This window comes from Dipteris shenzhenensis, chromosome 18, assembly GCF_047967505.1.
Source record: "Dipteris shenzhenensis isolate YYH24624 ecotype China chromosome 18, Dip_SZ_1.0, whole genome shotgun sequence".
NCBI classification, from domain to species: domain Eukaryota; kingdom Viridiplantae; phylum Streptophyta; class Polypodiopsida; order Gleicheniales; family Dipteridaceae; genus Dipteris; species Dipteris shenzhenensis.
In genome coordinates, this window is record NC_141613.1 from 8,847,874 (window position 1) to 8,919,962 (window position 72,089).

Here is a 72,089-nt window from a genome sequence, read left to right on the forward strand (position 1 = left end):
CCTTCCTCTCTCCCTCTTCCTTCTACTCTAGTCCTTCCTTCTACTCTCACTCTCATCGTGGTCCCCTCCCTTCCTCCCTCTCCCCCTCCCTCGCATTGTGCTCTGTTCCCCTTCTCCCTCTTCCTTTCCTTTCTCCTCCCTTCTCTCCCTTCTCTCCCTCTCTCTTCCCTTCTCTCCTTCCTCCCTCCCTTGTCCAGGAGATCGGCAATGCAGAGGCGGTGATAAAAATTAAATAAAATAAAATAAAACAAAACAAAACAAAACAAAATTTTAATTTTAATTTTAATTTTTTTTAATTCCCTCTCTTTCCCCCTCCTCATTTGAAGGTGTTTGCTTAAAAAATCTTTGTAACTATTGCAAGGTGTTTATTGGCACCATTATAAAGTTCTTTGAGATTATAGCATTTTTTCTTTTTGAAACTCTGAATGGTGTTTATTGGCACTGTTATTAACTCTTGAAGATTTTAGAGTTCCAAAACTCTGAAAGGTGTTTATTAACACCGTTATTAAGTCTTGGACACACATATATAGTTTATCCATGGATTTAAATGATTTTTATTTATTAAAGTTATTAATAGGTTAAGAAAAAGTTAAACTTTTAAGTGAAGATTCTTTAAAATAAAAAGTTATACTAGGATTTCTACAAAAACTTTGAAAGGTGTTTATTGACACCGTTATTAAGCCTTGGCGATTTGAGTTCCAAAACTCTAAACTCTTAAAGGTGTTTATTAACACCGTTATTAAGTCTTGGAGATTTTAGAAGACTCAAATGGTAAATTAATCTCATACATGGACCTTAACTATATAAATATAAATATAAAAGTCTTACGTGCATGCCCATGCCATGTGGACAATGCAGTGCACTAATCCCACCATATGTATCAATGGCCTTTGATCGATGAACCAAGGACATGTACGTTGAATGCATGCATGTGCAACATTCCAAGGACATGTACGTTCCATGCCACATGGGCAATGCAGTGCACTGGTCCCACCATATGTATCAATGGCCTTTGATCGATGAACCAAGGCCATGTACGTTCCATGCATGCATGTGTAGCATTGTGTGTGACTCCATATCTACCAGATTTTAGAGTTTTTAAACTCTCGAAAGGTGTTTGTTAATACCGTTATGATATCTTGAAGATTTTAGAGGATTCTTATGGTAAATTAATGTCATGCATGGGCCATACATACATACATACATATATACATCCATCCATACATGCATGCATGTATGCATGCATCCATACATACATACATGCATGCATACATATAATTTTTTCATACATTTAAATTGCTTTTATTAATTTGAGTAATTAAACTATTATTTTTTATTAAATTATTAATTTAGATTGTTATTAAGTACAACATTATAGAGAGATATTCCAAAATCTATTACGTGGAAATGACACTGCCAAAAAGTAAACTTTTAATTCTCGAACAACATTTTCATAAAGTAAACTTTTCATTTGGAAAGGAGTTTTAGGAATAGTCCAAATGTAGACATATGAGTCCAAATTTAATGAAATAAGTGTTTTTGTACAAAATGTAACACCAAACCCTTAATATTTATCAATAATTTTATACTATGGACAAGATTTTTGCATGCATGGAAAAGTAGCTCTCCATCCTTGAAATGGCTAGGCTCTATTACACCTAGATTTATGAAGACTCCTATCCTATTTTATACACATTCAAGCTTTGAATTCCTCAAACTTTCAATGTCTTTAAAGGATGATCTACAAAGTTGCATACTTCCCATGTGATATTGGACCTCATCATTCTTCAAGTTGGTAATTACCACACTCAAATAATTATGTTTGACCTTACAAATCAATTCATGGTACTATGTCATCAAGGCCATCGCCCTAACTCTTCGTCTACAATTTTTGAACACTACACTGTGATGCTTGTTTCCTTCAATTGAGCCTCAGATAACAAGAAGCGAATATGCCTCCACTCGTACCTAGTGTACCTTTTATCCATGTGCAACCCTCCTTTTTCTTGAGTTCCTTGACCAAGGAGATTCATTATATTTAGTTGTAGTAACCATTGTTGACTTCAATATAATGCATTTAGCTTCAACATTAGTCATTGCCTCTATGCCACCTCTGTACTCCGTGGAGTTGACACACAATTCATAGTACTGAAATAACAATGGCTCGAAAATGCTAAAGTTTGCATTAGCAAGGGGTCCACAAACCAATCAGAAGAAAGAAATTTCAGCTGTGGGCACTATGAAAGAGAGATACAATCCAATGAGGATGATAGCGCACAAGTTTGCTTCTTTATCTCCACAAAGGTCGACGATCCTAGGAAGTCAATTGTGGTCAATGATAACGTTTGTGATTTCTCATTAATAAATACCCCTACTCTCAAACAATCATAGAAGGCTATCAAGACAAATGCGAATCTATTACCATGACTTGCTCCTTGCATATTTACTAAGGAGCCAACAATAGGGACCTCTAAAATTGTGAGGTCTCCTTTGACTAAGGAGAAAGAGAAGGGAACTATGCCTACGAAGGCACAAGGGAAAAGCTAAAGGAAAATCCTAAATGTTGTACAAGAAGCACTTCTTGATGGAAGCAATGAGGAGGAGCTACAAAGTTTGAATCTCTAAGATTAATTCTAGACTATGGGACCCTAGCATAATACTTTCAAAGAGCAGTTTAGGCATTAGAAGCTCATGGATGTCAAATCGTGGGAGCTATAGGTCAATAGATAAAGGTAAAATTGGTGAGTTCACACGTCAATATTTCAGGTAAATACATTCATGTCATCTTTGCATATAAGTGAAATATATTCTTTTAATAAACTATGTATTTAGTTATTCCTTTTGCAACAAACTCAAGAATTTTGTGTTGAATTCTTAAAGTAAAGGTCTTGTGTCCCCAACAGACCAAGGAATGCAAATTGCCCAACGCGAGTTTTTATATAAAGTATACACCCGGCCGATACTCAACCATGGAGTTTCTGCCTCCACTTAACCATTCTTTATCACTATAAAGGACACAATTAAGAAGTAAAAACATATTGGAGTTAAGGACCCTTAGGGACTCCACAGTGAACTGTTGACCCATGGTTAGAAGGCCCTCACCTCAATCCTAGATGGGCTATGTGATGCTCTATACCAAGTGGTGTGGCCATCCAATGGTTGGAGATCTTGTGGCAAACCTAGATGGATAATGACATGTTAGTGTATAGGGATGTCTAGGCTTAGAGTAATGAAGTAGGCAAGGTTCAATGAAGCTTACCATATGCTAAACCACATATAAACAAAGGGATGCTTCATTCCTCCTCTGTCTAATGTTAAGCCTCGTTGCTTACTTCTATTAAGCATCACCGTTTCCCAGTGTCCCAATGTCTTGCTTGCCATTTGGTCAAATCCGACCCACTTGCTTCGTGGGACCTACAATCATTTTTTTGGAGATCCAACACCAACACAAGACAACCATAGATGGGACTCGACGTCTCAAGGCATTATTCCCGATCAACCAAGCTATCGTCAACTTAGATCTTTACACTTTTCTCCAACCCATGTGTCTTTCAACAACAGCCATGATGGAGCAATCAAGGGAAATTGTTTTTCGTGAACATCCAGCTGAGATGTGTAGATATTTAAGAAATGCGAGGATGACTCAGTCCTAAGGCTGAAGATTAATACAACATGTTCTTCCTATCCAAAACCTGAATGGATGCACCTAACCGCCTTTAAAAACTTACCATCCAATTCACACCCACAAAACATCTCCTCTTAAAGAAGCCCACTTTTTCCCTTTCCTCTTGCCCTTTAGCTCCAAATCTAAGCCTATGGTCAAGAAGCTCAATTAATCTATATAAGTGAATTTCTTATTTATGATGCCATGCGCACATCTGAGGTGGTACCAAGTATATTGAGGTCCGATCTGTTACACTGTATGGAAAACATTTTAAGGTATGTATATATATGCCAGCTTTGTAGATTAACTTTTGCCCATATGGAAAGCATTTGAAGGTATGTATATATGTACCGGCTTTGTAGATTACTTATCCCGAAAAGGGAGGGAGGAGAGGGGGGTAATTTACTAGTAACTGTAGTCCACAGAATGCAATGATTAATCACCATCAACAATCAAGAGAATTCTCCATAGTTCAACTTGAAATTGAAAGCTCAAAGTGAAACCAATTACTAGATGAACTTGTAGAAAATATTAGGGCAACGATTCACGACTTAAAAAGAGTCTACTACATGACTACGTGGACTATGAAAGTGACTATATAGCTTGAAAGAGAAGGATGCGCAAAGGGGGGTTGTGTGGCTGACGGAAGGGGCAGCAACTAGCCTTGAGAGGTGGCCAATGTAGTGCCAAATCGATTTAAAGAGGCAAAGGGATTTTTAGGTACGTTTTATAATTATAGGTATACATGTGAAGGAGGACACATCTGCTGAACCACACATCTTTTTTAAATTGTCCTTTTCTAAGTTAAATGCACCCCTACCCCCTGCCTCCCAAATGTATATACCTTTGTAAGACTAGAATAAGTCCAATCATACAAATTTATATTTTTTTGTTGTTCTAAAGATAAAAAATCTACACACAAAATAAAAGAGAAAATGAAAGAGAACAAAAAAAAGAGGTAAACAAAAACTTTTATGAAAAACAAAAGGAAGACATACTCGGCAAGCAAAGCAACACTTATGTCATCATCAGTGCCCAAGCATAAGCAGCTATACTGGGTTTCTAAAGACCCGCGGACACGCAGTTTCTAAAGACCCTACCCCCTGCCTCCCAAATGGTTCACAATGTGCTGCATATACTGCTGCTGCTCCTGAATTCAAACATTATGGGCCACCTTGAAAAACTGGCATATGTTTGTTGCACGATGGATCAAACTATTTATTGCCCTGGCGTTCCAAGCCCATAGACAGACATGACAGAATTCTAGAGTGTGTTTACTATTGTTTAGCTCGAATAATGGCCCTGCCTACTCGCTGTCGCCTGGTAGCTAATGCGTTGTGGAGGTGTTGCAATGCATCCTCAATGGCATCGGCAGCCTTACCCAGATGACAGTTTACCAGCTCTTCACGAAGATCCAACTCCCGCAACAATTGAGCTGCAGCCGCTGCCGTGCACGTCCTATCCAGGGAAGGTTGAGGCCTGCTCCAACCAAAACCAACATAAATGATGGATACTTCAACAAACCAAAGATATTCATAGGAAAGGATGAGAACATGATTTTTCATGGTACACAATAACACAAACCTATTCTAGCAGATGCTCACCTTAGACCATGCATTACAGAGAGTCTTTCAGGGGACAGTGAAACAGACCGAATATATTGCCCGTCCCATGTCTCTTTTGCACGGTTCTGCGATCAACAGCACCAACTACGTCACAAAATAATGTAAAATATTGATTTTCCATACACAGGACTAAAAAACAATATGCTCACTTGGAGGCGGCTCACCAAAGCCTTTGAATTATTCCATGTGCCATCGATTAGAACAAAGTTGAGACCAGACTGACAATTTTCCTGCAAAATGCCCACAGGTCTCAAAATTTTGACACGCTCCAGAAATGCAAATCTGGACAGTTATTCGTTAAGATCTAGTAACTTTTGTATCCTGATTTTAAGTAAACTCACTATTATCGTTCTATTGACTCATCGGAGTAAGCAAATCAAGAAAAAGCTGCTGAGCTAGTTTGTTTCTCACGCCTATAGGCCAAACGATTTAACAATTTCATCGTATTTGAAATTTCCCTAAAGTAGTTAACTTGGAAGAAATATGAGAATCTGGTACAGTGCACATCCAGGAGCTTCAGGGCCTTGTTCACATCTTGTTAAAATAGTTGTGTAATTGTTTGTTTGGACGCGTAATTGCATTGCATCTCATGGGCTGCCATGTGTCCATGTCGCCTGTCAGGAACGTCAGCATGCCACGTGTGACGTGTCATGCTGAAATGATTTTAACCACTCTTTATGTGTCATACTTTAGGTGACCAATACTACTTCGATTTGACTTCTATTTTCATCCTTATGTTTCTGGCAGTTAGCTCTACTCAAAGGGCTAGTCTAGGGTTAATGTGAGTTTGGTTGGCCTTCTCACAGGCCTATCACTTTGTCGTCTGGTCTTGCATCTCTGGGACTCTTTCATGTTAACAGGCCCACACCCAAGGCTACAGCAAACATTCTCTTTAATAGTTGAGGGGTCGGTCTCATTCAATGCATTTGATTGATCCCATATTTGGGTACTCGGGTGGGGTCTAGTCTTTACATTTCTCTTAAATAGATATATCTCCAGTTGTGGGACACTAATGCCCATAACCCCTTCAATGGAGGTCCACTAGCCAACTAGTACCTAACTGAGCAAACATCATAATTTAAAGAGCTTGAAATTTTCGGCGAGTAAAGATATGCAATAAATGAATTACCAAGCAAGTAAATATGTGTTTTGTGAAGAGACATCTAGGATCATTTGATGCCAAGGTGTGACTCACAATTCTGTGCATTCAGTGAGGGCTGGTGACTATGATGGTAGACAGTCCACCAGTGGAAATTGTCTTTGTTGCCAGCTCATCCGTATCTGGTTAAGCAAGAGGCAACCCACTGTAGCCACCTCTTCATATGAGACGGAGTACAAAGCTACACAACTACAGCTGAGTGTGTATGGCTCAATCCACCCACTACTATTCTCACTAACAGTCAAGAGTGCTATCGCAATAGCATGGAATCCTATGTTTCATGCTAACACGAAACAAATTGAGGTACATTATCATATGTCAGAGAACAATTGCATGCAGGCTAGATCAGCTTGTTCTATTGTCCTACACACAGAACTTGGTAGATCTTTTCACCAAGGCACCACCAGAGAAAAGCTTGATGCTTTCCGCAAAGCTTTAGCCTTGCTTACTTTTGGTGATTGAATACATGTTCACACTACCACGAGTCCAGGACACGAGGGAAGTGTCAGATATCAGTATATACCTAGATGAATCCAGGAACATTCCCAAACTCATGCTCTAAAAACACAACATAGTGCAGTTCTAATCTCATGATAGTCACTCACAAGGTTGAAAACCATAAACTCCATCATGCATAGCAGGGACTAGCTACTATGACATCCCCACTGACGTCATCAGCGCCCAACAGTGGGTGTAGACCATAGTATAAAAAAATATGCTCTCACACATACAAATCCACACACCCACACATACTTGAGCATCCATTTATACAAAGTCTTCGTACTGAGTTTCTGTCGGCACTCCGGAGGTGAAGGGCAGACTCAGCCATGATGAAGGCTAGCACTAAAGGAGAAGGCTAGTCAAAAGGTAGTCCAAAATCTCTTCATTCAAGCTACAACTGCTTGTGAAGTCTAAACATTTTCATTTTAGTCTCTCCCCAACGAGCATCTAAATCTAAATCTAGCTGATAGGGCAACGCACCATTTAAGATAGAAAGAATTATCACAATACCAGCAGGCCGCAACTCGGACGAAAACTTCACGAGGTGAAATTTGCATGTCCGCTAATACAGCAGAAGCATATACCTAGATGAATCCAAGAACATTCCCAAACTCATCCTCTAACTCAGGAGCATATACGGCATGTCAGATATCAGTATTTTGATGTGAACACAACTCAGGACATGTTCACCTCTATTAGGTATTTTTTCCCCCTAGGGTTATAGCTTCCTTTGTAAAGGATATATTCCTCAATTAGGTCTTTCTTTGCAATACAACTCTTGAATTCTCAATAATCTCCAAGTTTTGGTGTTTCTCTCTCACACCAGCACGTGCGTCCTTCCATTGTGTGCCTCGTTTCTCTTGTTCTTACATTCATCTTCCTGTCTCTTCCTGTCTTTCCATCTCTAACAAATGTCATGTCCTAGGCTCAAGATGAATTGTCCTCATAGGCTCCATATTCCAACGATCTAGAACTCTATTAGAATTTAAAAGTTCTGGTACACTGGGGCAAGGCAATGTTCTTAGCCTTGAAACCAACCATTCCTACATAGATACAAGACAATCAGCACTGTGATGTACAGACTAGGGTTCAGACTAGGGTTCATGATAGTAAAAGTCCAGCATGCAAATAAGCTCTATTGCTTAATCCTAATCAGAACTGAACAAAACAGTAGATGATTTGTTAAAAGAAAAACTCTCCTGCTTCAAAAAGGAAACACTGTCTAAGGCCCAATAACATTTACTTGCTTTTATAATTTTAGAGCCATTCATACCAGGGATAGCCTTTGTTGCATCAAATTCTCAGGAATTGAAATCTCATGAACATGATTATCAATGAGACTACGTTCTGGGTACAAATACCAAACAGATGCCTGCCCTGTAAAAGCCAATTATTTTTCTTAGAAGAAATTTCAGAATTAGAAACAATATGACAGAGTAAAGACAAAGCTGCCTACCTGCTTGTTTCAAAGCATCCCACATTGCGTCTTCCTGTTCTTGCATACCATATATACAAAATCGTGCAGATTCATCTCCAAATACTTGCCATAGTAGCTTTCCTGAGTTGTTTTTTCGTAAATAATCCTGTAAAGGGAGGCACCAAGATAATGTGCAGCATTTTCATTTTCTCTAATCACGCAAGTGAAAAAACCAGAGAAACTCCTGAACTGTTATTATTCACAATTATGTTGAAATAGGGTTGGTCACCTCCCCATCAGTAAGCCCACATTTGAGGAGAGAATTGACACACTGCAAAGGTTCCAAAACAGTCCACAAATCCATATGCTCTCCTAGACTACAACCACACTACCAAGTATTTAGTCTTTGAAGCTCCAGCCAGCAATATCTTGTATTCTACAGTTGCAGCCTTTACACCCTATCCCTATGCAAGGACATACCAATGAGGGGGGCTTAATCGGCCCATTGTTGGCTCCCAAGAGCAAATTTTCAATCTATATTAACAATCACGAGAGGCTAAGGCTGCAGATGGCAACTCTGGCATCCCAAATCCAAGTTCTTGAAGGGCACGGGAAGGAAGCAATAATCAACAAGGTAATGGAGACCTACAAAGCTTCTTCTCCTACCCCTCAATTAGTTTCTACAGTCAAGGACCTTGTTTACACTATAGTGCAAACAATCAAGAAGGCAGTGATTGTAGAGGTTGATACAAAGGCAAATAAACCAACATTCAGGATGAGATTAAGGAGTACAAAGCCAAATGCAGCCATGCACTGAAGATCAGAATAGGTGGCCTTCCTGGAGGCGGGTTCAAAGAGGAGGATACATACAATGAGACTTTAGCACACATCAAAGCAACCACCCCTAGCACTGAATGGCCGGAAGATGAAGATGAAGACAGGACAAGTTCCACAACTAATATTCGCCACTCTGGTACTAGCAGCCTGGTTCTCATCCTTCATTGATGAAAAGGCTGGCTGCTTCTTACCGCTTCACGAGATCACTCCTTGACCAGGGGTACACGTGTCCTCTGCAATCGATATTCTTGTGACTGGATTGTGAGATTGTTGCACGTGCGGAAGCGTGAGAAGAGAGAGAGAGAGAGAGAGAAAGATAGACACAGAAGTAGGCAATAGCAGCTGTATATCCAGGGTACCCTAGTTGGGTCCCGTTAGGGTCCGACCAAACAGGGTCATTTGACCCACCTTGGTTGATGCCCAGTTGGGCACCCCAACCCAGCCTTAACACCTGCCTATTCTAGCCTATCCAAGCCTACCTAGCCTATCCTCTCAAGGTGGGCTCACCCACATAGAAGCCCTCTCTCACTATGAGATGCCATACTCTAACACCCTATCTGCCGCTCATGGTGAGCATAATGATCTGAAGAAGCAAGACAATGAAGATGCAACCATGGACCCTCCAACAGCACGCCTACTGGATTCACCTCAGAGAGCAACCAATAGCTTGGATTCTCAAACCCTAAAGCCACCTCGAACAGCAAATGAGATGTCCTCAGCTGTTATTTCCCATGCCAGTTCCCAATGTGATAAATAATTATCTGCGGTACACACTACAGACCTGTATCCTCTGTTGAACACATCATGTACAGGAACCTCGAACAACGAACTCCGAAACACACTGTGTCCATAGCCTCTGTGACGTCAAGCAATGAACTCTAAACTCATCTGGCCCATAGCTCCACATCCTTGCTTTGTCTGCCAAACGCAAGGAGCAGGGACCACTTGTTTCGGGTATTCAGAACTTCTCCTGCCAATGGCATCTTGAACTGTTTATACAGTTTAATGTGGCATGGCTTTGACATACTTCAGGTTCATTGTGTAGATATACAAGGATAGTTCCATATGTGGAGTCTTCTCCATCTAATTTCCCTTTCTTTCAATACCAGTTATTGGCTGAGCTCAGCTGCCTATTGGCCTGTTATCTGCCAACTTTTGGTCTTTCATACATAAGGGACAGATCAACAATCATATTTAGCAGCAATGAGAAAGCACCCTAGTTTCATTTACATGAGCCAGATTCCAGAGGCCCTTGAAAGAAACTGTTAACCTTAGGATGCATGTACAACCACCCTAGTTTCATTTACATGAGCCAGATTCCAGAAGCCCTTGAAAGAAACTGCTAACCTTAGGATGCATGTACAACCAGAGTCGAACACCAGCCCACAGGGAAATGTGTACTACTCTTTGGCACATGCAATCAATCACAGGAAGCCAGCACTGCACACCAAGTTCCAAAAAAAATGTTAGATAAAACAATAATGCAGGAGCTCAAAAATCTGCAGGCATCATGTTAACAACACGACACACAGACATTGATAAGATACAAAGCCACAGAGCTGTTATGGCAATGACTCAACCTTGAATATATGACATCACAAGCAGTAGAGCCCCAAAAGAGCCTCAAGGGAAGCACTATACAGAATCATAGCAAGCACAATAATGGAAAGCATGGGCGACAGATGGAGGTCGGAACATCAAGGCGACAATAAGATATAGCAGAAAGACGATATTCCAGGAAAAATAAGCAAACAGAGCTGGTAGATTAATTTGTAGAGGAGGTGTGACCAAACAGGGATTTGCCGAGCTAAGAACCTATTTTGGATACATGTTCACAAAGGTAACCCTTGCTGCCAAGTATTCGGCAGGCAACTTGTCGAGCTGTGAAGAATGGCAGCTTCTCTTCCTTGACTGGAATATTTGCATAGAAAGATCTATGCATGTGTTCCTCCAGAGCTTTTGCTTTTCCCTGCATCACCAGACAAAGGCCACAAGTTCACAAATTATTTCAGCTGGAATGCCTCTGCGGCATATTTTCTATAAACGTATCCTATTCTTAAATTGGAATATGGTATTCAACACATTTGTTTTACAATGACCCCCATTTCAATGCCTTACATAAGATGAAACATTCAATAAAAGTTCAGGTCATTTCTCCCACACTTGTCTGTAGATTTAGTTAGCAACAATATATACTCGCTCCATTAAGCAAGTATGGAGTCTGGACTGCCTGGTAAGATATTTATATTCCAAGCTGCAGAACCCCAAATCATAGGTGGCTTGCCAGATCTTACAGGTATTAATACAAATGCCAGATATGAGCTCAAAATCCACCACTACAAAATAACATGCAGCTTTGAACTAATACAGCATCTCAAACCAGAAGTTAAAATCATGCTATCACATCCACACCTTGTTAATGTTCTAGTCTCAGTTTGGGTTAATTCTAATAAGTTTAGCATATGAGTTATGGCCCTAGCAATCCCAAGGTACAATTAGTTCTAGGCCCATTGTGTAATACTGTGTGCATGGGTAGAAGGATCATGGGGCAAATTTTTAAAAGAATCAAAAACTCATTAAATAGGCTAAAATACTTGTTCTAATTTACATATATTTATTTGAATTAAACTAAAAGCTGATTTTAGCTTTAGCTTTCATTTGATTTTCTTTAACTCTCTAGACTTTTCTGATTTTCTTTGTTGAGATTGGGGGTGTAACCCTTCTCATTCATTCTTGCATGCTTGAGGTGGAGATTGAAGCTTGTATTTGAGAGACCAGCATCTTTGCTATTGCAACCTTTACTCTCTAGCAAATTGTGATTAGATCTGCAGCCTCTGCAAATCTGTGACTGAGTCTCCATCTCCACCAGCCCTAGTATGTCACCAAGTATCAACTCGAAATCAGTGATTTCCCTACAAATATTGGGCACCTAGGTAGAAAACAGCAATAGCATTGCTCCAAAAGTGACACCCAATCAAGAAACCCTTGTTGCAGGAAGTAAAAAAAAGTCAACCAGCTTGCTTTCCAGTGACAAAACCTTGATTCTTCGCGACAGAAGTGAGCTCTCAAGCTTGGCATGGAGCTGGGAGGTGCGGGGGAGCAAGGGGCTACCTGCTCTGATACCAAATGTGAGAAGTGGAGATGGAAAGGTGAGCAAAAACGTTGAGCTAATCTAAATTGAAGTTGCAAGAATGAAGTACAAAGGAGCTGTCAACATGACTAAAACCCTAACACACTAGGTAAACGCTAGTGTGAGCTAAAATTGACTCAACCACTATATACCTAGATGAATCCAAGAACATTCCCAAACACATCCTCTAAAAACACAACATAGTGTAGTTTCAATCTCACGATCGTCACTCATAAGATTGAAAACCATAAACTTCATCACACATAGCAGGGACTAGCTACTATGACATCCCCACTGACATCATCAGTGCCCAACAGTGGGTGTAGACCATAGTAGAAAAATATGCTCTCACACATACAAATCCACACACCCACACATACTTGAGCATCCATTTATACAAAGTCTTCGTACTGAGTTTCTATCGGCACTCCGGAGGTGAAGGGCAGACTCAGCCATGACGAAGGCTAGCACTAAAGGAGAAGGCTAATCAAAAAGTAGTTCATTCAGGCTATAACTGCTTGTGAAGTCTAAACGATTTCATTTTAGTCTCTTCCAAACGAGCATCTAAATCTAGCTAATAGGGCAACGCACCATTTAAGATAGAAAGAATTATCGCAATACCAGCAGGCCGCAACTAGCTGGAAAAAAGTGACCCAACCACTAGCTGATAGGACTCAACCACTAGCTGGAAAAAGTGACCCTAACCCTCCTAACTAACTAATACATTGGCCACTACCTTAAACGACACCAGCAGCTACTCATGTTTCCAAAGTACCTTATCATTCAAGTAAAATGAAAGAGGAGGAAGTAGAGGTTGAGTTCAAGGCTTTTGTTGGGAACCAAACCAATTATAGAATCAAACCACTCAGAATTGACTGAGGGGGAGAGTACAGGTTAGATGCCTTCAAAGGCTATTTGTCAGAACAGGGGATTTTGCATCAGAAGACAGTAGCTCACACAACACAACACAATGGACTTGCAGAGAGAAAGAACAGGTCACTATGGAGAAGACACGATGAATGCTCAAGCATAAGAAGTTGTCAAAGGCATTTTGGGGAGAGGCTGTAACTACAACCACATCCATACAGAATAGATGCCCTACAAATGCACTAGTTAATGTTACACCTTTTCAGGCATTCTATGGTTATAAGCCAAAGGTCAGTCATTTCGGAGTGTTTGGTTCCATGGCATATTCCTGGGTTCCAAAACAATATAGATCTAAGCTTGATGATAAAGGTATGAAATGGATTTTTGTGGGTTATAGTACTAAAAGCAAGGGCCTTCAATGAGCATGAATGAATGATGCCTTAAAACCTTGCAATGCCACTTGATGATGATGTGCCTTTGGATGTCATTCAGTTTGAGCCTGAAGAGATGCCACGTTATGAGGGGGATCCCTCTTCCTCACATGTACCTGAGGATCCCACTTCTTCCTCAAATGCTTCAGCTGGGTTGCCACATAATGAGGAGACTGCTCTCCCAAATGTTGCGGATGAGCAACCAGCCATTGAGGATAGACAGCCCATTGTATATCAATGACGTGGGGTACGTACAGCAAGTGGTGCAGCCAATAAAACACTTCCAAAATGGGCAAGGTTGACCATTCAAGACGCACAGGATTAAGATGGCACACTGGAGAAGTCCAAGGCCCGTCTTGTTGCCAAGGGGTATGCTCAAGAAGAGGGAATTGACTATGAGCCATAGTCATAGTTTTGGACGGAAATATATTATTTTGGTGGTTTCTCTATCTGGCTGGTTCATTGTCTATTGATGAGGCTGCACATCTATTCTATGCACATAAGTTAAGAAGTTTGTGATTCCACACACCACACCACACTGTGTGAGCTCATGGGCAATTCTATCAGTCTTCCGCTGTGCATACCCTATATTGGGTAATTTTTAATACGCTCACCTCTTGAGCTTTAGTCAGCCCATTGTTGTGGAAGAATATCTCAGAGTTTTGCTATCTTTCTCTCCCCTAGTCATTCGCTTCATTCGCTTCAGAGATTCACATGCTCGACTAGCGACACTCCGATGCCGAGCCGCTCTACGAGAGCATCCCACCACCCTGTCCATGGACGAGGATTTGACACCACTACAGATTGAGGAGCGACGAGTTCTTTTGCAGCAGCGGGATGTTGCCCGCAAGGAGGGGAAATGGGCCGTGGTCCGAGATGGTAGGTTGTTGACCGGCACTCGTCGGGCTCCCACCCGTACCCCGTAGGGGGACGGGGCCTATGAGACTCAGGTTTTCGAGATCCTAGATTGCACCATTTGGACCTGTAATGGTACCTTATGGTCAGGCCCAAGGAACTTCTCGGAGTCTTATACAAGACGAGACATAGTCTTTTACACGGAGACACACCAGAGCCCAGAGCGTCCACTACCGATAGTCAGTGGCTACACATGGGAGTCAACCTTCAGGGATGAGACGAGGGATACAGGAGGAGTCCGAGGATCAGGCGGGGTCTTCCCTCGCTGGAGCCATCTCCATTGAGAGGAAGTACGCACACTCCCGATTCATGTGGATCCGGATCCGACGCACAGACACCCGTGACCTTTTCATAGCAATATGCTACTTCCCGCCAGACACATCCCACTTCGCCAGAGTGGCACGAGAGCAGGGTGAGACATCGCCATATGCACCCTTACATCAGAATATCCCAGACATTTCAGTCCGCAGGGAAGTTCTCCTTGTTGGGGACTTCAAGGCCAGCACGAGCACGCACCAGGCACCACTCTTGGACTTTCGAGACAACTCTATCATGCTACCAGACATGGACCTAGACGGAGCAAGTATGACCAGGACCTCATCGGACCGACATGGGCCTGTTACACCATATGGACACGCGCTCCTTGATCTGGGCAGGATGCATGATCTCATCATCTACAACGGGCTTGACCTATGGCCCTCCTCAGGTGGCTTTACTGCTTCCCACACGGGGGGGCACTAGTGTAGTAGATTACATCATGGGATCCCCTACCCTCACTTCATGTATCATCAACTTTACCGTAGCACCACTCCCTCTAGGAGCTGATCACACATACCTATTCTTCACTATCGCCACCCCACGCTTAGCCACACCACACACACCACATAGGAAGCACGACACCTACCACGCCATACACTTTGATCACAGCCTCTCACCGGCCTACTCTGGACGCCTAAACAGACTCCTGACCTACATCGATCACATATCACTCGTAGAGGACCGTGCTGCCCTGATTAGTCGCACACTCCACGAGGCTGCCCTCCAAATCTTTCCCCACACCACACGGTCCACTAGACCACCACCTCTTGGTTCTGTACCCTGCAACAACTGGTACAATGCAGAGTGCAAGGCTTATCGCCGACAGCTCCAACTTGAAACCAAATGTTACCTCCCGAACACACCAGACACAGTACACAAGTACCGACGTCTCGTACATCGAAAGAAGCAGGCATTTCTTCGTCGAAATGAGGAGGAGCTGCTGAACATCTTGTACAGCAACAACTCTAAGGATTTTTGGCAGAGATTCCCTGAGCATAGGTCTCCATCACCCCTCACTGACACGAGAGTCTAGCACACGTATGCACACCATCTTTATGATGTCCCACACCAGCCCACTCCAGATCTCATACACACACGTCGCCCCACCACTTGCACGTTGTTCACCAGAGGGGGAGTCAAGGACGCGACATTGAAACTGCACAATGGCCGAGCTAAGGATCACGAGGGGCTATGCACTTAGTTTATCGCATATGGGATCGACACGTTAGCCCCGATCCTAGCAAAGCTATTCAATGACGTTGTCGTCGTCCACACCCGAGGGGCTCCAGCGACACCTAGATGCACTGCAGGCTTTTTGTTTATCCCATGATTTGGAGGTCAACCTTGGCAAGACCAAGGTCACGATCTTTAACACCTCTCGAGCAAACATGCAACGGAAGCAGTGTTGGGGTAAAGGCACATTGCCACCCTTTAAAATGTTACGACCCCTATGACTGTCTTAAGACAGTCATAGGGTGAATACCTAATCCTAATAAAACCTTTGAGTTTGTGGTGTGGCTCAAGGGCATTCTTTACACACCCACACTCCTTGTGTCACTGTCTCCTAACGTTCCACCCCCTTCTTTCCCTCACAAGTGGTATCAGAGCCACCCTCTCCCTCTCACTCCAGTCTACCCCTCCCTCTCCCCTCGGGCCTCGTGCCCTCTGTCAGCAGGGCGCAGTAGGTGCGCGAGCAGGGCGCAGCAAGGCAGCAGCAAGCAGGGCGCAGCAGGCGCGCGACCAGCCGCGCGCAGCAGGTGCACGAGCACCCATAGCTGCAACAGCAGCTAGCTGCTGCTAGTTGCTACCAGCAACCGGCGGCCGCAGCTCCAAGGCGAGCGCAGCCAACGCACGCAGCGCGCAACATCGGCCACGCGCAGCAAGGCTGCACAGGCAACTGGTCGCGCCCGCGACCAGCCACGACAGGCAGCCGGCCGTGCAGCTGTTAGCTGCCGGGTCGTGTGACCAGCAGCAGCCGGCTGCACACAGGCAGCCGACCTCCATCAGCGGGCGTGCACGTACAGGTACATCCGTACCGGCTGTACCCTCAGCCAAAATTTTGACTTTTTTTTTTGGGATCCGTGCCCTCGCAAGTACAAGGTACAACAGGTACTCTATGCAGGCACAGCAGGTACTTGCAGGTACAGCAGGCACAGATTTTTTTTTTTTTGGAAAGAAGGAAAAGAGTGAAGAGCATTCTCCTCTTTTGCGTGGTACATGCAAGTACACGCAGGTACAAAGTACAACAAGGCTGTTTATACATTTCCCGAGGAAAACTGTGTGTTTGAGGTACAACAAGTACACTCGTGTCCCTCGTGCTTGAGGTGACTAGTGCCACAGGGTGTGGTGGTTGCACAGTTATTTTTCCGGGAAGGTCAGATGCCTTGATGCGCAGAGGGCTTTTATGCTTACACTGAGTGCAAATCTCAGTTTTCGGGTGACTATTACAAAGGGCTTTTGCCTAGAAGTGTATGCAGTGTATGCCTTGAGGCAGTGTGGAGCCAGGGTGCCCACATTGGTCTTGTTTCCGCAGTGTACTCAGTGACATTTCTTGCAGGTTACATTTTGTGTACGACACTTTGAAAATCTCAATTGAGCCACGCTTGGCCAGGGTGCATCGAGTTTACTCGGTCCCTAACTGTCCATCGTTGACAGTGCTCAAAAGACTTTCTTTTCGGTGTTTGTACGTTGGGATCTGTGTTGCTACTGTGCACACAGGCAGTTTATGCATTACATTGTCAGGTGAAAGTGCCAGGAGAGCGCTGAATTTTGTATGCTACCTCATTGTTGAGGGTGTTTTTCACTTGGTACAGGTGTCAAATCAAGGGGCTTTTGCCCAGATTTTGCTTGTGAGCACTTGAGTTACTGTTTGAAAACTTCAGATGCCTTTTATCCCCTTGGCAGAAGGGTGATTGGTTGGGATTTGTCCCATGCTTTGTTGCAGGTTTGTGACAGGCTGAGGTGTTTGAAGCTTTTTTCAGTGGACAAAACAGTGTATGACAAGTGGTTTATGCATATAAAATCAGTGCAATACCTCATCTGAGGTGGGAGAAGTGTCCATGACAGCAGTGTTTTGTGCTTCGTCAGATGATGATGCACTGATAAAACACTTGTGGAACAGCTGCAGCAATTCTGTAGTTACTGGTTTATGCCTATTTGAGCACGGTACAGTGTGTCACAAGGTACAGTGACTGGAGGGAAAATTTTCTGTTTTGCTGCAGGTTTTTTTTGACAGTAAAATACAGCACTATTGTGAGTGCTCCTGGCTCTTGATAGAGCAGGTTTTCTGAGAAATCAGAATTTTATTTAGTCATTTTTTGACTTACAGGGAGTCAGGCACTTTCCTTGTCTGATATGGCATCAGGGGGAAGTGAATCCTCAATACTGAACATAAAGAAATTGGAAGGGGCACACAATTATGCATTATGGGCAGAACAGTGTTTGAATGTACTTCTGCTAAAGAAGATTTCGAAGCCCATAAGGTTGAAGGGTGTCAAGCCATCTGGGATGGCAGATGATGAGTTGGAGGAGCTTGATTTGTCCGCAAGGGCGGCTATCATGCTTACTCTCACTGATTCTCTTGTGTTCAATGTTCAGGCAGAAAAGACCTCTTATGGCCTATGGCAGAGGCTAGAAGAGTTGTATGCCCAAAAGAGTTCAGCCAGTAAGGTTTATTGGCTGAAAAAGCTCGCTGACCTTCGCATGAAGGAAGGTACAGCTATGACCTCACACTTGAGTGAGTTCAATGCCATCTTTACTCAACTTATTGCACAGGGTTTGAACTTGGACGAGGAGTTCAAGGCTGCATTTTTGCTGTGTACCCTCCCTGAGAGTTGGGACACTTTTAAGACAACCCTGTCTAATTCAAATGTCACTCTTATGTATGCTGATGTGGAGAGCTCTCTTCTCATGGAGGAGATGAGCAGGAAGAATAATGCGGGCAGCAAGTCTTCCAATGCTTTACAGGTACAGGAAAGAGGTAGGACTCAGCAGAAGGGGAGATCTGCTGGCAAGTCCAAATCCCGCAGTCAGTCCCGTGGCAAAAAGGATATTGAATGCTTTTACTGTGGCAAGAAGGGACACGTGAAGTCTAAGTGCTTCAAGTTTATACGGGATCAGAAAGCCAAGAAGGCTGAGGCAAAGGATGCAGGCAGTGGAAGCAAAGGCAAAGGCAAGGCCAAAGGAGATGACACTGATGCAGTGAATGTTGCAGCAGAGGACAGTGACAGTGACAGACATGATGTATTATGTTCTTCTGCTGTAATTGCACATACATTGGTTATTGATGGCCATGACATGCACACCTGGCTCTTGGATTCAGGTGCTTCTTTTCATGTTACGCCTCATAGGGAGTGGTTTACTTCCTACACAGGTACTCATGGAGTTGTTCACCTTGGGAACAACTATGCATGTCAGATTGCAGGGATTGGCAGTATACAGATAGTATTCCCTGACGGACGCATATTTATGCTTGATGGTGTTCGCCATGTGCCGCAAATCAAGAAAAATCTGATTAGCACTGGCTTGTTGGATGACAGTGGTTACCACACCACATTTGGGAATTCCAAATGGGTGATTACTGATGGCCAGGTTGTAGTGGCTGAGGGTTATAAGAGTGATACCTTGTACCCTCTTTATGTTTCCAGTGTAGGTAATCATGTTGTTGCCATAACCGAGCTGCCGAAGGTTTCATTGTGGCATAGCCGGTTGGGACACATGTCCGTTAAAGGAATGCAAGAACTGTCACGTTTGGGTTATCTGCCGTCTCTTTCATTTTCAGATTTGCCTACTTGTGATCATTGCATTTTTGGAAAGCATTCTATGACTCCTCATAAGAGGAGAACTCCCCAGAATAGAGCACCGCTTGATCTAGTGCACACTGATTTGTGTGAGATGCCACAGCTATCACTAGGGGGTGCAAAGTATTTCCTTACTTTTATTGATGATGCCACACGCAAAGTGTGGGTCTATTTCTTGAAGCATAAGAGCGATGCCTTAGATGCTTTCAAGAAGTTTGTCACTCAGGTTGAGAATCGGACAGGATGCAGGCTGAAATGCCTCAGATCCGATAATGGGGGTGAGTATGTGTCACATGCTTTTGTACAGTTATGCGAAGCTAAGGGCATTAAACAGGAACTCACAGCCCCTCATAATGCATCTCAAAATGGTGTGAGTGAGCGAATGAATCGGACTATCCAGGAGAAAGTTCGATGTATGTTGTCTTATGCTGCATTGCCCCATGGCTTTTGGGCAGAAGCTGTGCAAACAGCAGTTCACCTAATTAACAGGTCGCCGAACAAGGCTTTGGAGCTGAAAGTGCCAGAGGAGGTGTGGTCTGGCAAGCCACCTTCATACAAGCACTTACGTGTGTTTGGCTGCGAGTGCTTTGCTCATGTACGCAAAGAATTGCGCACCAAACTGGAGCCAAAGTCTTTCAGATGCATCTTCATGGGTTACGGTGACGAAGGTGAAATGGGGTACAGGTTATGGGATCCTGTCAAACGGAAGATTATACGCAGCAATGACGTCATCTTTAAAGAGGATAGTGTACACAAAGAACCCGTGCAACCTGTGGAATACAGGAGGGTTGTTTATGATGATGTCGGACAGCAAAGAATGCCCATTAATATGCAGCAGCAGGCTGCTGTAAATAACCCTGTTCAAGAGGGTATACAGGCTGAAAATCAGCCAGACAATTTTGCCAATGATGCACCACTGGATATGCCAGCAAATGGCGCTGTAGGACAGCCAAATATGGTGGTACAGCCACCCGTCATGCATGACGAACAGGCTAGACAGCAGCCTAATACGGAGCATTTTCTTAGGAGGAGCACCCGTGTACAACGGCCTCCTGACAGGTTTGTTCCAGGAGCCAATAATGTGGCTGATTTTATCATGCTGACAGATTGTGGTGAGCCTTCCAGCTTCAAGGAAGCTATGGGAAGAACAGAGAAAAGGAAGTGGGAGAAAGCCATGCAGTCAGAAATGGACTCCTTACTTCATAATGATACATGGGACTTGGTGTAGCTACCTGCAGGCAGAAAGGTTTTGCCATGCAAGTGGGTTTACAAAGTCAAAGTTGATTCAAATGCTTTACCGAGGTATAAGGCCAGATTGGTTGCCAAGGGATTTAAGCAGGAGAAGGGCATTGACTTTGATGAGATCTTTTCCCCTGTAGTCAAGATGACTACTTTGAGAGCAGTGTTAGCTCTTGTTGCTCATGAGGACATGGATTTATGTCAGATGGATGTGAAGACTGCTTTTCTTCACGGAGATCTCCATGATGAGATCTACATGAGTCAGCCAGAGGGATATGCTGTTAAAGGGACAGAGAAGCTTGTGTGTAAGCTCAAGAGGAGCTTGTATGGACTCAAGCAGGCACCAAGGGAATGGTACAAGAAGTTTGATGCCTTCATGCAGTCCCAAGGGTATCATAGGTGTGAGACCGATCACTGCTTGTACACCAAACGGGCAAAGGATGGCAGTTTGATGCTACTCATTCTATATGTGGATGACATGCTGATTGCCAGCAAATCTAAGCAGGAGATTATTGCTTTGAAGAAGCAACTACATAAGTCTTTTGACATGAAAGACTTGGGTGATGCAAACCACATACTAGGTATGCGGATTACTCGTGACAGGTCTAAGGGACTTTTGTTTCTATCACAGGAAGAGTACATTGGCAAGGTACTGCAGAGGTTTAACATGGAGGGGGGGAAGTCTATTAGTACCCCGTTGCCTCCTCATTTAAAACTCAGCAGTAAGGACAGCCCCAGATCAGATGATGATAAGGCTGAGATGGCCAAGGTTCCGTATGCATCTGCAGTTGGTTCTTTGATGTATGCCATGATTGCCACTCGTCCGGATATTGCTTTTGCGGTGGGAGTCATCAGCAGGTATATGGCAAATCCAGGCAAGCGGCACTGGGAAGCAGTGAAAGGCGTCTTGAGGTATCTCAAGGGTACCAAAGACTTGTGCATATGCTATGGTAGGCAGGATGCATTGGTGCATGGTTTTACAGATTCAGACTATGCAGGAAATGCAGATAACCAGAAGTCTACTACCGGTTATATTTTCACATTTGCAGGAGGTCCTATATCATGGGTGTCTCGGTTGCAGAAATGCATTGCACTGTCAACCACTGAAGCTGAATATATTGCAGCCACTGAGGCTTGCAAGGAAGCAATATGGCTTACTCGGCTGGTGGGAGATTTGGGCATTACAGGAGATATGCCAGTTTTGCATTGTGATAGTCAGAGTGCTATCATGTTGGCAAAGAATCCAGTCTTTCATCAGAAGACCAAGCACATAGATGTGAAATACCATTTCATCAGGAAGGTACTAGAAGACGAGCGGCTTGAGCTTGTGAAGGTGCATACTAATGATAATCCTGCAGATTTGCTCACTAAGAGCTTGCCTACAGAGCGGTTTGCACATTGTCGCCGCATCATGGGATTAGGTTAAGACCATTCTTATTTTATGGTCTTGTATACAGTGACTGTATATTGCTGTAATTTTTATTCTTTTCTCCCCTTTAGGCACATTGGCCTTTAGGTGGGAGGTTGTTGGGGTAAAGGCACCTTGCCACCCTTTAAAATGTTACGACCCCTATGACTGTCTTAAGACAGTCATAGGGTGAATACCTAATCCTAATAAAACCTTTGAGTTTGTGGTGTGGCTCAAGGGCATTCTTTACACACCCACACTCCTTGTGTCACTGTCTCCTAACGTTCCACCCCCTTCTTTCCCTCACAAGCAGTTTACTTTTACTTTCGGTGGGTCACCAGTTGAGATCGTATCCTCATACACTTACTTGGGGGTCATCTTCTTCGGCCCGATCTTCACGATGAGACCAACGATGCAGGCCAGACTGAGCAGGGGATACGCCTCACTGGCTCGGCTAGAGAGACAATGCTTCCACTCCACTTCCAGGACCCTCGGACCAAGGCTCTTCTCTTCGACTCCTTGGTCCGACCAGCCGGTATGTATGGCAGCCCTTATTGGGATTCTGGCATGTCAGAGATAGAGTGGACACGGGTGGAGCGCCTGCAGATCCTCGTGCTCTCACGAATGATCCGAGGGAAACCGTCTGTACCACATCACATCATTCAGGCCGAGTTTGGTGCTTCTCCACTCCAGCTAGATGCAGCCTTTCAGACCATTATATATCTATACCGGGTTAGATCATATGGGGACTGCACATCAAGGAGACAGAGGTTGCCATGGTTGGCTCTCGATTCCTCCATGAGTTTGGCAGCAGAGGGAGACGAGCGATGCTGGTATGCACGGACTCACAGATGGTTTGTGAGACTAGGGTTCCACATCGATAGGATACCGCCTTTTCAGTACAGTTTAGATGCCCCTCTGGTACTCCCACCCACCATCCCGATCGGGTCACACACCAACCAGGTCATTCGTGAGGATCTCCTGCAGCTACACACCTTTAGCACCTGGTTGGAGCCGAGGGAGCTTCCAGTGAAGCTAAGTTTCTACAAAGATTACTGTCTTCGTATTTCGAGGAGGGATTCATCACACCACCGGGGTACACTGAGCTTCATATGCCTCACTCACTACGGATCTCCATCGGACAGTTTCGGGTATCATCACATCGCCTCCACATAGAGAGCGGCAGAGCAGAGGGGATTCCTAGGGAGCATCGCTTATGCATATTGTGCGACTGTCAGGAGGTCGAGTCGGAGAAGCATTTTATTTTCAGGTGCCTAGTGTACTACGAGATCCGAGGTCGCTACCACTGCCTCTTCAGAGACAGCTCCACCCAGATCAGAGATGCCTCGCGGCCTTCATTCACGAGGGGGTCCGACACAGAGTACTTACTCAGCGACAGGGCTTGGCCACATCATCAGACACCTCTCAGAGCAGAATCACAGAGTTCTTCTCATCGAGTGACATTGATCGTCCAATCTCTAGCCGCAGACGTGACACAGACCCCGACCCGACGATCGCAACACAACACACGAGACATCGAGGGGACACACAGATCACTCTAGGGGACCTCCCGTCATTGTTTAGACCCGAGATACGTCCCACGGGAGTCACAGTGGCTCTGGTCTTACGTCGAGCCTCGTCCAGGAGACTGAGACGTATAGCACCCCTTGACGGGCACCAGCGTCCCATCATCGGCTATGCACCAACTAGGGCGACATGACATACGGAGGATTCCGCTCCGCTCCAGTCCTTTTCTTTTCATTGTTACATCCAGATGTATTTGATTTGATTATGTATGATCAAACTTAGGATTCAGCATGGGTGATGATGCTCGTTTCAGTAGCTCCACCCTTACTGTGATTTGTATCAGGTTTTCTTTCAGTCTCATAGACCCATCGGTCTTCCGAAGACTCTAATAAAATTTCTTTCTTTCTTTCGTTGAGTGTTATTTGAGCTGCGATCGGGAGTGTGAGGTGTGAGTAATTCTATCCTCTATGCACCAACAAGCGTTGAGCCGATATGGCCCATGCTCCTCGACTCCTTGAGCCATCGCCTTTCCGTTTGCCTTGGATGTGACAGTGACTTTGTCGTTGTCAAATAAGACCGAACTTCATGTGCCTCTTTTTCTATGCATTCTTGGTCTTGTTGTTGTTCTTGGAGTCTTTGAACTAGCCCTTGCCAGGCTTGTCCCTTGCCCGTAAAAGCCTTCTCGTCCGATTGAGTAAATAGCTTTTCCCAAAGCCTCTTTCGGCAATAGTAAAGGGCCAAGCTCCTCGAAGATGAGAGGCTTGGTCCTATGTCATGCGGTGACCGTAGTCACAAAACTCTTGAAACTGCGCGGTAGCTTGTGTAACGTCAACAATGCTAGATGACTTGAGTCTACCTTCTGACCAACTGCAATGAGCTGGTCCCTTACCACCTTGACTTTTGTCGAATGGTCATGAACATTGTCCTCCTCATTCAAATCCAGATTGTAGAGTTGATGTTGAAGAAGCAAGATACAAGATGTGTTGTCTATTTCATACAGATCCTTTAGAATAGCTCGCGCCTCTATAGACGAGACATCTTGACCATCTGGATGTGTGGAAGAACAGAGTCCGCCGTGGTCCCTATGATTAATGCTAGGGAGTGGGCATCTCTGTCCTCCCAATTCTCAAGCTCCTCTCCATCTACTGGAATGAGAATCTTCCCCTTGCTGTCCAGCATATCTTCTGGCTTTGCCTCCACCCCCGTTGTCAACTTCCACAACTTCCGAGCCACAAAATGACTCAAGATGTTCACCTTCCAGATTGGGTAATTCAACCCATTTAGTTTCCCTAACTCTCCAAAGTTCGGCATGGTGAAAGAGACAAATCTGGGGGAGGAGGAAGGAAGAGAAGGGGCTGAAGAGGCAACAGTAGAATCCTTGTCCTCCATCCTTGCTGTAATAGCGAACAGCAAACTGAAAAATGAATTTGCAGTAGAGAACTTGACCACGCAGCAAACCTGAGTGTTAATTGGAGTCGCCTTCTTGCTGAGGAACTCCGTTCTAGAGCTGGAAACTTTGCTCTGATACCATGTTGGAAAGGACCAAAGAAGATCCAAATTGTGGCATGAGCAGTTCAGTCAGAGGTAACGCTCATGGTCCTTAAGCCCCGGAAGGGGGGGTTTGATCAGTGCAGTGGGATCTCAAACACACCCCGTTTGGAGATTTCAGTTTGCCTCCACAGGGTTGGAGAAATGGTCCCCGAAGGTGTTCAATGCTATTTTGGGAAATCAGATTACACTCATGATGGATGAGTGGATGGGGCCACAAGGACTAGACCTTTGGTACGCCCATGGCACGGAGGTGAACTTTTAGTCAAGCTTGACACGCGAGGAGCCGGTGTGTGGTTTGGCGACAGGAGTTATCAGATTGCCGCTGGAGGCAAAGGTAGAGCAGGCACACTTCTGGCTCCTCCAGAAGTGTGCGGAGCTATTCAGGGTGGAAGCCTCCTTCATGATGAAGTGGGCACGGAAGATCGGTATTGAGCCGGTATCCACCCTAGTACGACGCCGCACAAACACTAACTACTCGCCCTCCAAACCCCCGGCAAAATCACACAAGGCAGTCTTTCTGAGACATGCACTCACAGGAGAGCCCCATCCTCATGAGTTGGACCATAGTGAGTTGGAACGTACACGGGCTCCACGACCGTGTTCGTAGCCAACCGCAATACCTGATACTCCAGCAGGAGTTGCAAAGGACAGTGGTAGGGCAGGCAGTGGACATCCTTATGATTCAAGAGCACATGTTTTCAGCCGCAGATATCAGACGACGCCATCACCTTCTCCCAAGGAGAGGTCCAGAGGAGTAGTCCCCCGCAGTAGGACGGAGCGGAGGGGTCTACATGTCAGTCTCACAGACTTTGCCTCCAGAGGTCTACGATCAAGGCGAGCTCATTCCAGGACGGGCAGTTTGGATGGGAGTTCGGACGAGAGAGTCCAGGATTGGGATTCTAGACATGTATGCCCCAGCGTGTAGAAAGCACCACCAGGGCTTTTGGAGGAGGCTATCAGAGTGTCTTCCGGATGTAGACTCTTGGATTGTTGGAGGTGACTTCAACAACTTGGAGTTTGGGGAAGACAAGCAGGCGCAGCAGTAAAGCGTAGCACATGGGAGCATTTCATTTTCATGATCGATGGCAGAAACCCGTGGAGAGAGCCAAATTTCAGCAAGACACCTAGCAGCCTTCTCTTCTCCTTTGGACAGAGGAGATACAATGGATTGCTAGAGAGATTAGACCGTTTCTATGTTGGGGACTGGGCACTACACAAAGGTGAATCTATCGGGATTCTGGCAGGTACCACGATGTTAGACCACTCTCCAATGGTACTTCACTTGGATTGTGATCTCAAATAGTAGCCCAAAGCCTCCGCCACAAACAAGAAGAGAAAGGGAGCGAGTGGGCAGCCGTGGCGGACCGAGCGAGAGAGAGGAAAGGCCTCGCCCGTGTGTCCTCCGATAAGCATCTAACTAGAGCTCCCTGCATATAGCGCTAAAACTCCTCTGACCCATCTGTCTGAGAAACCCAATCCCCTCATAGTGACCTCTAGGAAAGACCACTCCACCCTGTCGTAGGCCTTCTCAAAGTCCAAGAGAAGGACGGCCAATGGCTGTGACTCCTCCGTGGACCAATCCACTGTCTCCCAAAATGTGAAGATGTTGTCCAGGATGCTGCGCTCCTAGACAAACCCAGTCTGTGTGTCATGGATGATGTCGATAAGATGGGGCCGTAACCGCAAACTCAAGACCTTGGCGAGGATCTTGTATGCAGTGTCTTTGAGGAGACACAAGAGATCCGTGAGTGAGGGAGCAACTTTGGCTTCAGATGGATACTGCGGAGCCAGACAGTGAGATACCTCGGATGCCAAGTGGATATTGACATTACAGCAGAGCAACAGATTGCCCCGGTCCTTGAGTGTGTTCGGCGCAAGCTTCTCTATTGGAGCTCGTCCAAACTCTCCCCAACAGGTCGCGCCTTAGTGGCAAACCATGTCCTTCTTGCCACGGCCTAGTATATCGCCTCCTGCTGGTGCTTTCACAGAGGATGCATTGGGCAGCTCTGACAGTTGGTACAGAACTTCCTTTGAGCAGGTTTAGACGGCACGAGGAACACTAGGGCCCGAGTAGCTTAGCAGACAGTGATCCATAGGCACTGGGAGGCTTGAGTGTCATTGATCCGGAGATGCAAAGCAGGGCTCTTCTGGGCAAGTTGGTGGTTCATGGCCTCACCCCAGGTGAAGATCCTTGGAAGCGCCTCTTACAGCGAGGACTTCTAAGGAACACCCCACGCACTGGGGGACAGTGGCAGCCTTCACATAGATGGATCTTCACAGAGCCCCCCCTTACGAGGAAGGGCTCCCCTCTCAGGAGGAGTCACAAGGTCTAGCAGAGACTGGCAGGGAGTCTCATCCGTGCTCCGCCTAGATGCAGAGAGGAGTTTCAGCGCCATCCCCTTATGTGGCACCCAGAGATCAGAGATCAGGAGGGAGGCATGCTCGAATAGCGGACTCACATTGGTTGGGCACAGTGGGACAATGGTCCAACAGGGTCCTTTGGCCGTTGGAGCAAATTACCTATGGAGACAGAGGCGAGGCTTGACGCCCTAGCGCATGTGTGAGGGGCAGGGCAACGGATGGGCAAGATTGACTTAACCATTCCTGAGTCCTGGTGGGAAGGACTTCATGTTTGGAGAGACCGCACATGATTGGGGCAGTTTTCCCGTACTGGTGTTCCCTTGAGGATGTTGATGCAACACGGCAGCACGCACCCCCGCTTCTTTCGTGTAGGACTTGGAGGCCTACTTCAGCCACTCACTGAGAGAGACCCCGAGATGGATGGGGGTCCTGATGGGATTCTCTAGCAAATGATCAGAGTGGTAGGACGTTTGGGGAAGGAGTGGCACATTGACCCTCCCAATATCTCAGAGCAGGACGCCTCTAGATAGCGCCTTTGGCTGTGGGAGGGTAGACCCCTGAGGGAGGTCCACTGGGATCCAAGAGAGTGGTTCTGGCCCTCCAGGGGTGGCCTAGCTGAGCCGGTGGATGAGGTGCCCTTCTTTTCCTACACCACACGGATTGGCAGGAGGCTTCAGATGAACTCGTCGAGGTGGGACCCCTCAAGGGAGAGACATTGGATGACCCAGAGAGTGCTTCGGGATGTTCGCTCCAAGTTTTGGGCGCAGTTGTGGTCCAACTTGCGGCCAAGGAAGATCTCATACTTCTTCTAGCTGGCCGCCCACGGAGGCTTGCTCATCGGACCGTGGTTGGAGCAGATGCGAGTGGAGGGGCACTGCCATTGTTGCTCCGATGGTGTTCTGGAGACTATCCCACATTGCCTGTGGAGTTGTCGTAGCACAGCGAGGATCTGGATGGGAGCCCTCAGGATCATGACAGAGTCTTCATAGAGACTACACCTGGGGCATGGTGGACACCTGGGGCATGGTGGCTTGGTTAATAGAGGGAGGACACGCGTTTCAGATTGATGAGATCTCCCCAACCTACCGGATACAGGGCCAGAGCATCTAGAGGATTGCACTCCACGAGGCAGTCCCTCCTGACAGCCTAGCTCCTTCTCCTAGGGAGGACAATGTTTGGGAGGTGGTAGCCAGCATCATGGCTTGGAACATTTGGGTGGCTCGCTGCAGTCTTGTGATGGGTGACCACCCAGTTCCACCCTCGGCTACCCTAGTTGCCATCTCGCAAGATATCATTTACACTCTATGGTTCACCTGGGAGCATGGGACTCTAGGCTCCAAGGCGACTATCAAGAGGCGTGCTTGTTTCTGCAAGGCTTGGCCTGCAGGAGTTTTCTACATCTTCACCCCATGAGGGATTCGCTGCCTGTATAGTCCCCCCACTTGGCTGTTAGCCCAAGTTCCAGAGATCCCCTAGGCAATGAGCTGGGTTTCTCTGGAACAGGCCGTTTTCTTTCTTTCAGCCTTTTCCAATTTTTTCCATACTCAGCACCTTCGGGGTTCAGGGCTGCTGTCTTGTATGAAATCTTTCAAGCATTAATAGAAGGTTCCTTTCTTTAAGAAAAAAAAAAAAAACAAGTATAAACAAGAGCCAACATACAACTCATACCTTTGCATAGGAATATCACTTCATTGGACTTGGAGTACCATCAAGACATCGTTCATATGCTTGCATAGACAACGCATAAATCTCATTGTTGCATAGCATAGTGTATGAAACATGAAGCCATCCATAATTATCCTCAAATTTTCCTTGTTGTATTAATAGATCATATCATCCCCGTATACATGAATATAAATGACATCCATATCATTCAAACAAGTCTTCCACAGTCAATATACAGAGAGTACAACTCTAACAATCAACCCTTGAAGAGAATATTGACTTTGACTAAGTCCTTTGACTATGTATGCATGGAAATACTGTCAAAACTGCAGATAAGACCTCAAAGATGGAATAAAATGTTGCTCAAAACTTCTTCAAATGCTCAACAAAGCGAAAGACCAAAGAATACTGACATATAACTGAAAAACTTGAGCACTAGAACATTGCCAATTGAGATAATCTCTGCCACATATAGCAGTTACCCCCGATTTGAGCAGATCGAAGCTGGAGAGCAAAATTCGAACTGTTTACAGCAGCAATGAGGGGGCTTTCTGGACAGGATGAAGACCCTTACTGAGGAGTATGTCCAGCAGAGATCAGGGATGAAATGTCACACAGCACTTCGCGGGGCAGCAGCTTCAAAATTCGGCAAAGATATGACGAAATCTTCACATTCCCTTGATGAAATGAGCTCAAATCTCGGCAGCAAGTAGCTCTAGACGTTGCCCAAGTGTGGCTAAGAGGGCAGATCAAAATTGTGACTGTAGCAGCCAAATTTTGAGATAGTTCGGCCAGTATAAATCACGGAGGCACGGGCTGTAGACGGGCAATTTTTGAAATCCCTCCGGTGAGAATGTGCGCCCTAGTGTGGGAAAGCTGCAGCCAGAAGTATTTCGAAATCCGACGGTCGAATGAGAAGAATTCGATGCTACAAGCTCAGCCAAGAAGAGGGCAAAATGAAGATGGAGTTGGAAGGGATGAAGAAGGTGATGACATGGCACCTAGGAGGCTAGGGAGGGTGAAATGGCTCTGATACCACATGTTGGTGCAAGCCTGGAAGCATGATGACAAGTTAGAAGAGGTAGAGACAATGGCACAAGTATGAAGGCAATGGCAACTGATTCATTCATAGAATGGAGTACATATAGGCAACTGCCCATTAGTAGGTGGAATCTAGATCCACAATCATCTCAATCAGGAAGACCACCAGTGTCTCCTAGAATCTCTCAATCACACACCACACTCCTATATTCACTCAAAACACCTACTAACAGACACATCATCAGTCACACCTAATCAGGCACACCTACACACACACACGTGTTCACACACTCACTTTTGTGATCACACTCCCAACCATAGACCTTATGACCCTTGGTATGATCCCATTACATCGATTTGTCCAAAGAGAAGGTAACTCAGTGGTATTTGAAGACCTTAGCAGACTCACGGCTCACGGACATTCCCAAGAGCAATTCCGGAGTGCGGCGGTCTCAACGCAACATGAAGACTCCCTCTGTGAACTACGCTATGGTGGCTTTGCCATTTTGAAAAATGACACTTGGGATTTAGTGCCCAAACCAACCAAGCAGAAGGTAATAGGGACTAAATGGGTGTACAAGCTTAAGTTCAAGTCAAATGGGAGCTTAGACAAGTACAAAGCGAGATTGGTGGTGAAAGGCAATGCACAGTCAGAAGGACTTGCCTTCAATGAGACGACCGCCCCCACAACCATGATGGTGACCATTCGAACAGTCGTTGTCTTGGCTGCTCATCCCAGTTGGCCTATTTTTCCGATGGATGTCAAGCCAGCCTTTTTTAATGGAACCCTGGAGGAGGAGGTATTTGTGGCACAGCCACAAGGATTTCAGATTCCAAGATCCCCATCAAAAGTCTACAAACTGAAGAAGGCCTTATACGGGCTGAAACATGCCCCAGAGCTTGGTAACCAGTGGATAGATGTTTTCTTTCAGAAGATCGGGCTTCAACAGAGTCCATGAGAAGCAAATCTTTATCTCGACATAGAGGGGAATTTGCGGCCAGTATTGATTCTATAAATGGATGAAATCATCATTACAAGGGATCATTCGAAGAAGATTGCTTAGGTTAACAGACTTCTCATGGAGGAGTTTGAGATGACTGACTTAGGCATACTTCACTACTTTCTTGGGATTGAGGTGAAGCAATGAAAGAGTTGTATCTTCATTTCACACGAGAAATATTGAAGGGAGCTGCTCAAACGCTTTAAGATGGAAAATTGCAAAACAGCAATTACTCCTATGGAAACTGGTCTGAAGTTGAGTGTGCGTGATCCATCTCAGCCGGTTGATTCATCATTGGATCGATGCATGGTGGGGAGTTTGCTTTACCTCACCAATACCACACCGGATATCTCCTACTCAGCTGGATTGCTCTGTCAGTTCTCCACCACACCCAAGAAGGCCCATTGGGACGCAGGCATGAGGTTGCAAAGGTACTTGAAAGGTGCGCGCACCTACGGCATCACTTATACGAGAGGCATTGAGGGGTAGACATGTCCTATGAAGGGTGTTGGTAGTATTCCACTCATCACAACTGTAGGAAACGAGGAGCTGATTTTCGGTGTACTGTAGCTACCGAACTTGTGCAAGAACCTTTTGCCCGTTAGTCAAATGAACAAGCACAATATGTCGGTCTTATTTGAAAACAGCAAAGTCACTGTCACAGCCAAGACAAACGGAAAGGCGGTGGCTAAAGTGTTGAGGAACTGAACGGAAAGCATGAAGTGAACACAAAATGAGAATTCTTGATTATGGAATGAAGAAGGTGAGGTCCTTATGTAGGCACCTCTTACATGATCACTGACATCATTGATGACCTCTGAGCTCCACAATCATCTCCTCAATCAGCTCCTAGAATCTCTCAATCATCCTATGTGGCATCTACCACCTAACAGTGCTTATGGGCACCTAACTGTGCCTCTAGCACACACACATAGAACCCAAGGTGTGCCTGGGGCATACAACTTGAGATATCCCAACAAACCCCTCCTCAAGGGAATGTCTCAGGCTATGTCAAGGATTCATCTAGTCTCATAGTTTCTCATGCCATCTCATGGTGGTCAAGGATTAATCTATGGCTAGGATCTCATGCTAGCAAGGGTTCCCAAGGGTGTGAGGTAAACAAAAGGAATACATAAGACCTTCCAATGGTTATCTCCCCTGCATGTATATGCACACAATGTCTGCAGGAGGTACCATGGAGCAAAACACATACACATAGCCTACATCATATGGTGACCAAAGGTGTTTACAAAGAACACAATAGTTTATTTCATTCATTTTGGAGGACTATCCAAGCTGAGTACCTTGACTCAACATAAAAAGAGAGATCTGGAGCATATATGGAGATGGTTCAAAAAGCATAATCTTCATCATGTGGAGACTCATCAAATGAAAGTAGATTGGCAGTTTCTGTAGTTGCTTCCTTTTTGGCTCTACAATACTTTTCATGGTGATTGTTTTTGCCACAGTGTTTGCATGGATTGATCTTGAAGCAGTCTTTTGAGAGGTGATTAGTCTTCCCACAATGTTTGCAAGGTGAAAACTTGCCCTTTTGAAATTTTATGGCATAGGCTGTGTCATTGCCTCTCTGGTATGCTGTGTCATTGCATCATCTGTAGTGATTGGAGAGTTGATAAAAGCAAGTTGAGTCATGAGACTCCGCATAAGATTGACATGGGCAGCCAGAGGAGTGCCACTAACCATCTTCAATCAAAGAAAGCAATCTTAAGTGACAATTTTGAGATGTGAGAGCTAGCACCAAAAATAATGTCAAGCTTCTGCCAAGCTTCTGAAGGAGACTCTAAGTCAAAGATGTGATGCATATAGTCATCTCCTAAGGCAAGAGCAATGATGCCATAGGCTTTCTCCTCTCTAGCAAGATCTCTTGCCGGGTGTGTTGGAGCTGAGGATTCTCCAGCATTAGAGGCTGTTGAAGAAGAAGTTGAAGCCGGTTTAACAAGCCCCCAAAGGTTTTCCCTCATCAATGCAAACTTAACCTTCATCTGCAATGTGTGAAAGCCTTTACCATTGAACTTATCCATATTCAAGATGGTAGCCATGAGAGGATCTAACCCAGAATGGGCAGTGTCTACTCTCTTACAAGGCTAGAAAGAGTTGAAGGGCTTCAAAGTACAAGCATTTAGAGTAGCAAAGACTTGTAACCAAATTCCATACTACAAATCAATGATGCTTTCACTTGCATGCTTCATAGAGGTGACTAAATGAAAGTATTCCAAGCAAATCCAGGTATAGCAACTTAAAACAAAGCTGTAGCCACAGTTGTACTGATGCTATTCATCACTTTAAAACATCAGACATGCTAAAGTAGCATCTAATGTAGCATCAAACTCACAACCTTGTCAAAACTGTCCAAAACAGAGGCCTGAACTTGGAGGGCTTGTATCTCACTATTCAAAGCAAAGAAAAAAGGGCTTTCTAGGTAGAAACAAAGCTCATATACCAAAGAAGATCCACTGAGGAGGAGAGGCGCAATTCCACGTCACGTCTCCATAGCTAGCTGCTTGAAAGTCGACTGGTTTTTCCGTGTTTTCTCCTTGAATATGCAGCCATTGCTGCTCAAATTTCAACACAAGATAGCCCAAGGTATGGAGAAGCTTCCCCTAAAAGGAATTAGAGAAAGGTAAAGCAGAAACAGAGAATACGCAGAAGAGAATTTCGATGATTTTCAGGAAATGGCGACCAGCAGAGATGACCTTTCTTCAATTCCTTGCAGGTGAAAGTTCGCCCATACGAGGGGTATCTCCAGCGAGAAGGACTTGGAGAATGGTGAAGCGACGAGGAAGAACAAGCTCTAGCAAGTTTGGGAAGAAGGGGAAGAAATGGTGAAGATGAAGAAGAAGAAGAAGATGGAGAAGAAGAAGATGATGTGGCACAAATGGGCTCAAGGAGGATCATAGTGCTCTGATACCATGTTGAGGAACTGAAGGGAAAGCATGAAGTGCACACAAAATGAGAATTCTTGATTATGGAATGAAGAAAGGTGAGGTCCTTATGTAGGCACCTCTTACATGATCACTGACATCACTAATGACCTCTAAGCTCCACAATCATCTCCTCAATCAACTCCTAGAATCTCTCAATCATCCTATGTGGCATCTACCACCTAACAGTGCTTATGGGCACCTAACTGTGCCTCTAGCACAAACACATAGAACCCAAGGTGTGCCTAGGGCATACACCTTGAGATATCCCAACATCAAGGAGTTAAGGAGCATGGGCTATATCGGCTCAACGCTCTCTTGGTGCACGGGGACCATGGAAGATCCAAATTGTGGCATAAGCGGTTCAGTCACGTCAATTATGGCATTCTCGCCCAGATGCAGAAGTCAAAGATGGTGGATGGACTTCCACCGATCGCAAGCAATGATCATGTTTGCACGGCTTGCTTGGAGGGCAAGCAACACAGGGACAAGTTCCCACAGGAGGCTTCCACGTGCCAAGAAGCCGCTCAAGTTGGTTCATTCCGACATCTACGGCCCGATGTCGGTAAATTCATTTGCAGGTTCGTAGTATTCTCTTTTATTTCTTTAAGATTCAGTCGCATGATGTGGGTATTCTACCTGGCCAAGAAGTCTCAGGCTTATGAGAAATTCAAAGACTAGAAGGCCCAAGTAGAGAGGAAGAGCGGGGAGGTAATCAAAGCCTTCCGCACCGACAGAGGGGGAGAGTTCACTTCTACCGAGTTCAATGATTTTGTAAGAAGCATGGGATCAAGAGACAGCTCACTACAGCTCGCACATCTCACGAGAACGGAGTTGCTGAGAGGAAGCATAGGACGATCACAAAGACATGTTTGACCATGTTGCGAAGGAGGAATCTCTCGAAAGCTTATTGGGGTGAAGCCGTGAACACTGCCGTTCACATCCTTAACCGAACCAAGACCAAGGTTGTAGATGACAAAACTCCATATGAAGCTTACTATGGTAAGAAGCCCACGATTTCTCATTTACGGGGCTAAAGAGATTAGCATAAAGATGAGAAATGAGAAATCGTGGGCTTCTTACCATAGTAAGCTTACTATTAGAAATGCATTTGTTCATGTGCATAAAGATGAGCGGACGAAGCTTGATTCCCATAGCCGAAGATGTATCTTTGTGGGATACAGTGAAGAATCCAAGAACTATCGCCTTTTTGACCCAGAAAAGAAGAAGATCCTTATCTGCAAGGACGTGATCTTTAAAGAGTCACAACCACAGCCTACAAAAGAGGTTCCCGAACTTCCGTCATTACCCCCACCCAAGGTCACCATCCAAGAGGTGGAGACAACTCAAGACCCCGAGGAGGAGGAGGAGGAGGAGAATGCTCTTGCAGAACCGACTCCCAAGGCGACCCCCAAAAAGGCACCTCCATTGGAGAAGAAGCTACCCCAATGGTATTTGAAGATTTGAGAGACTCAGGGGTCACGGACATTCCTGAGAGCAGTTCCAGAGTGCGACGGTCTCAACGTAATATGAAGACTCTCTCTATCAACTACACTATGGTGGCTCAGCTTGAGGAGCCCCGTTCCTTCTAGGAGGCGAAGGATATTCCAGAATGGTAGGAAGTCATGTAAGCAGAGATGGATGCCATTTTGAAAAATGACACCTTTGATTTAGTGTCCAAACCAACCAAGCGGAAGGTCATAGGGACTAAATGGGAGTACAAGCTTAAGTTCAAGTCAGATGGGAGCTTGGACAAGTACAAAGCGATATTGGTGGTGAAAGGCTATGTACAGTCAGAAGGACTTGACTTCAACGATACCTTCGCCCCCATAGCCAAAATGGTGACCATTCGAACAGTCATTGCCTTGGCTGCTCCTCATAGTTGGCCTATTTTTCAGATGGATGTCAAGTTTACATTTTTTAATGGAACCCTGGAGGAGGAGGTATATGTGGCGCAGCCACCAGGATTTTAGATTCTAGGATCCCCATCAAAACTCTGCAAACTGAAGAAGGCCTTATACAAGTTGAAACAGGCCCCCAGTGCTTGGCACTAGCGAATACATGTTTTCTTACAGAAGATCAGGCTTCAGCGGAGTCCATCAGAAGCAAGTCTTTATCTCGACATAGAGGGGGATTTGCGGCTGGTATTGATTCTATATGTGGATGACTTCATCATTATAGGGGATCATACGAAGAAGATTGCTCAAGTCGAGACTTCTCATGGAAGAGTTCGAGATAACTGACTTAGGCATACTTACTACTTTCTTGGGTTTGAGGTGAAGCAAGGAAAGAGCTGTTATCTTTATTTCACAGGGGAAATATTGCAGGGAACTGCTCAAACACTTTCAGATGGAAAATTGCAAAGCAGCAGTGACTCCCATGGAAATTGGTCTGAAGCTGAGTGTGCATGATCCATCTCAGCCGGTTGATTCATCACTGTATCGATGCATGGTGGGGAGTTTGCTTTACCTCACCAATACCAGACCGGATGTTTCCTACGCAGTTGGATTACTCTGTCAGTTCTCCGCCACACCCAAGAAGGCCCATTAGGAGTCAAGTATGAGGGTGCTAAGGTACTTGAAGGGTACTTGCACCTATGGCATCACTTATACGAGAGGCAATGAGTTGGAGGTTTCTACGATAGCGATTGGGCAGGTGACATTGATACCCGGAGATCGACCTCTGGATATTGTTTCTTACTCTCATCAGGAGCTGTGTCATGGTTGAGTAAGAAACAACCTATTGTCGCCCTTTTATCTACAGACGGAGTACAGGGCTGCTAGTACAATGGCATGCGAAGCATTGTGGCTTAGGTGGATCTTGGAGGACATGAATGTGGCCCAAGAAGATGCGACGGTGGTTATGTACGACACCCAGAGTTGCGTAGCGATCACCAACAATCCCGTAATTCACGCCCGGACGAAGCACATCGAGGTCCACTACCATTGTTCGTGAACTCATCGACGAAGAAGTCATAGAGTTGATGTACTGCCCGACCGACCACAACATCTCGGATGTCTTCACGAGGGCACTTCCCAGGGAGCAGATGGAACACCTCATTCGACGCATGGGGATCGGCCCACAGTTGTGTCATTGAGAGGGGGTGTTAGAAATGTCACTGCCCCACCTGTGAGCCCCCGATTTGAGGGGACAAGGGGGCAGAAGACTATAGGGGATGGGGAGGCTGAGAGCAATTTGCTGTAAGAGGGCAGCACCCTGCGTGGAACACTGCACCAGCATCACGCACCCATGTGGGGGCATCTACAGCACATGAGCATCAGCCAGCAGGAGCCAAAAGGCCCTGCATATGGGGCCTTATATAGGCCAAAGGGTTGGCCCAGAAAACCAACCAGAAGGCAGCCATCTTGGCCCTTCTGGGGGTCGGTTTCTGCAGACTGGAACCGACTGAAAAGTCGGCCAGTTCTAGGGGCTGGCTGCCCACCTATATAAACCCCCTCCCCCCACACTTCTCCTCATCATCTGCACAGACTAGCCTTGCACAAGCAAGCGAGCAGGGAGAGGAGTAGCTTCAGATATTCTTACAGTATCTCTTTGCTGTTTTGAACACTCACCTCTTGAGCTTTTGTCAGCCCACTGTTGTGGAAGAATATATCAGAGTTTTGATATCTTTCTCTCCCCTTCTCTTTGAGTGTTATTCGAGCTGCGGTCAGGAGTGTGAGGTGTGAGTGATTCTATCCTCTATTTCCAACATTTTCTCCAACAGCTCCGACTCGAGGCCAAATATAGCCTTCGGAGTGAACCCAATACAATACGCGAGTATCGTCATCTAGTACACCAGAAGAAATAGGCATTTGTCTGCCGAAATGAGGAGGAACTACTGAACACTCTGTTCAGCAGCAACTCCAAAGATTTTTGGCGCAAGTTCCTTGAGCGAAAGTCACCCTTACCCCTCACTAACACTCAAGTCTCTGGCACACCTACGCACGTAGATTGTATCACATTCCTAACCAGCCCCCCCGAACTTGTCGCACTCGCCTAGCCCTACCATTTGCACTCTATTCACCAGCGGCCGTGTCAAGGATGCGACATTGAAGCTCCACAACGGCCGAGCATAAGATCATGAGGGGCTATGCACTAAGTTTCTCGCATATGGGATTGTTGTCCTGGCCCTGATCTTAGCAAAGCTTTTCAATGACGGATTTTGCCTTGGCTTCCCACACACGTGTCCTTAACACTATCACACCCATTCCCAAGGCAGGAGATCTCATCAGCCTGGAAAACTACAGGACCATTATGATTGGGCATGTCATGTCCAAGATCTATGCATCAGTACTCAACACGGAGGTCAACAGGTTTGCACAAACGTAGGAACTTAGGGCCGAGGGCCAGGCAGGATTTCGACGCCACCACGAGACCATGGATCACGTACTTGCACTTAGGGGTGGCATAGAGGAGGCCAGGTCACGGAAGCAGAGAGTATATTGTTGCTTTGTGGACTTCCGCAAAGCCTTTGACACGGTCCCACGAGCCTGTTTCATCAAACGCTTGCAGACGTTGGGGTATGACCAGGAGATCATATGGACTGTTATGGCGCTCTATGAGAGTCTCATGCCGAGTTCGGGCAGGTGCCGGATGGACGGAGGAGATTATGAGCACCATTGGGGTCAAACAAGGTTGCCCACTATCACCGACCTTGTTTGGCCTCTACATAGACGAGCTCGAGACCTTCATGGATTCAATAGGGGGGCTGGTTGCTCTCTTGCAAGTACTCTGATTCAGCTTCTCTTATACGCAGATGATGTGGTTATGATGTCCTCCTCTGCTAAGGGCCTCCATCGACATTTAGATGCACTACATGCTTTTTGTGAGTCACATGATTTGAAGGTCAACCTTGGCAAGACCAGAGTTTATGATCTTCAAGACATCCTAAGTAGTCACGCATGGAGAGCAGTTCACATTCGATGGATCAACAGTTGAGATTGTCTCCTCATATACCTACCTAGGTGTCATCTTCTTTGGCCCAATTTTCATGATGAGGCCAGTAATGTAGGCCCTTTGAGCAGGGGGTATGCCTCAAGTGCTCGCCTAGAGAGACAATGCTTCCACTCACACTTTCAAGACCCTCGGACCAAGGCTCTTCTCTTTGACTTCTTGGTTCGACCAGCAAGCATGTACAACAGCCCTTGTTGGGGGCAAGATCTCTCAGACACTGAGTGGGCAACAACTACAAATCCACGGATGATCCGAGGCAAGCCATCCGTGCCGCATCATATCATTCAGGCTGAGTTCGTCGCATCTCCACTGCAGTTAGATAAGGCATTCCAGACCATTACCTATCTACACTGCGTCAGACAGTACAGGTCCAGTACAACGAAGTGGCGCACGTTGCCATGGCTAGCTGTGTCTTCTTCCATGGACCTCGAAGATAGTGGAGATGAGAGAGGTTGGTATGCCAGACACGTAGATGGTTCGAGAGATTGGTTTCACATAGACAGACTGCCTCCCTTCCAATACAGCTAAGACGCTCCATCTATCCCGCTAGAATACCATGAGGTCAACCAGGTCATTCGAGAGGATCTACTATAGTTGCATACATTCAGGACCTGGTTGGAGCCGAGGAAGCTTCTAGTGAAGCTCCGTTTCTATAGAGACCACTGCTTGCGCATCTTCGAGGAAAACTTCATTGTCCCACTAGAGTAAACTCGAATCCACTTGCCACACTCACTGAGGATCTCTATCGGACAGCTTCAAGTCTCATCACATCGACTCCGCATCGAGAGCGGACGAGCTGAGGGGATACCCAGGGGGAGATGCCTACGCACATTATGTGATCAACAGGAGTTGGAGTCATAGGAGCATTTCGCGTTCGGATGCCCTATGTACTATGAGATTCGCGGTCGATACCATTGCCTCTATAGGACCGGTTTTAGGCCACTATCCAGACTTCTCTCATACCTAGACCAAGGATGCCTCACTGCCTTCATCCATGAGGCGGTCCGCCACAGGGAGCACTTACTCAAGACGCAGAGACAGTCTTCAGGCACATGGCCCAACCCTTCTCAGAGCAGGATTGGAATGAGGGGAAAAAGAGACCAAGTTAGAGGCCCTTTAGGTGGAAAATGTAGAGGGACTATATAAGTCTCCATCCACCCCCTACTATGTACCTTTTTTATGTGACATCTAATCCTATATACTCTCCCTCCTCCTTCCTGCTTCCTGCTGCCTACGCTCACACTCTCTCTCCTCCCTATCTCTATCTCTCTATTCCCTCATCTTCTCTCTCTTCCTCTCTCCTTCCCCTTCTCCCCCCTTCTCCCCTCTTCTCCTCCCTTCCTTCTACTATTCTCTCCCCATCTCCAAATCTGCCCCTTCCCCCTTCTCTACATTGGTATCAGAGCTCCGCTCTCTGGCACCTTGCTTCCGTTGGCTTCACCAACCCTGCATTATAGCAACCACTACGCTGAGATGCCTACAGAAGCAGCAAGGTACAACCAGCTCGTAGGCTAACATACGCAAGGCCAAAGACACCAGCTGATGCACAAGCCCACGACCAAATTGGAGAGCCGAGAAGAGTCCACGACAAATGTTTTCGGAGAGCCCCTCCTCAATTACGCCAACAGTACCATAAAGGAGCTGCCCTGTTGCCTTGCAAAAACCGCAGGCTCAAGCTTATCGCCCAAATCAAGCGCTAACAACCCACGAGAGCCCTCCGACCACCTAATCCAAAGCTCCACATGACCTACCATCACCACGCCCTCAAGCTGCCCGCCGAGCTGCCCATCCCTGTTCCCTACGTCAACACCCCGTAGCCTCCTGCCTATAGAGTTGCCCATCCCCATTCCCTGCAATAACACCCCATAGCCTCCCACGCCCACGTTGACGCTGCATCGCCTCCGAACCTCGGCTCCGCCCCGCCCCCTTCTGTTCCACCAACCACGCGCCTCCTTCGTCACCCTGCAAACCTTAGTCTACAAGGTAGGCTAGGTTAGACTTAACTAGGGTTAGTTTAGTTAGGGGTTAGGTTTAGGTTTGGTTAGTTTGGACCTAGGATAGGTTAGTGCTAACTAGGGTTAAAAGGAGGGTTAGTTTAGACTAAGTCAGTGTCCTAACTGTCTTACCAGTCTTAGGTTAGGAGTCCTAACTGTCTTAGGTGACTTAGGGACCCTCCCCCAAAAAAAAAAAAAGAAGAGGGTAAACAGTTTACTTTCAGCCTCTTTTTAGGGGCCTTTCAAAGCCCGTTTGGAGCCATTTTGGCTCTGTTTCGAAGCTTCTTCGACGACCTTTCTTCTAAGCTCTCCATCGACATTTTCGTGTTTTCCACACACTATATCAGGTGCTCATTACAGCAGGGTTTTGTTATCCATTTCTCCTTGCCTACATTCGAGCTCCTCTCTCCAAGGCCAATCACCATGGCACCGAAGCATGTTCCTCGTGATATATTGCATGACATTGATGACGCTGCTCAATATGAACAAGTGCCTACCACAGTGGTTGCATCCACTAGTGGTGAAGAGGTTCCTTCCACTCAACCTCTCTCTCCTGCATCTCGAGAAGTGCAGGCAACGCAGACGCAATTTCTGGATACCCTTTCCTCTATGCTCCAAGGTGCTTTTTGCCAGATAGGACAGGAGTTCAACCAGCAGCTTACCACAGCCATGGCTATGCAGGATACGGCTCTTGTCCAGATGGGACAGCAGATTGGTCAGCAGATCACATCTGCCATTGTTATGCAAGATACGAGTAAGCAGCCCGCACCCCAGCACGGGGACCATTCAGACAGTCATGATGTTTTGTCTGCTCCACACACGGGTTTTATGACAGATGCCCGTCATGCCTATAAGCATCAGTGGACCATTCCATGTACCCCAGCTTGGGGATTATCTGGACATAGATGATGCATTTTCTATGCCACAAAGCATATTCTTGCAAGATGTCAAGCCATCTTTTGGCTCTCAGCTTTCTGCATCTATGCAGGCTAAGCCGTCTCTTTTGGGCTGACCCGTTGGTGTGCATCCGGCTAGTGCTCCTTTCACCACACCAGCGAGTATGCCTGGAGTTGGCTTGGGTTTATAGCCCACACCCCTGGGAGAGAGGTCAATCCTCTTCTCAGCTCTTTGGTATGCCATCATTTCGGAGAGATGCATTTGGCAGAGAGACCCAGCCCGGGGTTCATGCACCTATCGCTCCGCCAGCGAGCATATATAGCCAAACACAGCCAGTGCATCAGATGGCAGCAGCTTCTACGCAGTAGGGGGTTGGTGATGGGCAGCAAGCCACTTTTGATGACATGTTGGCAAATTCTTTACGTTCATACAGGGCCCTACCTGAGGCCATCAAACTTGAGATGCCCTTCTCCGATTATGTGAACCTCAAGCGTGATGATGCCCGCACTTCTAGAGGCTACAAAGGACAAACTCTTAGTGCATCAGTTTAAAGAGGACACTCGCACTCCCAATGAGTTGGAGTGGCTCACGAAGCTGGAAGACTATTTCCACTTCTACCCCAAGTCTGAGGAGGAGCGCATCATTTTTGCAGGTATGCATATGTAGGACTATGCCCACACATGGTGGCGATACATGAGGGATTCACCTCAGAGACCAACCACTTGGAGGGGTTTCAAAGAATTAATGGTCACTACATTTGTATCTCCACTTGTATTGGATCAATACTTGGCTGAATTTTATGCCTTGTCACAGACCGGTGCGGTCCAAGAGTACTTGCAGCGCTTTTGGAGGCTTTCCTTGTTTGTGCAGGACGTATCTGAAAAGGTAAAGTTGTCGTGTTTCATCCATGGGTTAAATTCTTCTCTCGCTGCAAATGTGAAGGCACATAACCCTCAAACACTTGAGAGGGCAGCTCACCTTGCAGAAGTATTCGAGCCTAAATATGCTCGCAAGCACAGAAATGCCATTGGCAGCTCGCATGCTACGGGGTAGGACACTGAGTCGAAGCCTAAGTTTGCTGAGTGGACTGACAAGAAATCTGCAGCAGCACCATTTCCTCGCTTTCCTACTGTCTCGAGTAGTAAGATGCCGTATGCCAAGCCTTGCAAGTATCCTAATGCCAAGCCTGGAGGCAAGCCTACTGCTGGAAATGAGCAGGCTGAGATAAAACAGCATACACGGGCAATAATGGACAGCAGAAAGAAGGCCAACTTATGTTTTAAATGTGGCGAGAAATGGACTCCTAAGTACAGGAATGTGTGCAAGATGCGCAACAGTGGTACTGCCAAGCTCAGCATGATCATTGACCTCTCAGATGACGAGGAATTGTTTGATGCCCTAGGTTCTTTGGATACGTCTCAAGATGAGATGGCAAATACACATGATGCAAATGAGGCTCCTTACACTGGAGCCACGAAGGGCACCGACTTTCCTTTTGATCCTGGTGGTGCTACGGCACATGACACTCATGCTTCGCATTCATATGAGATTCTGCCCACTAGTGGCATGAGAGGCTGTAGGCCCACACTCTTTTCTGTGGAGCATCACGATGTGATACCTTTTTATGCACGTGAAGATGCAGGTGGTAATGCTCCTGTGAACGAGGAGGAGGTTTATTGGGATGCCCAGCCAACACTTTACTCTACTTCCATGCATGCCTTGATGGGTGCCAAAAGTGCTGATACTATCAGATATGATCTGATGAGGGAACGGATTGCTATCACGCACAGGCCGCTAGCATAAAATGATCAATGTTCACATCCCAAAATTGGGTAGCGGATTTAGACGTAATACCCACAATATTTAACGTTAGTTATTCGATATTACTGAGCATTTCACAATGTGGCATTCTCCACTTGACCGTGGTAAGGTAGTCTGGGTATTCAGCACCTCCTACATGGTTTGTAGTTTTCTCATTCTCGGTTAGTGAAGAAACAATCACTTAATTGCGTTATTGAGCAAAAGGAAAGATGGCGATTTATTCTACTTAGCTCTTCAAATCACTCGAGAGCTTCCAATACCTTCAAAGTTCCTCGAGGGCCTCCGAAAACAAGATTCTCCCCTATTTGCAACTCGAGTGCTATAACGTCGTGCATAAGTTTCCTTACTAATGGCGGTATCTGTGCAGACCTTCCGAATGCTCGCCAGTCCTTCGAATAGTCTTCATCAACGGCAGTTAACCCAGATTGACAATGAGAAACTTGAATGGTCTCTGCTTCCGCTCTAGACTCAGTGCTACCCGCGCCAAAGCTCATGCTGTCACTGTGCCTATGGAACGAGACGTGGTCTGGAGTAGCTTCCAAGCAAGTTGGTCCAATGAGGTTTCCGCAAAGGTGTTCTTGTGAAGTGAGCATCGTAACAAAAGAGGCTGAAGGCGAAGACAAAGCGCGCATACGACCGTGCCAAGGTGATGCACTACCCCATGGCAAGCTTGAAGTAGCAAGAACGATGCGAAGGCGGAGCAGCCCCCCTTGACTTGACATGAAGAAAAACCAAACCTAAAAGCGTTGCATTGCTTGTTTAGCGCTTTGCCCACGTGCCAACGTATAGTTATAAAACGAGTGAGCACTCCCTTAAAGTTCTGCTAGATGCAAACGATTGTTCGACGATGCAACCACTTGCAAATGCAAAGAGATTTGCAATGTGTGTGTGTGAGAGAGAGAGAGAGTTCTTTAAAAACGAAATTTTGTGTGAGTGAGTGAGTGTGTGTGTGTGAGAGAGAGAGAACCAAAATAGAAGGGACCACTTGGCAACAAAGTGTGTGGGACACTTTTTAACAAAATTGTAAGTAGCACACTACGTGGAAGGTAGTGCTAACAAGTTGAATTTCATTTTGATGTGTTTTGTGCTTGTTGCGAGACTTGTGCATATAAGAGATTGGTCGAACGAGTAGATGAAGTTAGTACCGCTTTTGTGATTGTCATTGTTGGTGTTAGTGCATGTGTGTTGTGTGTGTGGTCAATGTGAAAGTCACCTAAGATGTAAGTTTATGTTTCATCTTGCACTTGATGCAGTTGCTCTTGTATTGTGCGTAGAAGCGTTTGAATATTTGGCCTTGGAGTCTTGTAAATGTTAAATACTATGATTTTTTCAAAAAATCTTAATTTTAGAATGGTGAGTAAGGAGTCCACTCTTGCTTGGTGATGTAATTATGGATTTATTCATAGTATGTTGCTACGCCAAGTCCCCGATCTACATTTATGTGATCGAAGTCTTGGATCTATGGGAAGTTTAAAGCTTTGTTGTGTGTTTCTTGCAAGCACAAGATTGTCGAGGCTGGTATTGGTATACTCTTGTGTTCAATGATTGTATGGTTGTAGCCATGGTCTCAGTGTGGCTTAAATTATGTTCCACCTTCTTGTTGTTCATAGTCTTTCAACCTTAATGTGTTTATGCTCCAGTCATGTGAAGATGAAAAGGTTTGTGGAGTCGCGTATCCATGAAAGTGTAGTGTAAACCAATCCGTCCATTTTATGTTAGAAGGATTGAATGGGAGGGTGTCCATAGTAAGCCCTTGTGATCATTGGATAGTTCTAGCTACAACTGGTTGTATCGGGAATTGGTACCCACAAACTGTGTTCAGATGGTTTTTCCAATCCGGAACTCCCTAGCAATTCGTGTGATTGGAGTCCATGTTCTTGGAGTGTCTTCGGAGTATAGGAACGAGTTCTCAATCCTCGTTACGGTAGGTAGCCTAGAGGCAATTTTTGTTTTTTGAGCTCTTATGGAGCCACTTGTCACAAGTAGAGACATTCATCTTCGTGAAAATCTAATGGTGTAGATTCTCTCAATTTTTTGCTTTATTGGTCTTTTCTTTTTGAGTATAAGTAGCTCTACACTATTTCTAAAATAGTTCGGGAAGGATTTCCAAGTGGATGCTTTGTAGCTCCGTGTGGCGCTTCGAATTATAGAGTGCTGCAGGTAAAACTACTTAGCATCACCGAACCTTTCTCTTGGCCACCCTCCTCTCTCTAGTTGTCCTCTTCTTCTCTTACCTTGCACACACCTTGCTCACTGCTTGGCTCTTTGTGTCATTTCCTCTATTCATTGTTTTTAGTCCCTCTTGCTGTCTTTTTCCTTCTCTCCTATCATGATCTATATAGTTTGCCACCTGGCGAGTGTTGAAGCCCATGAGCAATCCCTACACTGGAAAACGTTTTGGAATTCTTCACAGACAACTTCATTAAAGAAGATATAGGAGAAGCCCTCTCCGCTTTTGCTATTGTAGGAAGGCTAGTTCAGTTACGTAAGAAAATTTTAGAAGACACCTCATCTCATCCACACATCGTCTTTTCATAAGAATTACAAGCAATTGTCGATCCATTGTCTGAGCATCCCCCCGTCACTTCTTGGTTTGTTTGGGCACTTCTTGCCTCCCTTTCAGAGGGCCAAAGACACACTCAGATGCTTTGCACAAGCACTCTTTCTCATCGCCTTTGTTTTGGCACACTTGCTTGCTTGAATGGATTTACAACAAGAGGGCTCGAGGGCATAAGTATTTGACCATACAAGCACTCAAGCAGATTCAAATCTGTCCTAGTCGAAGATCTGATGTGAGATCAAGAAGAAAATTCCTTACCTTCTAGAAAACCCATCATCGGAGACAGACAGGATGTGATGGGATCCAACACACCTACAGCGTGTTGTTCGATAGCCTTTAGAAAAGCACAAGAAACCTGCGTGATCAAAAAGGCTTGCGAAATAGAAGTGTAGCAGCCTTCAGAAAAGAACAAGAAACCTACATGATAAAAAAGGCTTGCAAAAGGAAAGCAAGCCACTCGGTTCTCAAGCTAGTATATTCGAACTATGGGGGGAATCGACAGTAGTGCCTACACAGCCCATCCTCCTTTTGGTTGAATTTCGGTTGAATCAAGATAGTACCTACTAAAGCATGAGATTTGGTCTCTTGTATCACCTCGAATCGATTTTTTGGATCCTCTCTTCATCCTAATCATGTAAATATAGTCCTATTGAATGTTTACTTTTCATATACTGGCTGCCATGTTTTTTTGTTTCCAAACATACTCAAGACACGATCAAACCATTGAACTTGCTAAGTATTTGTTCCCAACAAAGCAAGCAAGTAGGAAGGCAAGCAAGAGCTGCTATACCAAATTAAAAACTCCAGGGAGGATCATAGATCATGTAATCTAAGAAGTTTGATTCATATTTCAGATGATGCGACTGGTCTTAAAACAGATGAATTGAGTCTAATTGAGCAAGGTGGGCATGTTTTGGTTTTGAGGTCCCATAAGTCTTGCACGCCACTACATTGCTGTGAAGACAGCACTACTGGCTAGCCCGCCTCCACCATTTGATCAAAGAGAATGTTTGCAGATAGCTTGTGTTGAGCAACGAGGCTCTGCCATTGCCGCTTGGAAACTAAAACTTTGCTCTCAAATTTATACCTTCACCAAGACTTGATAAGCTTGAACAATGAAAGGCAAATACAAAAAGTAGAGTTCTCTATAATGCTTTTCTAGGTCCTTTGCCTTGCTATAGTTGTTAAAGTGTATTATTTTTGCATGCTTTCTTTTTTTGGTTGCAGCTTTTGAAGTCACATACTCACTACAAAATTGTGCCAAGCATATATTTTCAAGACCTTCTTTACGTACCATGTACTTAGTGATAATATCCTGGAAGAATATGTCGTTCCTCAGTGGGTCCATCTTCTCAATTCGCTTCGTCATTTTAAGAGTAACGTTTATTACTCTTGAGGGCCTGTGTTAATGTAGCAAAATTATTGGGTATTGCTCATTAATGGCAGGGACAACATCAAGTAAACTGCCTATTGGGAGTAATGTGTTGCATATTCAATATTGCCATTCTTGGTTCTTCAGATGCGCTCATTGGCAGGTGTTTTCATTTTTAGGCAATGTGACTATGACTTCTGTAGTTGTTTTATCAACCTTTGTCATCTACGATGTGCAATATGAGGCTACACCACATGGGTTCAAGATGAATTGAATATCGGTATTAGCACCTCATAGTGACGAAATTGTAGGATTAAATTGCTTGTGAAGATATCTTTTGGTTGTCTCTACAAAAGTAGGGTAGGCTATGTGGTCATGGCTCGTAAGGTGAGCATGTATTCATTGTCAATGGAGCGATAGTTTTCCCATGTAGTTGTCAAAGTCAACCAATTCAATGTGTCTTCCTCCGATAGACTTTTTAAAATAATATGCACATCTTGCTTGGTATTTGGTGTCTTTAATTCCCCATCCAATGGTAGAAGTGGTTTTGTTGTGCGTATTGGTGGCCATGGGAGCCCAAAACAACACCCTTTTCTCTTCTTCTTGCATGTTTTCCTATTCCTATGCGTTTGTAGTTCTCTATGTAATGGTGGTAGTAGGTCACTGTCGGTGGAAATGTATGTGTCCACAAATTCCTCGATTGCCTCGATTGGTGACATACCATACGTTGGTGCATCTTTTATCCATAGCAGGCCGTGATGGCCACCATGATTCTACAATTCAACGGATGAAGAAATAGTCCTCAATGAATCTCAGGATTGTGGGATCTTGTCTCATTAGACATTTCATTGATTGGAATCAGTGCACATACTACTATGCAGTGGACATGGGGTCACCATGGACCAACTTGCGGGTACATTACTTTGGTTCAAATGATAAGAACTTTTCAAGCGCTGCTCTTTACAATTCATCCCATGTGACACTTCTTTGTCGATATATAGATGCTCATTTTTCATTTGATGCATGGAAATCAATCAAATGTATTATAGATAGACTTCAAAAGTGGGAAATGAGAAGCAACTCTCAACGCCCTTTCATTGGCAAAAGGGTCCAAACCAATGCTAAGCTTGAAATTATATGTTCATGTCTATTATCATGACACTTAGAGAATGCAATGGAGAGATGACCTACATTCAATTTCATATTCTTGTCATAGTAAACAATTTTATGATGACCCCCTTCCTCTGGTGGTTCTCTCTAATGATTGTCCTCTACTTGCCAACAATTGGACCCCTTGATAGTTTCTAGTGTTTCTTTGCTCCTTTGAGATGGCACAATAGAAACTTTCATCTATGGTCAACATGCTCAATGCAACAAGATCAACACTCTCATTAATTTGATTCTACATCCATTCGAGATTGACCTAATGCAAGTTCAACAATATGATGGGCCTTAGTCGTGTTCATGTTTATCTCATTTACTACTATGTACATACCCGGACATGGTGCCATGCTAAACTTCCAATGCACACCTCTTGGAACATAGAATCACTTAGTTTTGCTGAGGGGGACTCATAATGGTATGAAGGGAAAGCTCTAAGACACATGTAACCATGTTTGTGTTATTGGGACACGGATGGTATTGGACGTCACATTTCTACCCATATCATACTCACCCTCATTTGAGGCAGCCATGCTATCAATGATGTTTCTTTTTCTCTGCAAGTTTGTTCATGGTGTTTGCGATGTTGCAAACAAAGTAACCAAATTTATTGGCCATTCGTGCATAAAGTAATGTCGCAAGATTACATGAGAGTACTCGCATAGTTGTATATTGTATCGACGATGAAGAATTAATCATTGAGCAATGCAAGGAATGACACAAATGGAATGAAAAAATTTGTGGAAAACCATCTCATAGCATAACGCCAATAAAGCAAAGCCGGGAAAACTAATGTCACAACATAAAAACAAAGTACTTGCATAAGTACATATCGTATATAAGTACATATCATATGAAAGATCATGAAATTAATAATTGAGCAACCCATATCATAGCATAACAACAACATAGCAAATGGAATGATAGAATGTGTAGCAAACCATCTCATAGCATAACGTGAGAACTTATTACAAGCTATGCCATTTGCCAAACTGTACATAGTAATGCCATAGCATCACGGCAAGACTTATTACAAACAAAGGCAACATCCACTTCATGCAATTGGGTCGAAGCCTGTGATGAACCCAGAGGAGTTTATAATGAACATCCTTGTGGGCCTCGCATCAAGCAGCATTGAGTGCATGTAGTACTCTAGCTCAATAAATGTCGAAGAAGGGTGTCTCAAACAAAGGACGCTATCAGCATGGCTTTCTCAAACTTGCACATACACCTCCTACCCCTCGCAATGGATGATGCACCGTTTCAACAAAAAAACCTGGGAAATCACACCTCATAGCATAGCGCCAATAAAGCAAAGCTGGGCAAACTGATGTCACAACATAAAAACAGAGCACTTGCATAAGTACATATCATATGAAAGATCATGAAATTAATAATTGAGCGGCCCATATCATAGCATAACAACAACATAGCAAATGGAATGATAGAATGTGTAGCAAACCATCTCATAGCATAACGTGAGAACTTATTACAAGCTATGCCATCTGCAAGACATAGTAATGCCATAGCATCACGGTAGGACTTATTACAAACAAAGGCAACATCCACTTCATGCAATTGGGTTGAAGCCCATGATGAACCCAGAGGAATTTATAGTAAATGTTGCTATGGGTCTCGCATCAAGTAGCATCGAGTGCATGTAGTACTCTAGCTCAACAAATGTCGAAGAAGGGTGTCTCAAACAAAGGACGCTATCAGCAAGGCTTTCTCAAACCTGCACATACACCTCCTACCCCTCACAATGGATGATGTATTGTTTCAACAAAGGAACCTAGGAAATCACAATTGCACACTATTGCATGTATAGCAAAATGGATGCACGACTAACTTATGTGCCTTCACAACCTAGGCACTCATGCTCAACAAGAGACCTGTTGACATTCATAAACATTAGCACACCAGATATCTGCCTTGGAAATGCATTGAGGTTCTTAGTATGTATAAATAGTGGACAACAAAAAAAACTATAGTAAACCCGCTCACCATGTGACCATAGCCTAAGTCTAAGACTTTGCTGATGAAAGCCTGCTTTAACTCATCCCTCATGCTTCCTTCATGTATGATCACTCCTACAATCATTCACAAACGAGAACCGCAGCAAAACATAAGGTTAAGTGCAAGCCATGCTCAACTTGCTCGTATTACAAAAAGCAATTAAGTGATGTACTCACTATGGTTGTACCTTAGTTCCTAGGTTCGTTAGCAGCAATAAATACTTGGTCACCCATGCTCCCATTGGAATCCACCTTTATAACCACAAAAGCAATGATGCCCATAATAGTGAATATCAAGCCCCTATGAGAATTTAGCATGGTTAGTGCCCACGACACATATGCTGTGATGGTAATATTAGGTAGGAAACCCTCAAAAGGCTCTCCCTTGACTATCGATGTAATTGCATCAACATGTAGTGAGAAAGGTGAAGCCCCCCTCACGAGAGAGAGAGAGAGAGAGAAAGAAAGAACAAACTAAAGTGAAAATTGTTAATAAGGCATGGGTGTCCGAAATCTCTTGGGAGGATACGTTTTTGCAAAAGTCTCAGTAGAGTGCTGCCTTGCAAGGCAATGCTAATAAGAGGCCTACATATTCAATTTTATTTGGCAATTTATGTATTGTCATATGTGCAATCCGAGACTTTAAAGAATGTGTGAGCTCTTTCTTGGGCTGTTTTAGTGGAAAACTCATATATGATGTCTGTTCAAGGACAATATTTGATTCCCTACTTATATTTGGTTCATCTATCATTAATATTATATTGTAAGGATTAATACTAATCATATTCTATTGCTTCTTGAATTCTATGTGATTACTTGTGATTTTATTTTAATATGTATTACATTAAATTCTTCTTTAGTTTTATATAACAAAGCAAAAAATTTGTAAGATAAGAGAACAAAACAGCTTAAAAATTTGAATTGTTCTCTTGTTTTAGGCATTTTCTCAAATAAAAGATCAATCCAAGAAAATAGTAAAATTATAATGATTATGTTGTGTTGCTTTGTTAAATTATCTATTTTTTATTTTTGTTACATTTGATATTTTTCAAATCCATCATTTTTAAAACAATTTTCCCAAAATTGACAACATTTATGATATCAAATGCTTACAATCATCGTGACATCATCCTCACAAAGTTCACAGAACCAACTAATCTTCTTAATGTTTGAAAATTGTACAAAAAATAATGTAGTGCTTGGACACATATATCTATAATTCATTTTAAAAAACAATCGTGCATTTGAACATAGGCCACATTGTTTTATCATTTTTTATGTTGCATATGTGGCCTAGTCAAAGGCTTGTTTCATAGTAGCATACTTATTTAGATAATTCTTTGCTTATTCAATGTAAGAGTACCACAACATGTTATAATTTCTAACTATTTGTTGCATTTGGTTTTGTACCAATTAGTTGATACAATGACACTACAATTCAAGGGTTTTCATAAGTACAAGTGAATCATTTCCCACATTTGTGACCAAATAAAATGCATTCTTCATAGCATTAAACCATTTAGACATGTATCAAACTTGCTTATCCTAAGCTTTTGACAACTATTCAGGAATGATTTATAGATGATTAATCACTCACATCATATCATCTCTTGCTAAATGCCAACATTTGATATGTAGAATTAGTCTGACAATAGGAATAGTGAAGGGAAGAGCTTCCTTACTGAATATAACTATTCTTCATAGTGTAGCTATTAACTATCTCTTCAGAGATCTATCTTATGCCAAAGCCATTTTTGTTTGTATTTTATTATGTATCTCTTCGAAAGTCTGAAGTTTTTCAAAAGTTTTAGACTATTGTTGTGATCTTAGTTTTTGTATATTCTCCTTGTATTCTAAAGATTGATCCAGGTTCAAAGACTTTGTACCCAAGACAAATAGAAATACAAACACTAAATATATGAACCCATGGGGAAAAAGATAGATTTACAATGTGGTATCACTAGGACAATCCCTATGTATGTTATCTGAGGAACCAAGTCTAAGAGCTCATGCATGAGTGTCTATGCGTGAGTGACTTTCTAATTTACTAAGAGGGCTATGTTAGGAAAATAAGGAAATGAGTTAAATTTGAGGTTGACATTGTTTTCACTAGTGTCAATTAGCTCAGCCTTCACCCTTTCAAAGGACTTCCATGTTGACCTCCATAAAATGGCTTATTAGATTGCTGATTTGTCAATAATATTTTGAATGTTAGCAACTTCTAGTATTCTTTCTATTTTTTTGCATATCTAGTATGATTATTTTAATAATAGATTTTTTTTCCTTATGAAGCTTTTAGCAATGCAAAAGGTCTTCTATAAGTTGGGCGAGCACTAAAGAACTTACATCATCCCTTCAAATTTTAATTTATCTGATGTAAATGTTCATATGCACACTTGTTTATGTTTAAAATTAAAGAACGTTTGTCCTGTAGGTCTATTTTGTGTTAGTCGCATATATAATGCACATCAAAAATAAAATTTGTGAAGATAAGCAATATCCAATATAAATAAGAACATAGTCTGTCTAATAAGCGATAATTGTCCCTATAAATAAATTTCCCCTAGGAGTATGTCTAAATTTCCTAAAATTATGATGTGTAGTCTATTTTAGTACTGGAATCATTCACTGCAAGTGCCATTCATTGCATCAATCTAATGAGTTTTTGTGTTGTTTGGGAATTTTGTAGCAAATCTATATTGAAAATGCCAGTATCAAAAGTTGGATAGTTTGAAAGGTTGTTTTGAGTATTTCATCCAAGCATTGTGTGAAGTTTTCTGGACTACATACTTGGCAATCGTAAGGAGCTATAATGGTTATAAATTGTCATTTGTTTGGTAAAAAATAAGATATGATATGTGATGCAGTCAAATCCAAGCTCTACAATTCAATATTATTCAAGTAAATTGTGGCTTCATTGATACAGCAATAATGTTCCTATTTATCCTTAGCCATGAGTGTATTGTGTCTTTCAGTGATTTATCCAGTGGCAATTGAGTAGAAAGTATCATATGAGGGCAATTAATACAACTAGAAAGGAATTACACATGCCTCTTCTTGAAGCTTACAATGGCCATCAAATTGAGACAAGCATCAACAACTAGTATGGGCATTTTTTATTAGTCCTTAGATGAAGAGAAGCATCCAAGTGCTATGATGGACACCAATGATGACTCTTGGATCGAGGACAAGATCTAACCATGAAGAAATGCAAAACTTGTGCACTATTGGATTTAGTATTTAATCTAATAGATCATGTTAAGTAACCATCCACTATTGAATAACAGAATAGTATCTATATCATCTGAAGAAGCAAAATAAAACACTAATTCTTTTCAAAATGAGTTACACCACTCTAAACTCACTCTAAACCTAGTACAAACATTAACATTCTTTGAATAATGTTACTACTTAATTTTTCCCCTATAATAAAAAGCATACCCATTGCCCAAGCAAAACCTATTGAGGCCTTTTTTGAGCCCCTTATATAAACACTAACATGGCTTTGAATAATGTTAGTGCTTAACTTTCTCCCTATAATAAAAAGCATACCCATTGCCCAAGCAAAACCTATTGATGCCTTTTTGAGTCCATTTCTCTCCTAATGCATTGCCCTTTCTTGAAAATACTTCCAAATAAAAACTATTAATTAATGCCTTCACAACTAAACCCTTGACTGTTTGTTTTGATTCCAAAATCTACAATCCGTTTGCAATCAGATTTTTTGTTTTGTATTTTAGAATCATCCTTCTATTCTTTGATTTTTTTTTTTGGGTAGTTTTCCTTTCCTCTGAAAATATTTAAAGACAACAAATAATAACGAGCACATTCACAATAAAATCCTTGGTTCTTGGTTTTTTTTTTTTGAGAATAACTTCCAGTAAGAATAAATAAATCTTCCACAATAGAATTTTTATTTTTCATTTTGATTTCCAAAATGTACTAAAAAAGACCTCTTATCCACATATATAAAAAGAAACATTTAATTCTTTCACAATAGAGATTTTATTCTTTATTTTATTTTTTTAAAGAACAACCTGAAATTAAACAAAGTAGTCAATTCCTTTACGATAGTTTTTCTTTCTCTATTTTTGATTATTTAAGAATAAAAATATGCTTTACAATTGTTAATAAGAACCTTATTTTGTTTTGATGTTTTCAAAATGTTTTAAACTAGGAAAGGACTATCTATGTCTTGGAATAGTAGTTTTTTCTTGATTATATTTGTTGTTTACACTTTTGACATTAGAAAAAAAAATAGTAACTTTATATTTTGGTACAAATCGGAGTGTACTGTGACATGAAGTTGGGGGTAATAACTTCATGCACCTCTTCACTTCTTACTGCTTTCGAACTGAGCGATAGAGATATTCATCACTGGGAAAGGGACATTAAAAATAAGCTTTTATACCAAGAGACCACACCATACTATCCTCCCTTAGATGAGAATGAAGATGGTAACATCCCAAGTGATGTTGCACTCAAGCGGATGCGTCAATTTTACGAGCAAAAACCTATGAGCAGGTTTATCCGAGCGTGTTTTTTAAGAGATTTTTAAAAATGTTTTTCTTTAGGAAACATCGTTTTTACACTTTTATTTTCACTAGAACTAGATCCCTTTATCATAAAAATATACAGACTAGTCACTCATTCATTTTTACACAACATAATTTTCTTATTTAGAGACATCCCTTTGTACCCCTGTTATTACCTTAAAAAAGTGTTGATTCCTTTAAGAAACATTCCTCATAATCACTCTCAATGTAATAATACTATGCATATATAATTACTTATTAACACATTTATATCATATGGCAATATCTTTTTAGTGTTTTTATAGCATATTTATGGACATGTTTCTAAAGAAGTTTAAATTACTATAAATAAGTATTAACTTAGGCTTATATATCACTCTCATAAAATACATGTAATATTTAATACTATATATGAAAGATTTTCCAAAATATAACTCCATAGATGTGCTCAAATAGGGTGTTCCGATCAATTTGAGTGGCTGAATGACTATATTTGGACATTGGATATGAAAATTATGTCACTTTTAAAAGTGCTGTCCAAGGTAGTTTCGCCAGCGAAACTACCTTGGGAGACTTGCTTCAAAGGGGTTTCGCTGGCGAAACTACCTGGATGGCTTGCTTCAATGAGTTTTCTTTGAAGAAACTCTTTCATGAAGATAGGTTGAGAGAGGGTTTTCAATGTCACCTCCTATTAAGTAAAAGTTGTAAGAAGGATCATAAGGGAATTTTCATAGAGAAGTCTACTCTACATGTGGGTTTCTTCAAAAGCCATCCCATTATGCTCTCACCATTCCTACAGATTCACCTAAAGATTTTTGTATAAAATAGGCATTGCTATAATACTTTGCATGTTTTTAAGTGAAACTATGTTTTCTTCTGATCGATTTTTGCCATATTTATGCATAGTTGGAAGCTTTTTTTTTCCTTCGCTCGGACGCTCGGAAGATTTCGCTCAGAAAATGCTCGTCCCCTACTCAAGCATAGGGAGAAGGAAAGGATCAACGGAGGCCATAATCTCAGCAAGCTGGTCTGTGCCAAAGAGAAGAGTGATACGTTGTTGAAAGAAGATCTTGCAGCTCAACATGACATGAACTAATATATATCGAGGAGTTTGAAGTGGATGATTGGATCGGATGGGTAGGTTCTGTGGAAAGATTGCACCTCCTTCATAGATACCTTTACAATTAGGTCAAAACACTCTCTAAAATATCATAAGACATAGAGACCCATAACTTTCAGTAGACATGATATCAAATATTGAAACACATATTGAGATGTGCCTTGAAATGGGCTTCGCTCTGATATAAGTTTCATAAAAAACAGAGAAGCGGTCGAAAAGATATGGGCAGTTTACTGGATGGGGGTAAAAATAGTCTAAAAACAAAACAGTCACACACAGAGTCATAGATTTTTGGTTTGTCATCTAATACAATAACTAAAGATATATATGATTCTGCTTAAAGTGTTGATATAAGTTTTGTCCAAATCAGACTACTGAGCAAATAGTTATGAGCAAAATACTGATAGGGAGTCAAATTGTCATGAAAAACACCTACTCCTTCTACTCATGCCGACTTGGGAGAATACTACCTCCATGCTTAGACTTCATCAATGATCCAAGTCCCATTGAGGTCATTAAGGAGGGAAGGAAGAACCCCCTTTGTGGCTTGGGAAATAAATAAACCATGTATGTGCAATGAGCGGTGTTATGGATAAATTTGACCAAGGTAAAAGGCATAAATATATGTGTGTGCTTGTATGTGTGGCAAAAGTATAATAAAATATGATGTGCATAGGGCCCAGGGTTAAGGTGGCAAGGCATGACCATGTGCCACCCTTCCATGTAAGAGGACCCATAAGGTGTGTTGTACATAATCCATGGTAGTTATATTATAAAATGTTAAGGTGGCATGGTTTCTCCATGTGCCACCCCTCCACCTAGGCATTCCCATGCCTGCATTTAGTGAGACATGGACCAAGGACCATGGGAGAAGTAATATCAAATAGGTGGAGATGGATATTATATTGGATTATTCCCTCCAAGTAGTATAGGCCTATGTCGGGGGGGTGTAGATAGTCCAAGAATGCAAGTTAAATAATAAGGAAAGTAGGATGAGGTGGCAAGATTCCTTGTGCCAACCCTCCACTTGTCCTCCTAGATGATTGAATGTATTATAAAGTTAGGAAGAGACCAGGGGAGTATCTTAGACTTGGGATATGGGGGTGGATATATGTGGAAAAATGAGGCCAAGGGTTGTCGAACACAATTGAGAGTGCGTAACCACCTAGCCCACATGGGAGACTTTTCCACACACACCATGCATGTGGGAGGATGCATTTATTGGGAGAGACCCCCTCTCTTGGCTATAAAAGGAGGGGGCTATTCCTTGATGGAACACGCTCATTCTTATAAAGCCACCTAGCTAGTACTTTGATTTCTTCCCCCCATCTTTCCTTTCAAATAAAGCATGACCCTCCTCCCTTGATGTCTCCATCTCTACATTCCTTGTCCCATCATGTACATGCTCCTCTTCCCCCTCTCCCTTCCCCCTTATGGCATAGTCTCTCTCTTCATTCCCACCCCTCTTAGTCCTTTTTCCCCACCTATGTTAATGCTTCTTCCCTCATGTTCCCTTTTCCTCTATGGCCCTCGAGCGTCGCCATGCCTTGCATATAGCATCATGCCTCGAATTCTTTTCTAGTTAATAGAGCTGGTGTGGCTGCTGAGATCAAAATCTCCATGGCTAGTGGTGTAAAAGTTGTTACTCCTATGGTTGGGTGTAGTTTTGCAGCACCTTCCGTGTGCAGTTCTCTGCTTCTGTGCCTCCAATCTGCATGTCTTCTGCTTGTAGTTCTCTGTCTCTGCCGTTATAGAACTTCTTAGTTTTTGTGCCTTCCGCCTACGATTCTTGCACATCTTCTGGGTTGTTGCGCGTCTTCTATGCGGCACCATGCATCTTTTGGTCGACCACATCTCCAAAATCGCTTTTATGCATCTTCTGTGCAGTGCCATGCAGAACTGCTCCGTGCATCTGCAACAGACCTTGTGCCCCCCCTTCTATCTTCTTCACCTTCTCTTTCTCTTCTCTTCTCCTCTCCTCTCCTCTCTTTTTATTAAGGATTGGGAATTGAACCCAAGATCTCCCCATTCACAAAAGGAAGACTTACCAATGGGCCAGCAAATAGGAAGTGAGGAAAGTGTAATGATATTGAAATCTTATGAACTGTAACTCTCTAATTGTACGGAGTTTCCTCTTATTGTAAAAAGCAAAAGTACTTCATTTCATGTGCTCTATTCATATCTAATACTAGATCATAGATTTTGAACTTTTTTAAGTTCATTCCTTGGATGCACGCCACTCGAGAAGGGTGGATATTTATGTCACTTCTCGACGAGTTCAAGGATTTGGTGCTTGGTCCTTCGCTCATCATGGCTACCAATTGGTGAGATCTCTTTCTTGATCTTCATGTCGATCTTCAACAACTGATTGTTTAATGCATGGTTCAAGGAGACGATAGGTGGGATGATACACCATGGATGATTCAAGATGAACTAGTGATACACTAGGAGGACTTTGATTTCAATTCTACTCATTGTGTGGTGATCGAGCTACTTGCTACATTGGAGGTAATTAAAAGGGTGACATTCTTCGAAGGGTGGGATGCTCAGCAAGCTTGGGGGGAGATTTGGTGCATCTGCTTATTAATTCTTGTGGATAAGCTCATCAACCTTTTGTGCCTCATTTTGAGCTTCAAGTTGTAGTTCTTTTAGGTCTAAAGATAAACTATCAACAAAGGATTGCAAGTTTATTTGGTGCTGAACGTCTTGTTCAAGTATTGAATTTTCCCCACCCTCTCCTTCTACCTATCTTGGACTACCGAGAAACTTGGGATGTCTAAATTTTAGTCTTGTTGTGATGACATCTTGGCTCCTCCAATTTGATGGAGCATACAAACCTTCAACCAAGGTTGCTCGTGTGGGTGTGCTCACTTCACCAGGGGGTGAGGTGTATTGTTATAGCAAGTCTGCACCAGCAAGTACTTGCAACCAAGCTGAGTACTCGGCACTTATTTTTGGGCTACAAAAGGAACAAGAACATCGCATCAAGCAACTTGAGATGCAAGGAGATTCTCAACTCGTGTGTGAACAAGTTAGTGGAAGGTGGAAGGTGCAGAGCGAAGGCTTGGTTCCACGACATCAACAAGCATTGGAACTTTGCCAACAATTTGAAGAGGTAAAAATTTAGCATATCCCTCAAGCTCAAAATATAGTTGCTAATTTCTTGGCACGTGAAGCTTGTACTTCAATCACGCATGAAGCGAGTGGAAGCACTACCCAACAAAGCCGCAAGCCATGAATGGAGCGTGATCATTTGTAAGGAATGCAAAGGTTGTGGTCATCATGAAACTAAGTGTTGGGTATATTTGATATGAGTTTACCGACTTTGAAAGATCATTAGAAAGGTCCTTAAGGACATTGCACAAAAGAAGGATGCCAAACTGCACACCCCTTGAAGACATAGCATGGTGACTACAAGAACTGGAAGAAGTTGAAGGTGACGTGCAAGCTCTCCAATTGTTGACATTTGTTATGGCATTCTTGTTTGCCTTGATGAACAACCTCATGCAGCACTGCATCTCTAACCCTCGCTTTAAAGATGGATGCAATATCATGAGGGTTGGCCCTTTTAAGATTGTCTATGAGCTATTCTATGTTGAAGATCCTTCCTGTATAATATTTCACAATACACCAGTCACACCCTACCCTGCCTATGTGTGCTTTCTGGATGTATCTTCACCTGATTTTCAGTTCAAGCTACCTCTTTCCATTGTTTGCCAATAGATAAGCCTCATTTCATCTCTCTCTTTTCCATTTTCCAAGCATGGCTGACATTCCCATGTTCTATGGATGGGTTGAAGAAAATCCAAATGAGTATCTTGTGGCCTTCAAGTGCCATTGTGTTTCTCTCAACTTTCTTATTGAAGATAGATGGCTGTTGGTTCTTCCCACATTTCTAGAGGGTTTGGCTCAAGTGTGGTATGAGAAGCATGCTAAAGATGTTTGCCAAGGCTGGCCAAGGTTGAGAGCAATGATGATTGAGTATGTCGGCAAAGAAGAGGAGCCAGAGAATGTGTATCTGTAGGTGGCAAACTTGAAGCCGTCAGAAGGTGAGACAGCACGTCGATATGTGGATCAAGCGGCCGTGCTCCTGGACCATTTAATTGCCACACAAGAGGACAATGCCGGATTTCGAGTTGGAATGACTCAACATGTGCTGGGCTACCTTGTAGCAGGAGCAAGTGATGAATTCCACCTCAAGCTTAAATGGGAGAATTCAGAAGCTATGGTGCTAGCACATGAGATTGCTCAAAAGTTTGATAAAGTTCAATCTGACCCCGCTTCAAAGAAGATGATTGTCCCTCTACAACCCCCTCAGTTCTTGCAACAACAACCTGGGGGGTCCAACTTAAGGGCATACCCCCACCCCTCATCAAGGATGTATCCACCACCTCCATCTCAAATGTATGGTCCTCCCTTAGATGCTTACCCTCAATAAGGAGTATATCCTCAACCTCTGCCGGGAAGATTTCCCTAGCCTCGCCCATGAGCCCCCCTCCTTTCTACTCCCCTGGCCCCTCTTGCTAAAGAACCCAGAGTCAATGACCTAGCGAAGGCCCTGAATGATCTTTGGCTTGAGATGGTGGGCATTAGAAATCAAGCCAATCACGCTCCAAGAGAACGTGCCAATGTTGTGTGCTACGAGTGCCACCAGAAGGGTCATTATCGCATGGAATGTCCCAATATTCCAAGGGTGAATCTTCTAAGTGAATCTGGCACTGAGGATTCTGACATAAAGATCCCTTACCTTGGGAAGAGAACTTGTACCACCTCAGACCCCTCTCCAAAACCATGGCTTGGGCCACCCTAGGAAGAAGGTGTCCTTCTTAGAGCCCTCAGATGCTCAGATGGTAGACCCACCAATAGAGAAGAATAAAAGATCTCGCAAGAGTAAGTGGTTGCCCTCGGATTTTCCCATCGGCTCAGGGCAAGAGGACTATTCGATCGTTCAGGACCTTGCTCATTTGTCTTTGAGCATCACACTCCCTATTAAGCCCTAAAGTAAGACGTGAGCTATAGCAAGGGCTCTCAACAAGGAGGAGCAAGAAAAAGGGAAAGGTACGAGAGGTCTCTTCTATCTCTAAAGAAATTGATCAGCACCCACATACAATAGATGTCATCATAGATAATTGCCATGTCAAAAGTGTGTGTGTCAATGGGGGAGCTGCATGTAATATCATGGTGCCTCGTATCATGAAGAAATTGAATTTGAAATGCACAAGGCGTTCCTCCACTCGAATCAAGGTAGCAAATGGTCGACGACTTGCCACCCTAGGAGTCATTGAGGATTCGCCCATCACTATCAATGGGTTAACCATCACCGTAAATTTCTATGTAGTGAACATTCGGCCTCACGAATGCTCCTACAACCTTTCAAAGATTTATGCAGATGGTGTTTGCTCCATATTTGGGGCTTTTCTTGGAGGAGTTTTTAGATGATTTCTGTATATTCTTGGCATGTAAGGAGCACATCATGAAGGTTAGGTTGGCCTTCCAAAGGGTCAATGATGCGAGTGGTAGCCTCAATCCTGATAAATGCACCATTAGAGCCACTCAAGGGAGGTTACTGGCTCATCCGAGGGCATCAAGCCTGAGAAGGTAGAAGCTATCCTCAAGCTCTCCTCGCCAACAACCAAACATCAAGTACACTCATTTGTCAATCTAGTAGGATACTATCACCACTTCATTGATCAATATGCTGCTTTGACGCAACCCATGACTATGCTATTAAAAGATGGAGTTGATTTCTCTTGGGATGAGGATTGTGATCATGGGTTTGTACAAATCAAGAGTGCTCTAGCTTCAGAACCCATTCTATGCAATCCTGATTGGTCAAAGACTTTCTATATCAATCTTGGGTTTGGTGAGCATACTCTGGCAGGTATTCTTCTCCAGCAAGGGGAGGATCGGTTCATGTATCCCATTCGATTTGCTTCTCGACAATTGCTCGAAACTGAACGACACTACTCTGAGGCTAACAAGCATGCTTTGTCTTTGGTATTCTGCATTGAGAAATTTAAGCATTATGTGGTTGGAAAGTCCATCATAATCTGCAGCAATGGTCTTGCAAAGCAGGTTCTTCAATCGCCAAATCCCATGGGCTGGTTGGCCAAATGGTTGGCAGTTTTACAAGAATATGATTTTTCTTTCAAAATTGTAAAAGGGGGTTGTTACAACTTGAAGAATGCTTTGATTGATTTAGAGGAGTGCCTCGATGTAACCCTTGTAGCAGCCATAGAAGTTGGGGATCCATGGTATGGTGGTATCTATAGAGTTCTGACCACTTTCTCCTTTCCTGTAGAAAGTACTAGCTATGAGAGAAAGAAGATCCGTAGAGATAGTAGGTGCTACACTCTCTTTGATGGGGTGTTATACCGTCAAGGCGTGGATGGGGTACTAAGATGGGCCATTGATGCAGATGAAGTACCTAAGGTATTGAAACATTATCATGATGGATTTTGTGGAGGCCATTATGCCAGTGACTATATAGCTAAGAAGATTTTACATGCTAGGTACTACTGGCTGACCTTGTTCAAGGATGTCACTATGTATTGCAAAACTTGTGAACCATGCCAATTCTTTGGTAGGAAGGACTTGCATCCTGGGCAACATCATCCAATGATGTCCATCCATCCATTTTAGAAGTGGGGAATAGATTTTGTTGGGCCCTTGTTCATGACTACCTACAAAAAGAAGTATCTTCTAGTAGCCACTCAGTATGTCACTAAGTAGGCTGAAGCTATCGCCCTCCCCACTGCAAATGCTAAGGCAGTTTCAAATTTCATATTTGAATGTATCTGCACAAGGTTTGGGACACCCATGGAAATAGTATCTGACCATGGGAGTCCATTCTTAAATGAAGCAGTGGAGTTGCTCATGGATCACATGGGTATTGATTACCACACTTCTAGCATCTATCATCCAGCGTCCATGGGACAAACAGAGCAGACCAATGGCCTCCTTTGTAAAACCATGGGGAAAATGGCCATAGGGAACAGGAGCCGGTGGGATCAAAAGGTCACCAAAGCCATGTGGGCTTACAAAATCACCCATAAAACGTCTACAGGTCACACTCCTTTTGAGTTGGTGTACGGTACTGAGGCAGTTTTACCACTAGAGATAGAGATTTCGGCCTTGAGATTTGGCACGAGAATAGAGGATGACAGAAGATGAACATGTAGAGGCCAGGTTAGTACAACTTGAGAAGCTAGATGAAACCTGATGCCTTGCACTCCATCAAACAAAGATCCAAAAGAACCGACAAAAGGCCTGCATGGATGCTAAGATTCGCAATTGATGGGAAAGACACTTTGCTGAGGGGGATGTTGTGCTATGCTTTGATAATAGATTGGACCACCAGACGGATAAAAAGTTCCTTCCATTGTGGACCAGTCCATACATGATCATCAACGAATGTAGCAATGGGTTTGTAAAAGTATAGGAGTTGCATGAGCCATATGGTAAGAAGGTGATCAACAAGCATTATTTCAAGCCCTTCTTTGTTCGTGATGGTCCCTAGGCATGGAAATGATGTGTATTCCCTGCCTGGGGGGGGAATGATTATGGATAAATTTGACCAAGGTAAAAGGCATAAATATATATGTGTGCTTGTATGTGTGGCAAAAGTATAATAAAATATGGTGTGCATAGGGCCCAGGGTTGAGGTGGCATGGCATGACCATATGCCACCCTTCCACATAAGAGGACCCATAAGATGTGTTGTACATAATCCATGGTAGTTATATTATCAAATGTTAAGGTGGCATGGTTCCTCCATGTCCCACCCCTCCACCTAGGCGGTCCCATGCCTGCATTTAGTGAGACATGGACCAAGGACCATGGGAGAAGTAATATAAAATAGGTGTAGATGGATATTATATTGGATTATTCCCTCCATGTAGGATAGGCCCATGTGGGGGGGGGTGTAGATAGTCCAAGAATGCAAGTTAAATAATGGGGAAAGTAGGATGAGGTGGCAAGATTCCTTGTGCCAACCCTCCACTTGTCCTCCTAGATGATTGAACGTATTATAAAGTTGGGAAGAGACCAGGGAAGTATCTTAGACTTGGGATATGGGGGTTGATATATGTGGAAAAATGAGGCCAAGGGTTGTCACACACAATTAAGAGTGTGTAACCACCTAGCCCACATGGGAGACTTTTCCACACACACCATGCATGTGGGAAGATGTATTTATTGGGAGAGACCCCCTCTCTTGGCTATAAAAGGAGGGGGCTATTCCTTGATGGAACACTCTCATTCTTGTAAAGCCACCTAGCTAGTACTTTGATTTCTTCCCCCCATCTTTCCTTTCAAATAAAGCATGACCTTCCTTGGTGTCTCCATCTCTACATTCCTTGTCCCATCATGTACATGCTCCTCTTCCCCCTCTCCCTTGTGGCATAGTCCCTCTCTTCATTCCCACTCCTCTTAATCCTTTTTCCCCACCTATGTTAATGCTTCTTCCGTCATGTTCCCTTTTCCTCTATGGCCCTTGAGCGTCGCCATGCCCTGCATCTAGCATCGTGCCTCGAATTTTTTTGTAGTTAATAGCAGCCGAATAGACAACACTTCTGAGCACTTTGGAAAAGAAAGCAATGGAAAAAGGAAAGAGACACTCAAGAGACAGAGAACCTGAAGTGACCTTCATTACCAATAGAGTGAGACTCCACTCCAATGCAACTCAAAATACTACAAACATAAGGAAGAAGAAGAGGTTTTATACGTACAAGAGGGAGCGGAACCTCCAAGACTACTCATAGAGAGAATGAACTAGAGAGAGATGGACTCAAGAGTCTACATAAGAGAATATCCACAAGAGGGAGAGAAGGCTTATGGAAGAGGCTTGAGGAGACTAGAGCTATAGCAACATGAGGCCTAATGGTGGAAGAGCTGATGAACAAGGGAAAGAAGGGCTCCTTTTATATAGATTTTGTCACCCTCCTTCACCCATTTACAATTGCTGCCTATAGATTCCTTTCCCCATCAATCACATAAGCCCGTATGTCACCATCCATGTCCTTTTTGGCTACTCTTGCCATGTGTCCCATCAAAAGATGCTCAAGAGTCTTAAAATATTGAGAAAGTCAAGAGTCTCCCCAGATGGAGCCCATAGGGACCCTCTCTTTTCCATATGTCCACATCCTCCTTATTCCAAATAGGAATTCTAGAAGGATTCCTCTTGACTCCACACTCCTCCACATGCCTTCCACATGCTTGGCATGTGGCCTCTCTTATATTATTGGAACACATGGACATGAGCCCACCTCTTTATATGATTCACTCTTCCTATTTTTCTAAAAACCCCATAATATTCCATACATAAATAACTCTCACCCCATACCAAGGTATTTATCATTGATACACTTGGTATTTACAATGATCCATTCCACTCATCCTCTTAATCCCATACAATATCTTAGAAAATAGAAATAAGTGAGAGCCGCTAGGCTATCACTTGATTCTCAAACTCTTATCAAACATAGAAGAAAACATTACCAATGCCAAATAAAAAATATCAATTTTTGGCGTCACATCTTCCCCCCCCGATCCTCTCTAGTGACAGAGAGGGTCTGCTGGCCCTCAAGGTGGTTGAGCATAGAAGAATTTAAGGTGATACTCATTGATGCATTCGGGTATCACCATGCCATCAACATTGTCAAGCTGATAGGTTCCATTAGTGAACTTCTTTTTAACTCGATATGGTCCCTCCCATCGATTACCAACAGGGATGTTTTTATCGAAGCTATACTTATATATTAATATAAAATCTTGGCGAAAGTTTATCAAGCTAGTTTTTTTAGTTTCACAATATACATAGAACATATTACAATTTTATCTATTTTCTTTTGAGATTTAAAGAAAAAGTTGTAAATCCTGGGCGAAACTCTAAATTTTTTCTCATTAAAGTTTCAAATCTTGGCAAATTTTTCAAAAGTTTATTTTTATCAAGGGATACAAAGTTTCGACACCAATATAAAAGTTTTGCTTCTTAACTAAACTAATTGGAAAAAATCATCCATGGTTACCAATCTCTGCTTTTGTTATGGAGTTAACCCTCGAGGAAACATGCCTTCTTCCCCATATTGCTGAGCATCTTGCAATTCTGGCCATCCAATGTCTATGAAAGAAACCACCCCCCGGTCTTGTACTGCAATGGCTTGAGTAGCTAACTCATTTTCCCTTTGATTTTCTTTTCTGTTTATATGAACAAACTTATAAAAATCAAATTGACTACATAGTGCCATAGCCTTTTGATTAAGCTCCTTCAAATGAGGACTTTTTGTCTTGTATTGCCCTTGCATTTGATTTATAATAAGCTGAGAATCTCCTCTTACTTCTAATTCTTTAACTTGACTTTGAAGACAACCCTTCAAACTAAGAATCAAAGCATTATACTCAGCTGCATTGTTAGTTGTGATACCTGGAAGCTCTTGTCCTCTTGCCAACACCTCTTGACCTTTAGAATTCATCAAGACTATCCCCCCGGCTCCTTGTTGGTGTGAAGGACTAAAAGCCCCATCAAAATACAAAGACAGCCATCGTGTGAGCAAATCTGCCATAGTGGACCTAGTGGTATTTTCAGTGACAAAAGAGAAAGAGGACTCTTGAAGCTCTGACAACCATTTTGCAAATCTCCCCCCAGGATTAGGCTTGCAAACTAGATATGCTAATATAGACTGAGAGGTAAGGAAGAAAAATGGCCGAGGTAATAAATAGGAGCGAAACTTTATGATTGAAAACACCAAAGAGAGGGCTTGCTGCTCCATCTCTTCATACCTTGTTTCCACCTCTATAAGCTATCGGCTGGCATAATAGATGGGTTGCATTCTACTTGCCTCTCCTTTTTGTAGCAATACAGCACCAACTGAATGCAAAGATACACTTGGATTTACATAAAAGTCGAGACCAATCAGGGGGCTTCAATATTGGGCCCTTACTCATGGCCTCCTTAAGTTGCTGAAAAGACTCTTGTTGCTCCACACCCCATTGGAAAGAAACTCCTTTTCTTGTCAACAAGTTCATGGGATGCACTATCTCTGTGAAATCATCACAAAAGTGTTGATAATACTTGCTCTTTTCTAGAATTTTGTGAACACCAGTGACACTCTCAAATTTGGCAATGCCATGATTACTTGAACCTTGTCAGGATCCATTTGCAGGCCTTCTTTGGACACAATATGCCCCAACAAGTGTGAAGATAGTGGGAGAGAGGGAAGGAGTCTCACTTGCGGCTTTCTCACATGCACAATGGGGGAATACACACACAGGTGGAGGCTGAAAACAGTTTTCCTCTTCTTAGTTGTAAAAGCCAAAAGAACTCAAGTACAAACAAATAGAAGAACCCTATATGTGGGTCTCAAACCAAACTCAACTAACTAAGGTGGCATACTAACTGAGCCACGAACTAGAGTAGATAAGGATAGCTGTCATCCAGCTATTATTCGTGGGCGGTGTACCAACCGCATCTGTAGCTAACAAGTCGGTGACATAAATGCAAGGTGATTAGATCCACAATTCGTATATGGACCTTGCAAAGGCAGTATGGATTGGACATGCTGTCTAAATATGGGATGACAAGCTGTAAGCCTATTTCAGTTCCTTTGGAGTAGAATGTGAAGTTGAGCGCAGATGCAGGTGAGCTTCTAGACACATAGTAGGAATTTTGATTTATATGATGATTACTAGGACAGATTTGAGCTATGCTATTGGGGTGGTAAGTTAGTTTATGCAGGCTCCAAGGAAACCGCATTTGGATGCGACTAGATGCATACTGAGGTATGTGAAGTCCACATTGCAGTATGGACTATTTTATGAGACTGGGGTTCAGATACAATTGCATGGGTACACTGATGCTGATTGGGCTAGTAGTATTTCTGAAAGACGATCTACCAGTGGATATGTGTTCTCCTTTGGGAGTGCTGCAGTCACTTGGAGCAATAAGAAACAGCCTACAGTTGCCTAGTCAAGCACAGAGGCTGAGTACAGGGGTGCAGCAATGGCTACATGTGAGGTAGCTTGGTTGCGTAAGCTACTTTATGATATGCATTAGTCTACAGATTGGCCAGTTGTCATTTATTGTGACAACATGACTAGTATACACTTGGCAAATAACCCAATCTATCATGCTACTACAAAGCACATTGAGGTGCATTATCACTATGTGTAGGAGAAGGTTCTAGTAGGTTTTATTAATCTAGTTTATGTTAGCATAGAGGATCAGGTAGCTGACATATTCACAAAGGCATTGGGCATAGAGAAGCTGCACAAGTTCAGAGACCTACTTGGTGTGTTGAGATATCAAGCTCCACTCATGATATGCCAAGGTGACCGTTGTGCATTTATGTCACCGACTTGTTAGCTACAGATGCAGTTGGTACACCGCCCATGAATAATAGCCGGATGACAAGTATCTTTATATACTCTAGTTAGTGGCTCATTTAGTATGCCACCTAGGTTAGCTGAGTTTGGTTTGAGACCCACATATAGGGTTCACCTATTCCTTTTGTACTTAGAGAGAGTTCTTTTGTCTTATACAACTAAGAAGAGAAAAACTGTTTTCAGCCTCCACCTTTGTGTGTATTCCTCCATTGTGTATGTGAGAAAGCTGCAAGTGAGAATCCTTACTTCTCTCCCACTCTCTTTACACAAATAGCTCGATCACCGCACAATGAGTAGAGTTGGAATCAAAGCCCTCCCAGTGTATCACTAGTTCTTCACCTTGAACCATCCAAGATGTATCATCCCACCCATCATCTCCTCAAGCAATGCATTGTACAATCAGCTGTTGAAGATCGATATGAAGATCAAGAAAGAGATCTCACCAATTGGTAGCCGTAATGAACGGAGGACCAAGCACCAAATCCTTGAACTCGTCGAGAAGTGACATAAATGTCCAGCCTCCTCATGTGGCGTGCATCCAAGGAGTGAACTTGAAAAAGTTCAGAATCTGCAATCTAGTATGAGATATGAATAGAGCAGATGAAGTGAAGTACTTTTGCTCTTTACAGTAAGAGGAAAGTCCCCACGGTTAGAGAGTTACAGTTCATGAGATTTCAACATATAAGCAATATCATTACATTTTGGTCACTTTCTATTTGCTAGCGCATTGGTAAGTCTTCCTTTTGTGAATGGGGAGGTCTTGGGTTCTCAATTCCCACTCCTTAATAAAAGGATAAGAGAAGAGAAAGAGAAAGGGAAGGAGAAGAGGAAAATAGAGGGGCGTGAAGTATGTTGCAGGAGTTTTGCAGGCGCGACTAGAAGACATGCACAAATCGTGAGTAGGAGTTTTGTAGCCGTGAGCAGAAGATGCGCGGATGTGAACTGTGAGCAGAAGACATGTGGGTGGCAGATGCACAGGAACCGTGAGCAGAAGACATGCAAAAAAAGAGAAGTTTTGTAGCCACAGAGATGGAGAACTGCGAGCAGGAGACACGCAAAACTGTACGCAAAAGATGCACAAATGTCATAGATTGGAGGCACAAAAACAGAGAACCACACATAGAAGATGCCACAAAATCGCACACAGTCATAGGAGTAATCGATGTCAACAGATTTTATGCTACTAGTTGTGGAGACTTCGTATCCTAGCAGCCACACCAATTCTATCAACTAGAAAAGAAATCAAGACATGAGGCTAGATGCTAGGCATGGCAACGCTCGAGGGCCATGGGGAAGAGGGAATGTGAGGGGAGAAGCATTAACATGGGTGGGAAAAAGGGATTAATAGGGGTGGGAATGAAGAGGGAGACCATGGCACAACGAGGAAGGGAGAGGGGGAAGAGGAGCATGTACATGATGGGAGGTGGAATGTAGGATGGAGACATCAAGGGAAGAGAAGAGAGTCATGCTTTATTTGAAAGGAAGGATGGGGGAAATCAAGGTACTAGCATGGTGGCTTTACAAGAATGAGCGTGTCACATCAAGGAATAGCCCCCTTCTTTTATAGCCAAGAAAGGGGGTCTCTCCCAATAAATGCATCCTCCCACATGCATGGTGTGTGTGGAGGAATCTCCCATGTGGGCTAGGTGGGTACCCACTCTCAATTGTGTGCGACAACCCTTTGTCTCATTTTTCCTCATAAAATCAAACCCCATATCCCAAGTCTAAGATACTTCCTTCATCTCTTCTCAATTTTATAATACGTTCAAACATCTAGGCCCAATGCCAATAAGAGCCAAATGACTCAAGCATAAATACCATCCATGGGCATAAGCATCAATAATTCTCATCCAAGAGAGCATAGCACTATCAATGTGTTAATTGGAATGTGTCAAAGCTATCCCTCAGCATATAATAGCATATGTGTGCTAAACATCCATTAATAAAGCATCCCACGAGGCAATCTGGGCCTATTAGCACATCCAACAAGGACTACAATGCATCCAAATGGCCTATAAAGCACCCATTGCAGCCCAATGCAAACCACAAATGAGCACACATGACTTAAACTGCAACTAGAGTGATCTGCATAAGGTATGTCCCAAAAATCATAGCCACATAGCAATGATCGCTTCTAAAAGTAAGACTTGAGATGCCTCAAAACATGGGTGTCACTGCATAATCGGACTTAGCAAGACAATCTACAAATATCTCTCTTTTGTTGGAACTCCAAAATCCCAATTGATGAATGGAAAATGGGGAGTCAACCCTTGCAATTGACTTGTAATAAAAAAATCAAAGGTTTAAACCTTTGAATGGATTTTATATAGAGAAACAAAAGATTCAACATCTTAGAGAGACAAAACTTCTCCAAATCTCCACAAAATCATGCAAAAGTTGATAGATAGGGGTTTGTGGGCCTCTGGAACAGATGGTTTTGGAAACTGTGGTCCCAATCACTGGGTCCAACACACTGACCAAAAAGTATTTTAGCAACCACATCTATTTGTAAACATCACCGAAGTGTGAATGATGAGCAACATAGAAGTTTTAGGACCTCCTGAGTCCATCAGAATTGACAGATCTGTGAATGGTTGCTCCAAACTTGAGTTCCAACACACTGGGAGAAAAACATTGAAGTAGAGACAGTGAGTTAGAAATCTAATGAAATGATCCCAAATTCAAGAATGAAGGGTTTTCAAACTCCCAAAGTGCAATGGATACCAAAAGTAGGCAATGGTTGCCTCTCCAAGTCAGTTTGAATTCTCAGTCGTTGTCAAAAGGAACATGGGAATCATCAAAAAATGTCTTTTTGCTCCAAAACCACTTGTTGCACGCTTGCAAAAAACCACTCAAAGACTTCCAGAAACTACTTGCAGGCT

The 72,089-nt window shown here is 43.6% G+C and overlaps 1 protein-coding gene across 1 annotated transcript; it reads right to left on the reverse strand.

The window, feature by feature from the left end:
• Positions 1 to 4,680: 4,680 nt before the first annotated feature.
• LOC147890765 (DTW domain-containing protein) lies at positions 4,681 to 44,918 on the reverse strand. Its single transcript, XM_087389985.1, has 8 exons — positions 44,324 to 44,918; positions 11,032 to 11,172; positions 10,551 to 10,643; positions 8,406 to 8,532; positions 8,223 to 8,326; positions 5,439 to 5,519; positions 5,269 to 5,354; positions 4,681 to 5,143 (listed from the first exon to the last, which is right to left on the reverse strand). Exons 1-8 carry the CDS (start codon positions 44,783 to 44,785, stop codon positions 4,942 to 4,944), a joined length of 1,296 nt encoding a protein of 431 aa, XP_087246111.1. The 5' UTR covers positions 44,786 to 44,918; the 3' UTR covers positions 4,681 to 4,941.
• Between the last annotated feature and the right edge of the window lie 27,171 nt (positions 44,919 to 72,089).

Coding starts and splice junctions, on each gene's coding strand:
- LOC147890765 (XM_087389985.1), bottom strand. CDS start 44,785: ATGTCAAGTCAAGGGGGGCTGCTCCGCCTTCGCATCGTTCTTGCTACT. Junction 8,533..10,550: donor GGTTGTACATGCATCCTAAG/GTTAGCAGTTTC, acceptor CTCCCTTTACAG/GATTATTTACGAAAAAACAA. Junction 5,144..5,268: donor TCTGTAATGCATGGTCTAAG/GTGAGCATCTGC, acceptor TGGTTGGAGCAG/GCCTCAACCTTCCCTGGATA.